Source organism: Diplotaxodon limnothrissa, linkage group LG9, assembly GCF_057381915.1.
Source record: "Diplotaxodon limnothrissa isolate DT_005_m linkage group LG9, D_limnothrissa_male_GT1.1, whole genome shotgun sequence".
Classification (NCBI taxonomy): domain Eukaryota; kingdom Metazoa; phylum Chordata; class Actinopteri; order Cichliformes; family Cichlidae; genus Diplotaxodon; species Diplotaxodon limnothrissa.
The window spans coordinates 12,435,438-12,507,526 of NC_140604.1; the positions used below are offsets into that span (position 1 = coordinate 12,435,438).

At 41.5% G+C, this 72,089-nt stretch overlaps 1 protein-coding gene across 1 annotated transcript; it reads left to right on the forward strand.

Annotated features, from left to right (window-relative positions):
* The first annotated feature begins 856 nt into the window (after positions 1 to 856).
* Positions 857 to 31,124, forward strand: olfm3a (olfactomedin 3a). The gene is made up of 6 exons (XM_085361957.1): positions 857 to 976; positions 24,617 to 24,760; positions 25,155 to 25,310; positions 26,132 to 26,351; positions 30,075 to 30,181; positions 30,447 to 31,124. Exons 1-6 carry the CDS (start codon positions 857 to 859, stop codon positions 31,122 to 31,124), a joined length of 1,425 nt encoding a protein of 474 aa, XP_085218083.1.
* Positions 31,125 to 72,089: the final 40,965 nt, after the last annotated feature.

The window sequence follows — 72,089 nt, forward strand, 5'->3', positions numbered from 1 at the left end:
CAACCCCATAGGAAATCTGTGGCGGGAGTTGAAAGTCCGTGTTGCTCGGCGACAGCCCCAAAACATCACTGCTCTCGAGAAGATCTGCATGGAGGAATGGGCCAAAATACCAGCTACTGTGTGTGCAAACCTGGTAAAGACCTATAGTAAACGTTTGACCTCTGTTATTGCCAACAAAGGTTATGTTACAAAGTATTGAGTTGTATTTTTGTTATTGACCAAATACTTATTTTCCACCCTAATTTACGAATAAATTCTTTACAAATCCTACCATGTGAATTCATGGATTTTTTTTTCACATTCTGTCTCTCACAGTTGAAGTGTACCTCTGGTGCAAATTACTGACCTCTGTCATCATTTTAGGTGGGGGAACTTGCACAATCGGTGGCTGACTAAATACTTTTTTGCCCCACTGTATATCCTACCGAACAATCATTCCCCCATCATTACTAAACTGATAAACCATTACCTCTTCAGCATTCGGATAATGATCTCACACCTGAAACCTCCTGTCCCACAATGGCCTCATTAGCCATTTAAGACATTATCTGCGTGAAGGTTGTGTAAATGAAAAATCTGGTCGCTTTTCACAAGGCATTCAGCACAGGCAGATAGATAGAAGTGCAGTCACATGGTTGGAGCGCCTCCCCTGCAGCTTGCTGGAACTGAAATATTTGAATATTTCCCCCTGTCTCAAAACTTTTTTTTCCTCGGCACTGCCCTCAGTCGGAGCGCTGTGTGTGATGTCGCTGAACGCGTGGTTGCAGTGCCGCGGTCGGAGCGCTCTCTCTGCGGTTCCACAGCAATAAAAAAAAGAAAGAAAAACGCGTGAGGTGAACAAAAGGACAGGAGCTCCATGATAAAGGACTGTATCTTGGAGAAAAGTGGCTGGCCGGAGCCCGTCAGCATGCGGGTCCTGTTGAGCGTCCTGTACCCGGTCCTTTCCCTCACCATCTTCGGATTGTATCCCTCTATGGTGAGTTTGATTTTTTGACACTTGTTCCGTTACAGAGCGAGGATGTCGTTTTCCGCGCACTAGCCTGCTAAGGGGTGAGGATGCACAACCTGTAGTTTCTCCACAGTAACCCTCGCACTGATAGATGCCACAGTTTGTTCTACGATGGTATGCCCAACTTCGCTCTAAAGTCGCAGTGCTTTAACGGGATTTAATGAGGTTCACGAATGTGCAGGAAGTACAGCACGTCGGTTTGGGTTTGGTGCGCATAGCTGCCCTTATTTCCATGAAAACTTTGAATAAATATAATGCCTGGAGCCATTCTCTAAAATGTAAACTGAAGCCGTCCCACATTTTTTCTAAATGCAGTGCTAGTTAGTAGAAAATGCGTATGGCTTATTACCAAATACACCGTGCGTTCTTTTCTTTCTTTTTTTAAATTCACCTGGGTCTGTTTTCCCAATAAGCCAAAAAACGGCCACGTAGTTAATTTGTTCAATTTCTTTATGAAAATAAAAGGAAATCATTCTTTTGTGAATAATACATTTTGGTTCGTCACCCATCTTGGCCACTTGTGGATGTCATTTCGTTTGAAAGCTGAACAGGTTGTAATGCAGTTGTGAGAGAAGGTGCACAGCATTTCACCGTAAGCTATGGGCTGTTTCCTGTCTAATAGATGTGAAGCTTCAGCCCTAAGCCACCATCCGTGCCCTATATGGTGAATACTTCAGCAGCAAAATCTTCCACAAAGGAGCGTCTCGCTCTTTTGTCAGTGACGCTGTTTCTGTCAGGATTTGTTGGTTTGTCTTTGCGTTTAACCTTCAGAAAATTGGAGGAAAGTAGAATTTCAAGTGTAGTTTTTTTGCTCAAAAATTCAAGTCTGAAGCTCAGTTTATCGAGCTCAAGGTTTTCTGTGGAGCTGTCCACTCTGTGGTGCTGAAACTGTGGTTCTTCCCAACTGGAAAACCAGAAAATCGACTTCATCCAACATTTGTATGCAGTTTCCAAAAGCGCAATAAGAACACTCTATGCTTTATTCATAGGGGTGAGTTCCTTGATCCTTTACTAGTCTTGGAACAATTAGGTGATTAATCAATTAGCGCACAGACAGAAAATGAATAGGTGGCAGTTTTTTTAATGAGTTCATTCTTTATGTCATCAAGATGACAGTGTCTCCTGCATATACGTCCTCAAAATACTGCCTCCTTTTTCTCCTTCACATGATTTCATGATTCCTCTGTTCTTCATCTCTAACTTTTATCTGTATACTTTATAAGTTAGTCAGTTGATTAGCTCATCCCTGCTATATACTGCATATGTTTTCATTATTTCATCACTAGTGAACTCTGTAAATCTGCTCGTTGGTATTCTCTCTATATTTTAGATGTTTTTTCTGCAAAGGCAGTTGTGGTTTCCTCTGACTATCATTCAGTTCGCTCTCTATCTTTTATCTCTTTGTGATTAAATCGATGAATACACCGTTGCCATTGAGGAGATATTGTGCTTGATCAAGAGCTGCATGCAAATTGCTTGCATGGCCCCAAAGGCCTTTCAGCTTCAGTGTTTAAAAATGATCTGGAAAGGGAAACCTTTTATGGTATTACACTAAGCTGGAAATTATTAAGCTGTCACTCACATGCTTTCAGACCTTATACATAATGCTTTCTTCAGTGTAGTAAGTGGTGGCAGCTGTTACTTCTTGGCATTTAAGTTTATTTGTTCATTCTGCCTTCATTACCCCTCAAATGTTCAGTTGGGCAACTTGAAAATAACCTTTTACAAACCAGACCTTGGACAAAGAGGCTAGAACTAAGGCTAATGGTATGAATTTTCCTTTGTTGCGGAGTGGCACAATCTGGTTTGGCAGATATTACCTCTGCAGTGTAGACAATGGATCCCTAAAGAGCTTTTGTGAGAAAATGAAATATTTGCATAGTGTAGTTTTCCCTTATGGTCTGTGCCAGCCGGGTAATTACACAGTGGCTGCTAACGGCACAGTGTTACTCTCATTATGATCAAAATGATGACTGGGATTTGTGTTTTATGATTACACGTGATAGTCTGCACCCAGAGGACGTATCGATTGAAGAAGAACGAGAGACGTAATTGACCTGAAGAGTCTGACATCAGTCCTGATGCCAAAAATTAAACTGCCCACTTCAAATTCAACACCCATATCTTTCCTCATAGTCCAAGCTAATAGCAGCAATTTTGTCTATAAATAATCACACAGTGCTTTTATGTAAGGTGTTACGTGTTAACATGTTTTAGCGAGTGCTTAACACGATAGGCTTTTTTTTTCATGGCGAGGCTTAAAGTAATCAATGACTGACATGTCTTTTGCGACAAAAGGGGCAATGCTGTTTCCTGTGGAAAGTTTTTTCTTGGTGAGACAAAAACAGCAAATCCCTGTCAGTTTCCTTAGAATAATTAATTCTTCTTTGGATATAAATGACAAATGATGTGCACGACTGCACAAAACATAACTGGTGTGAATAATGTGAATTTTTCTGGGGATTTTGTTACAACACCAGTGGGATGGAGCTTTGTGTAGGCGCTTGCCCTCTCTGGTAGCCATTGTGAGTAGGTGGCAGGCAGGAGTACACAACCTGCAGGAACGCACACACACACACACACACACACACACACACACACACACACACACACACACACACACACACACACACACACACACACACACACACACAGAGTCCAAATAGTCCCTTTTATTAATATAAATGCCAGGTTTGTCAGTTTACAGAGATGCTGTTTTCAGCCTCAGTTTTGGCTGAAATGTTTCAGGTCACTTAATCAGGTTTTGATCACATATGAATAATATGAAATGAAAAATGATCATGGGTGCATGGGAGAGCATACTGTGACTGATCCAACACTGATCATTAATCATCTTAAACACAGAAAGGCATTTATGTAGCTATTGTTTTGCGGGGCTGAAGGAGGCTATCTGTCAGGAACTGATGTTGTCTCTTGCTTGTTTGAAATCAGTTTTTCAGCTTGGATTAGCATTTATATGGATGATACACTCCGGGAAATTTGTTGAGCACAGATGCCATATCAAAAGATGAGAGGTGCCATAGGCACACACCTACTCATATCCACACAGTGGTTAAACAATGGAGGTTTTACACTTCACATGACTATTTCCACCAGGAGCTAAATTAAAAATGACATCTTCTAACTATGTGTCAACATAAACCAACCAAACTGTTAGCCACAAGTCGGCACGCAAAGTCATTAGTCTGATGCTGCTTGTTTCATGATGGAAGCAGGAAGGAGGTTGTCAGGGCTCTTGGACTGGAAATAAAGAAAGCAAGTCACCGATGATGGATGGGGACAGTTTGTGCAAACAGCAGGATAAATATGAGGCACTTTTTGGACTAAGAGATGTTAGACCTTTTGAGTCACTGAGAGGTTGTAATGACTTTTCTGTCAGTTTTTAAAAAAAAAATAAATAGTTTTGTACCTGTCTGTTGAGAAGTATGTGGCAGGCTGACGGAAGAATTCAGTTGACCTTGTGTTTGTAGCGGTTGAATTCATCCTTTTGTTTAGCAGCACGGTGTCTAAATACAGACAACTATAGACACCCACAAGCAAGCCCTGAAGAAGTTTTTACTTTTGCACCTTTGCTTCTCCCTTTTCTGGCGACTGGCCATCATATTCACTCAAAAACAGATACTTACCAAGAGATTGCAGTTATGTGGGCAATTATCAATCGCTTAAAGTTTCCATCTTTTTTTATATAGGTGATGATTATAACTCTTGAAGTGACATTTCCTCGTTTTATTTTACTTGTAGTTTTTTTCCCCTCTCATCTGAGTGACTGCAGCTTAGTTAATAATAAGTCTAAGCATAATTACAGGAGTTGAAACATGATGTTGAAACTACCAGGGGCATAGTTACAGCCCTCTCCCTGTTCCCTTTTTGATTACTATAATTACAGCCCAAGCGGTCTGTATATCAGCTGCATATTACTGGATAAGAGCTGAAAGGCTTAACATGAGAGGACTGGAAGACCTTTTTAGCCTGGAAAAATGGATCTTATACTTTCAGAGGTATTTAGAGCCAGATAAAGACAATAATTCCTGATGTCTTACTTAGATGCTGACAAACTGGAGCAGAGTTGAGTTTTTAGACTGATGTCAATAATTTAAATAGTCATTAGAGTCAAAGTAAACATGCATCAGAATGCATGAATTTCTTTCTAAGCGGTGTTTACCAGATGTGTTTCTAAAATGGGCCAATAATAGGATTGTTCTTAGTAGAGATAGGCATGTCTCCAAAAAGAACATTTTTGAAAGAGCAGGTTTGAAAGGTTGCCTCTGAACAAACCACAAGATATTTCAAAAGACATTTGGAACAACATCCTTGGGCAGAAAAGAGCAAAGTGGAGATGTTTTAATGTGCACCACCTCATACCAGCTGTCAAGCACCGTGGTGGAGGGGTAATGATTTGATGAGAATCTGGGCATATTGCAGTCGGTGACTAAGCCTTGAACTCCTCTGTATACCAGAATACCAATGCTACAGCCAACTGTGAGGCCATCTGTGACAGTTAAGGCGTGATCTAGAGTGGGTCTTGGAGGAAGACAGTGATCCCAAGCACAGCAGCAAAAATCCAACAGCATGGCTGAAAAAGAGAAGAATCAAAGTGTTGCAATGACCCAGTCAAAGTCCAAACCTCAACCAAACTGAAATGCTATGGTGGGACCTCGAGAGAGCTATGTGCAAACAAAAGCCCTTAAACCTCAATGAACTCAAGCATCCATCCATTCGCTTCCGCTTATCCTTTTCAGGATCGCAGAGGATGCTGGAGCCTATCCCAGCTGTCATAGGGCGAGAGGCGGGGTACACCCTGGACAGGTCGCCAGTCTGTCGCAGGGCCAACACACAGAGACAGACAACCATTCGCTCTCACATTCACTTCCACTTTCACACCTATGGGCAATTTAGGTTGATCAATTAACCTAACCCCACTAATTGCATGTCTTTGGACTGTGGGAGGAAGCCAGACTCAAGCACTCAAGCAATGCTGTAAAAAAAAAAAACAGTCACAACAATCACTTTTAGTTTTTGCTGTTACGTTTAACAGGGTTCTACTAGCTTTTGAGTCAGGGCTTTATTTGGCTTAATATGTTTTCATATGACTGTTGCCTGCTACAACACAGCTGAAACTTTCATGGACCTCAAATGTGCATCATTATAAAGCCACTCATGTGCTTTACTGTCAGTGTTTATTTAATACACTTGTTCACAAGCGTTTTGCCCAGTACATAGGCACTGGAGCAGGAGGAATAAATGTGCCGTGAAATTGGTCTTTATATTTTTGGAACTTGAACTTGAACGGGTGCTAATGTTGGAATCCAACTGGGGACCTTTTGCTTTTTAGGTAGAGATGTAAACTACCTTACAGCCTTTTGTTCAAAGTGCAAAAGAGCTGCAAGATCAGTAACATTACAACAATGAATCTGTACATTCTTTAGTACTGAACAGAAAAGATAACAATCGTTTAAAAGGTATTTCCCCATTCATCAGGTATACGAGTTTGCTCTTGGTGCAGATGCTGTAACATCTAGAATCCAGAATGATGACTCCTTATGCACGAATGGGTCACACAGCAGGTTTCTGTAGTTGCTGTGGTGGTTTGAGTGCAGTTCCAGCTCCAGCATCAAAGATGGAGAAGTGAGGGTCACCGTTGAAGCCTCTAGGTGCCACCTTGTCTTCTGTGTATCAGAGGATTCCTTTCATGGGTTCCTCAGCAGCAGCCTCAGCAGCATTCTTAATGTTGCTGTACTTAGCGGGCTTTTCCAGATAGTGTGGTTGATGACAGACCCTTTGGGAAAAGATACATGGGAATTCATATCAGTCAGTTAACATTCAGCTTGTAGATAACCTTGCCAACAGCTTTGGTGGCTTCAGTGGAGGTGGGAATGATTTTATCGGAGACCGTCTCTCTGTATTTTACCAGATGAAGTTAAATTCCAAGCCTGATTCAGCATGTTTGTTATAGTCTGCAACCAATGTTGTGCATGTAACTGATAACAGATGTTGTAGAGCGCATTACAGCAGACAGGCACACAATCAGTGTTACATGCTTGCTCTTATAATATAATTCCAGAAACTCTTCAATATCAGTGACTGATCTTAGTACAGTTCAGTGTACTCATTTTTAACATGCAACAAAATACAGAGTTTAACAGGTTACGCTATAATAGGACAAAGATTGTTTAGGGTTAAGGTTAAGCAAAGAGTCATTTGAATTAATTGTGTACAAAATAGATCAGTACAAGTCCAAAGTCTGAAGTTTAACCATCAGGTATTGCTTTTTTTCTTCAAAATCATTTCTTTCTTCTTCCACTCGTCAGCACACACACCCAGCTTTCATAAGAGAGAATCTCACCAATTCCTTCATTGGCAGTGGCCTCAGACAACCTTAAAGAGTTTAAAAAGTATTTACCAAGCTACATACTGCTATACACTGGCAGTACTGTCCATATCTATATATGCTGCTTTATTGGAGCCAACTAGTATAAGCATATTCCCAAAAAGTTGTTAAGAGACATTTTAAGGAACTCATTAACTGAAGTAGAAATGTTGGAGTTCAGTTTAAGGAAAGTAGTTAGAGCAAATAAATTGCAACACAACTTCAAAGAACCGCCTGAAATGCACTGAACATACTAATATGATGGTTTTTGTGGGTAAAAGGCAGTTTTTAGACTTCGTGCTCTCTTGCTTTTACATCAGGATTTGGACCAGAGGCGGACATTTCTCTTCCCAAGGGGTCACATGAGAAACTGGGAGTGTTATGATGGGCTGCATCAATAAGCTGAACTCAGTTCTGCTCAATGTTAATTTTATCTCTTTATAAACAGTTACTGGTGAGAGTAGATGTTACAATAAGCAAATAAAAATATGAACTAAGCAAAATGTTCAAAATTTTGAAGACTTTTAACTTTATCCAGTGTGCTATTGCTATAGTTCTTGTAGTTTAATTACTTCATCTGCTGTTTTTCAGTTCCCTTTCCTTTGTTACTGAGTAAAATACAGTCTTTTTGGGGACTGAAAAGTTCATTGTCTGAACAATATCTGCCTTCCATTCTGCATCTGAGAGCTCTGGAAATCCATAATTTCTTTCTCACAAAACTGAGGTCCTATGCTCTTTTTAGTACTTTGCCCATCCTGAGCTACCTGACAGATATGTGGTGGCCTATGTCACCATGTTCAATCTCGTAGTGCAACAAAGTATTTGTGATTCTCTTGCCCTGATTAAGTTAATTTGTTAACATCAGCGACATGCACGACACATCCTGGTGTATAATAGAATTAAACAATACCAATTTCAGGGTTCACTTCAGTCCTTTTATCTTCTATTGTATCTGCTTCAAAAGTCCTACATTTTCCAGTCAGATTCAGACACCCAGCAGTTGTAAAACCTACTAGTTTGTCCCATTTCAGCCCAAGCCTGTCCATGCATGCAGTTGAACAAATTACTCCCTGTCCTATTCTCTTTCACTGATCACACTGCTGCTAGCTCTTCCTAAAATCAAATGTTTTATTCTCCTATGTACGAAGATGAGTAACTGGGTTGTGTAATGGACACTACATCACAGCTTTCATCCAGAGACGAGAAGAAAAAGACAACATTTTCAGCTAAAGCTCCTTGGACCACCTTGTTACGCTTTGCCTGGAGAGGCAAATACATTAGAAATTCTTCTTTTTTTTCTATTAGCACATCAGAGTCCACCAAATACTCTTTGATAAATTGACCGCTACATCCCTGCAGTGCAAAGCTTGGTAAAAAAAAAAAAAAAATAGTGCTTGCTGCTTTTACAGTTTTGCTAGCAAAGATTCAGATCTCTATTTTTGCTCTACATTATTGGTCAACTTATTCTGCTTCTCTGTCTTTAGTCTTGTAATGGAGATCCAGATTGTAAAATCTTTAAACACACAATCACACAGCGTTACCTCTTGCTTCTTTGAGTGAGTACTTAGGCCAGTGTTTCTCAACCACTATCACATAGGTGTGCCATAAGAAATGATCAGGTGTGCCGATGAAGATTGTCTGGTTCCAGCGGTTAGTACTCTAAGCGACCAGTGTGGGTAGCGGGAGAACAATTACATTCTCTACCACTAGAGGGCAGTACAACTACCTGCTCTAATTCAAGGGGATGCCAACTGCCACTAAAACAGAAGAAGAAGAAGAAGAAGACGATATTACATAATTGTCATCCTGTGAGTGAGAAAATACATTATAGCAATAGATAAATATTTGAGAAGAAAAATTAGTCAATATGACCTGGATGACCTGGAAGAAAATTCCGACCCAGATGAAGGCCCGAGCTTGAGTAGTGGTCAGCAGAAAGCAAAAAAGGTACACTGGGGACAAACCGAGCCAATTCCGCTATGCCTGGTGCACGTGGTTTATCAGTATGCTTTTTGTGACATTTTTGTTTGGTGGTGTGTTTTACAAAAAAAGCAGAAAAAAATAGTAAAGCATGTTATTGTTTTGATAAATATGCAAAATTACAGTTATTTGCTTGCATTCCTGATCAGAACCATTTGGGTTAGTGGTTGAATATTAAGCTTGATTAATTTCTGACTTTTTACAGGAATCCAGTGTGGCTGCTCAAATGTTGGTATGAAAACGTAGTTCAGTGAATTCACTTTTTTGTACGTTTTAAATATATTTCAAAATGATTTGAAATCATATAAATTTCTAAAGCACAGTATGGCGAGCTCTCACCTTCAAAATAAAAGCAACATAACCATATTGTGATTGGGATTTTCCACAAAACTGCAAATAACAGTATAGGCATTCTCTGATGGGGAGTTTTTAAAAGAGTGTTTGTTGACTGAAATGGGACAAACTGCTTGATGTATACTTATTTACATTTTAATCCTAATTTTCCTGACTACACACCGACTGGTTATGGAGAATCAGAAGACCAGATGTGGTCTAGGGGCTGCACAGCACCCAGGTCTAAATTTGTACTAGAAGAATCTGCGTTGTAGCTTCAGCATCCTACCCATCCTACTGACACCACCACCACCGTAGAGCATAATTAGGAGGCGAGAATTCAAAGGGTACTAAAGAGCAAGAATTCGTAAAATGTGACCATCTACAGATTCTGTGACATTAATATGGCAGCAGTGTCCTTTTTCAAAGATTCAACCTTCTTATGTAATACTAATGAGCATGCTCTCATTTTTACCCTTAGAAGCTGCCAAGACATGTAATTGCTAATGACACAGATTTGATTTGAACATCAATTAAATGGAGATTCTTTTTGTGGCAGACTGCTTTACAAGATTTACTACACATTAACTTTAAAATAATCCTCGTTGGGTCCTGAGACTGGATGTGAGTGGCATTTCAAAAAGGCTCCATAGCTTTAGCTCTTATGAATCAGCTGAATGTGGACACTCCTGACAAAGACCGAAAGAACAAAGATTCTAGTCTTGGCACCCAGCATCCGCATGCTTTTCTCAGCGTATCCCAAAATAAATTTACATGGGAGATCTCCTTAGTATTCTGCTTGTGTATGCATGTGCCATTCACAGTGGCCTGAAGCTGTCCACTGGCCTTACTTCACTGATAATGTTTGATGACCGTTTCATTATCATCCTCCGTGGTGCCTATGACTGACATGTCATCATATTCAGTAAGAAGACTCATCGAAGTACCCCCCCGGAGAAGAAGCACAGGCGTGTGAACAAGATAATGCTGTGGTTCATTCAGAGACTGTCTAGGGCAAAATGTGCAGAGCGCCTGCAAAATTATCTATTCAATCGTCTCTTCACTGGGGTCAGAAAAGGCAAGAAGGTAGCACGCCTCTAGAAAAAATAATCTCGCTGCCTTTCACTATAGTCACATCTGAGAGAAAAGATGGCGTTTGCTTTTTGCTGCGTCTTCTTTTCCTCCCTTTTTTTACTCCACAGTATGCGGCATCTCTTTGTCACTATCTTTCCGAAACCCTTTTTTGGTTTTAGGATTATTGCTGCTCTTTCTCCTGTGTTTTGGGGCGTCACCATTTGTCAGCGCTGTTTTGGATGTCTGCATTAGACTGCTTACAGACTGCACATGCAAGTTCATCTTCCCGTGCCATTAGAGTTAAAATGTTAAGTCATTTAAGCCGTATGATCATCAGTTACAGCACCGACATGCGCATTCCACTCCACTTGCCTCCAATACCCTGGTGGCTTTTTGTTTGGACAGGCTGATAGATGACTGGAGAGATAGCATCTGTTTAGGTCTCTGTCTTGTCGCAGGCAGAACGGCAGCCTTATTGTGATATGAGATTTAGCTTTGCCGGTATCACTGGCAGCTAGATTTGTTTCTATACATATTTACGGGTCTTTTAATGTCACACAATGCCAGCTTTAATCTGAGTTTAAAGACAGGAAATGCAAAGAATATGGGAAACTTTTCAAACATGTATGTTTGCCGTAACTTCGTGGAATTCAAATGTTCGACAACATAATGGACAAAGACGAGCTGTAGTGACAACTAGTAAAGTTAAGGTGTGTGACAGTGAAGGGATTTCCAGTCTGTCACCTTCTTCTGTCAAGACTTCACACTGTGGAGATGGAAGTGCCACTTCAGACATTACCATCTGAGAATGAACCTCATATAGTCATAACTCCATATTTTACAGTACTGTGACAAGCAAGTGATGACAGCTTATCAGAATTAGACTATTTGTGGCTTTTCTGCAGCTCTGACTGATACTGTTGAGGGAGTCAGTTACCTTGCTATTAATCTGTATTTATAACGCATTGATTTCTGCTGCTGTCAATGACAAGCTTTTAATTTTTTCAGCCCCAGCATCTCACCTGGTTTATTCCTCTGAGGGGTTGCTCACAGACTCATACTGCTAGAGCGTAGCAAATAGAATAAGCCATCATGAAAATGGCTAAAGTGTCATGGTCCTGCGACCATGACTCAGTGACTTTATGTTTATGTACTTATTGTTATTACTTTCATTATTATTCATGGCTGTTTTGGGATGGTTTGTGTTTGGGATTTTAGACACTGGGTTCTGGGTTTGTGCTCCCTCTGTTGGTCCCTGGTGTTAGTGTTCCCCTGTCTCGTCAGGTTAATCAGGTCCAGCTGTTTCCCCCATCTGTGTGTGATTTCCCAGTGTCTCTTTGTGTATTTATAGCGTGTGATTTCCTCTGCTCCTCGTCGCGTCGTCTGTGTTCCTACCTGTGTTCATCCTCTGTGTTACCCTGCGTACTCTGCATCTACCCTGTGAAATCCTCTGCGTGCTCTCCCTGCTGTTCTCCCTTCGTGTTCAGGTTTGCCACTCCTTTGTGTAGTTTCACCCAGTTTAGTTCATCCGTAGTTCTGTTTTGCCATCTCCTCTTTATGTTTGTTATTATCAATAAATCACCCTCACACCTGAATGAGTGCTGCGCTTTGAGTCCTCCTTCCACTCTCCACACGGCCGCTGCCCCGGACCGTGACAGTACGACGCGACCACAACATGGACCCAGCAGCGCTTAATCCACCCAGGGAACTACGGGAAAATCTCATCGATGCCACACAGGAGCTGATCGACCTGTGGCTGGAAAGCCCGGGTGGCACGTCCCAGCGCGCTGTAGAGAGGCGGCTACAGCGTCTGGTGACCGGTCTCCCATGGCTTCTGGGCTCGCTTTGTTCGTGGGAGCGGGAGTTCCTCCTTCTGGACCTCGGTCTTCACCCCCCGTCTGCTTTTCCTTCCGAGCAGTCCGAGGCGGTGAGCGAGCGACATGTTCTGGCTTCCCCAGATTCCGAGACTCTGTTTTCTGGGGCTATCCAGAGCGGGATGGGAGACTGTTCGGATCGCTTACCCACCTTCGTGGTAACGGACCCTTCGCAAGTGGGCGTGTACAGACCCTCGGTGAAACCGAGAGACTGTTTCTCTGCCGCTCCTTCTGAGCCAGGACTCTATCACCATTCTCCGGCTCAGTTCTGTGTCCAGCCACAAGCTTCCCAGTCTGTAGCTCAACCATTAGCCTCCCTTAAGCCACAATTTTCACACTGTTTTTCCACCGCCGTTTCTGAGCAGGGAGACAAACCGTTACATTACGGACCTGTTCCTCAACAGCTGGCAACATTAGTGACTGTTACTCACTCCGGGGCTTCCCCAGAGGCGGGGTTGCTGCCCTCAGCTTACTCTGGACCCCTGGTGGCCAAGATGCCAGCTGTGAACTGCACCGGGCTGTCACTGCCTGAGCAGGGTCAGTGCTCTGCGCAGCTGCAGCCCTCCGTATGTGTGCCAGAGGCCCACGTGCCTACTGGTTTTGTTTCACATGTGCCAGAGGCCCACGTGCCTACTGGCTTTGTTTCATGTGTGCCGGGGGCCCCGGTGCCCACTGGTTCTGCGGCTGTTTTCGCTGGGGGGCCTGAGGAGCCTGTCCAGCCTCCTGTTTCGCCTGCTGGGGGGCCCGAGGAACCCGTCCAGCCTCCTGTTTCGCCTGCTGGGAGGCCCGAGGAGCTCGTCCAGCCTCCTGTTTCGCCTGCTGGGGGGCCCGGGGAGCCCGTCCAGCCTCCTGCTTTGCCTGCTGGGGGGCCCGAGGAGCCCGTCCAGCCTCATGCCACACTGACTGCCACGTCGGCTGGGGGGCCCGAGGAGCCCGTCCGGCCTCCTGCTTCTTCGGCTGGGGGGCCCGAGGAGCTCGTCCAGCCTCATGCCACACCTGCTGCCACGTCGGCTGGGGGGCCCGAGGATCCCGTCCGGCCACCTGCGGCTGCTTCTCCACCTGCGGCTGCTTCTCCACCTGTGGCTGCAGCGCCGCCTCCTGCAGTACCATCACCTGCAGCGCTACCACCTGCTACTGCCACGCCTCAGCCTGACGCTTCAGCCTCGCCTGATTCTGGTCCAGCTTCATCCTCGCCTGGTCCGGCTTCATCCTCGCCTGGCCCGGTTTCATCCTCGCCTGGCCCGGCTTCATCCACGCCTGGTCCGGCTTCATCCACGCCTGGTCCGGCTTCATCCTTGGCTTCAGCCTCGCCTGATTCTGGTCCAGCTTCATCCTCACCTGGCCCGGCTCCAGCTTCAGCTCCAGCTTCAGCGTCAGCCACGCCTGGCCCAGTTTCATCCTCGCCTGATTCTGGTCCAGCTTCATCCTCACCTGGCCCAGCTTCAGCTACAGCGTCAGCTTCGCCTGGCCCAGCTTCAGCTGCAGCTTCTTCATCGCCTGGCCCGGCTTCATCCTCGCCTGGCCCGGCTTCATCCTCGCCTGGCCCGGCTTCATCCTCGCCTGGCCCGGTTTCATCCTCGCCTGGTCCGGCTTCATCTTCATCTTCGTCTGGTCCGGCTTCATCTTCATCTTCGTCTGGTCCATCATCAGCATCGTCTGGTCCAGCCTCCGTGTCTCCATCCTCGCCTGGTCCAGCCTTCGTGTCTGCATCCTCGTCTGGTCCAGCCTTCGTGTCTGCATCCTCGTCTGGTCCAGCCTTCGTGTCTGCATCCTCGTCTGGTCCAGCCTTTGTGTCTGCATCCTCGTCTGGTCCAGCCTTTGTGTCTGCATCATCATCTCCGCCTGCTGCGGTCCCGGCTTCCGTGCCCTCAGCCTCGCCTGGCCCAGCCTCGTTTGGGTCTGGAGCTAAACGGCCGTTTTCTGGACCGCTGGCTAGGCTACTGGCCGAGCGCCGTCGCCTGACTGGCCGCCGTTGCCTTCCGCACGGCCGGCCCCCGGACCGCCATCGCCTGAGTGGCCGCCGTTGCCTTCCGCACGGCTGGCCCCCGGACCGCCATCGCCTGTGTGGCCGCCGCTGCCTTCCGCACGGCCGGCCTCCTGAACTCTTTACGCGCCGCCGTTGCCTTCCGCACGGCCGGCCTCCTGAACTCTTTACGCGCCGCCGTTGCCTTCCGCACGGCCGGCCTCCTGAACTCTTTACGCGCCGCCGTTGCCTTCTTCGTGGACGGCCTCCTGAACTGTGCTTTGGACTCTGCTCCCCTGTGGGTTTTGTGTTCATCTTTGTTTTGGGACTCTGGGGCCTCCGTCCGTGGTCGTGGTCCGGTCCCTCCGTCCTGGGCCCCCTGCCGCCCGCCCGGATCTGGTGGTGTGTTTCTGTGGCTGTCGGGGGCCAGCCCTTGAGGGGGGGGTACTGTCATGGTCCTGCGACCATGACTCAGTGACTTTATGTTTATGTACTTATTGTTATTACTTTCATTATTATTCATGGCTGTTTTGGGATGGTTTGTGTTTGGGATTTTAGACACTGGGTTCTGGGTTTGTGCTCCCTCTGTTGGTCCCTGGTGTTAGTGTTCCCCTGTCTCGTCAGGTTAATCAGGTCCAGCTGTTTCCCCCATCTGTGTGTGATTTCCCAGTGTCTCTTTGTGTATTTATAGCGTGTGATTTCCTCTGCTCCTCGTCGCGTCGTCTGTGTTCCTACCTGTGTTCATCCTCTGTGTTACCCTGCGTACTCTGCATCTACCCTGTGAAATCCTCTGCGTGCTCTCCCTGCTGTTCTCCCTTCGTGTTCAGGTTTGCCACTCCTTTGTGTAGTTTCACCCAGTTTAGTTCATCCGTAGTTCTGTTTTGCCATCTCCTCTTTATGTTTGTTATTATCAATAAATCACCCTCACACCTGAATGAGTGCTGCGCTTTGAGTCCTCCTTCCACTCTCCACACGGCCGCTGCCCCGGACCGTGACATAAAGAAATTATATCAAGAGACCAAAGCGATACACAGCAGGGGGAAGGGGGGTTCATTTAGTGCAGACAGTCAGCTATGGTATATAGACTTGCTGTGAATCTTGGCAGCGGCTAATACAGATCTACTCAGCACTGAACAAAATCATTCCGCTGCTAGAGCCCAGCTAGTTTTGCACACAAGGGTGCACTTGAAAAAGAGCTACAGTATCCTCTATCAAGTTATACCTGCTGTGACTTTATAGAAATGCTTGCAAAGAAAAAAAAAGTCCAGAATTCAACGTGCAAATTTATCCGGATAAACTGATCACAACTCACAAACAAGGGGAAAAAAATTTTAAATGCAAAAGAAAAGTGCAAGAGGGCAGAGACCAGATCAGGACAGAAATGCAATCATTAATGGAAGTGATTGAAATCCAATGACTCTAGCTAAGTCTCCCAAATCTTTTGAATTAAAAAGGTTAATGAAGAAACAGTTAAAGGCAAATGAGTAGTAGCCAAGGTGGAGGTTCAGTTAGGTGTGAAGCTGGCAGAATGTATGATTACACTATTCATGGTTATACCAACTAAACTCAAGATGAACTCTGTTAAGATGGAATCAGTTTTGCTCAAAATTATTTGATCTCTTTTTAAGTTTATTGGTCCAACCACAACAGTCCCAGTTTCCCATATGGCACTTGTTCATCCATGACTTGATATATTTACAGCACAAAGGGAGCAAGACAGAAACATTCACAGACAATGCAGAAAATACTTCAAGTAAGACAGGACTATCTACACTGAAGGCTAAATTGAGAAGAGGATATGGGGAATGCAATCAATAAAGTCCAACAGGGAGGTGTGTGGATCTGTCAGTTACCCATATACAGGGGTTAAGGTTAGAGGGTTAGGGAAAAGTGTGGACCGGCTCTCTATTTAAAGGGAATTTCTGATTCCAAGGGGTGTTCTTCCTTGGCAGGCCATGCAGAAACTGGTTTAAGCCAGTGCTAAGGTGAGTCTACCTCTGACAGTCTACCTCTGGATGCTGACCCCGCTAATCTTTTGGCGAAACTCTCCCAGAGTAGCCTTGCTGGTGAAGTCCAATGCATCAGTTCCTCTCCATGGCTGCAGCTCAGGAGGTAGAGCAGCTCTTTCACTATTTGACAGGTTGATAGTTCAATCCCTGGCTGCTCCAGTCTGCATCCTAGATCCTTGCACAATACTGAACTTCTACTGCTCTCTGTTATGTGTATCAGGGTATGAATGTTAGGAAGCAAGTACTTGGGCATTGAAAAAACTGCTTGCATAAATGGGGGGCAATGAAGTATGTTGTATTGAGTGCTTTTTGTAGGATAGAAACGCACAATACTATATGAGAACCAGTGTATTTGGCTAGCTTATTACTTTAGTGGCCAGGAAAAGAATAAGCCCCAGGGATCTGTTTCTTTTTAAAGGGAATCTATAAAGACCATTGAAGATATGTCATAATTATTTGGAATCATTTAACCTTAAAGGGTATCCAAAAGCAAAATGCAAGAGAATACTAAATATTAAAGGAAAACAGGGAGCATTAAACTAGTACTCAAGCAAAAAGTCACAAATGCTAAAAATGAATGGGGAACTCGTTATAAAGACAAAACAGAAGAGAAGCACGTAAAACCAGTCTAACGTAACCTTCGTAATCATAAAGTAATCAAGCAGGAAATAAACAAAAGATAACTGACACCAGAGGCTAACCTAAGAGTGATAACAGACAGTGTCGCACAGAAGACACAAACAGACAAACGAGGCCGAGGAAACACAAATAGGGAGATCTCACAAGGCTCGAATGACAACAAGAAGCCAAACAAACATCAGAACTCAATAATTTCACAAGAACTAAGACTCAGAATCACTAAAGTCAAAAATCATCATTAGAATGACAAACTAAAGCAAGAATCAAAATTCTAAAACTATTTGAAACACTAAATCCACAACTGAGAACCAAACAGAAACCCAAAACTCGAATACAGTGTATTAACCAAGAATCCAACAGCAAAGCCCTTGGACCATGAAAGGACAATACAATTACGCATTTCAACATACAAACTTGATTCTGGTGGTGCAAGGCAACAAACAGGCAATTACTTTTTTTCTCTTTGTGATTTCTCGTGAATTCCCCATGAGGTGTAGAACAAACTGTATGCACTAATGTGAGATGTGACTGGAGGTTTGTGTTGAATCATCTCCTTGTTTACTCACTCACTGTTCTGTATATAATGGACACACATTGGTTCACTCAGCAGCGACAAGTAAATTGAGATGTATTAACCATGATTAGTTTATATCATTACTGTTTGCAATTTGGTGGTCGCGTTGAGCTTTTGTAAAGCACAGTGTATTGTACTGAGGTATTTTAGGCAGATGACACTGACCTGCTTTTTCTGTGTATACATTAACCAATTACTATAAATATAAAGAATGATATTAGAAGGTTGTTGACCAGCATATGTTCAGCCTTTACTGAAAGCCTTGTTTTTCTCAAACTCACAAATGTCAGTCCCACAGTAAGAAAAGGGCAGGGGATCATTAACGTAATAACTAAGATTCATAATCTACATTACATTTTAAGAAATCCCACCATTCTTCCATTGTAATTCCATTGTAATTTCACAGCCCCTTGCATGAGCAGCAAGCTTTGTTTCAGCAGAAGATGCAGCTGTTCAGGACCGCTGGGCAAAAATAAATATTGGTAGCAATATAAGTGATAAACAAGCAGTTACAGTAAACTAGTCAATAAACCATAAAAACAACAGACAAAACAATCAACATGAAGCTGGTGAAATGACATCAGTATTGCATGTCATATTATGTGAGGGGTGCCTCCATTCTTTTCCTGTCATCGGCTTATTGCTTGTTGGCCTGATGACGGATCCAGTACTGTAAATGTCACTCTGGAATTCACTAAGACATAAAAGGTTTAGGGGCAAATTCACTGTTCATTCAGGCAGCCTGACACAAGTCCAACAATAAAGAGGACCAGAAGTGAGACTGATTTTGTGGGCGGCAATAAAAGCAACGAAAACAATTCATTCATTACTTAGGTGTTGTGTAATCTTTGAGTCAGTAAATCAAGACCAGCAAACATTGTTTACATCTATGTTGAATGAACACATTTGTAATAAAAGTTAAAATATTACGAGTTTTGATGATTGCTGATCTGACTTGGAGACAGGTACATAGTTGTTAAATGGGTCCAGTAAAGGTTTGTTCTTTCATTTCACTGTGTTATTATGTCATGATGTGTTTTCTGCATTGAAACACTCTTCTACATGTTGTGTTTTAGTGCAGAAACTTCCAAATCTCCCAGGAAGCAGGAAGCTGTAGTAAACAGTCTAAATCTGTCAGTAGACACAAGTGATTCATATAATAAAATGTCAAAAGGGGCTTTCTTTCAAATGACATGAACCGAGATTTGCTATTTATTAAGGACTTTCTTTGGATTTGTGAGGTCACTCAGAGAGTAGGAGGCTATAGAGACAGTTTCATATTGAAACATATTATTTAAAAGCTCAGATATTATTGAAAATCCTCAATCTTAGTCACATAGAAAAATAAATGTTTATAACAGGTTTGTTAAAAATTGAGTGCTTTCACAAAATCGTCTGTGCCTATGTTAGCATGTGTCATAGGTTTTTACTCCGGTTTGTTATAAATCATGGGGAAATAACAAACTCTGGGCTTGCTTGCTGGTTTCGACTGTAAACATATTGAAAGCTGGCACAAAATAGTGTCTGTTGGCAACCTAACTCCAGAAATATTGATGACTGCTGTAAATCATCCTTTCAAAAATCCATGAGTCAAACCTTGGCAAAGACACATAGGGAGATCAAGTATGAGAACAACTGCAGGAAACAGTTGTTCTCATACTGTGTCTTGTGTGCGTGTTAAATACTGCATGTGACCACTCATGCAATTCTGCGCTCATGTCTATGATTCCTGCAAGGAGAGCGATACCTCGCTGGATGAGCGGGCAGAGCTTTCGGCTGCTGGACGCTGTTTTGTAAGGATGATAAATGACTGAGCTTTGGTGTGCAGAGCTGTGAAACCCCATGTAGCCTTGGAGCAAGATCTTCTTGTATTTAGTGTTTTGGAGGAAGAATATATCGGAAAATTAGTGTTTGCCTCATCGGCTACACGGCAGCACAAGTAAAACACAATGTCACTGTGCTGAACAAGCTAAAAACATCGTCCCTTATTAATGATACGGCACCCCTGGTGTCGTTGCCCACCTCTCAATTTTAAATACACGTAGACGTTGAGGCCTATCAGGAGGGGCTATGCGCTTACCTGCTGCTCTCTGGCAGGTAGCTCCATGCGCTCCTGGGTTTTAAATGCACCTTAGAACACACATGCATCAACACTACAATGAGCGGGTGGAGGGAGGTTTGGAGTCTTCACACACCCCCATTCTCTGCGGCCTGCTGGAGCGGGGGGGCTGGGAGGAGGAGTTGGCCATCCAACTGGGATCTGGAGTGTGGGGCCTCCCTGCTGCTGTGGAGTCGGGGCGGTCTGCCTCTCCCCACTGCAGGGAAAAGGGTAACACCACCTGGGTCTGGGTGCAGTTCCCCCTCCAGGGGCAAGGGTACCTAGACCCGGTTTGTAGAGTACGCTTGGGGAGTGTGATCGTGTGTACAGCGTCTCTTTATGTCTGTCTCCACGTTGGTTGAGTGTGGAGTAAGTGCATATGAGAGCATGAGGGTGGGAATGGATGTTTGTATCTGTGTGTGCCTGTATGTCTGTGTCTATATGTCAGGTTGGGTATCAGACGCCACCTCTCTGGGGACATCTCAGGCCCTCCAAGGTATGGAGGCCTATCTCCCCCCACCACCACTTCCCCTGCCGGTGGCAGACGCCCTCAGACATCAGTGCGTTGGTGGTTCTTGGTGTCCGGGGATGGGCGTCCAGACTCACTCCTTGGTGGCTGCTTGTCGGGGCCTGGAGCCTGGGGCTTGCTCGGGCCACTTCGGGGATGGGGTGTCCTCGGCCTCTCGGCCTGGGGCTCGGTCACTCTGGTGCAGCTGGCTGCCGGCGGAGCTCACGGGCACGTCACTGCAACCCCCCCTGGCTTCTGCTCCGCGGCTGCTGAGTGACCCCTCATCTGAGACTCTCCTCAGCTCTTTCTGGGACAGTGGCGCGGCTGCCCCTCTGTTGGTCTTCCTTGGTCTCTTGAGTTCTGGGGGCCTCTGGATGTCTGGAGTTTTGATCTCCTCCATACCTGCTTCATGCCCTGGAGGACGGGGCTGTGGCTCCTCACACCCTCTAGCAGATCGTTACATGAAGGAACCTTTTAAATACAAGCGCGCTCACGCTCACAGGTGTACACACGGGGACTCACACACACATACACCCTTTTGGGCTCCTTCCTCAAAGCACACTGTGCACTGTCGATCTTACGTGCTGCACAATAATGTTTATTATTTAGTATTTACTGTTATATTCCCATAAATCATCATGATGTTGTTTATTGTATTGCTCTCGTTTTCTTCTGCTTGTTTTCTTTTTTCTTTCTCAACAGGTGATCCAGGTGATTGATATATGTATTTTTTTCTCAGCTTATTCTGTTGGTTTTTGTTTTTTGCCCTTTATCCCCGTCCCTCTTCTCCGCAGTTTTTCCCCCTCTTCCTTTCTCCCCTTTCTTTTCCTCATTCAAGTCTGTCCCGTATCTAGCAAGTGAAAATAAAAAATAAATAAAATAAACAAATCAAATAGAATCAAATAGACCATCCCAGGCTGGGATGGTCAATTTGGTAAAGTAAATAAAGTAAATCCGTTGGGCATCTTTCTTTGCCTTTAGACAATCATCAGAATCAGAATCAGAATCAGAATACTTTATTGATCCCTGGGGGAAATTATTTTTTGTTACAGTGCTCCATTTTAAACCAACATTAAGACAAGACAGACAATATGCTAACTAAGAATAGTACAATATATACATATATATACATACATAAGTCACTTATAAATAAATATTTGGAAAAGAAACATGTGTAGTTGTAGCAGCAAACAGTGTGTTAAGTGGATGCGTTGTACAGGGAGATGGCCACAGGCAGGAATGATTTCCTGTGTCGTTCAGTGGTGCTTTTCGGTAATCTCAGTCTCTCACTGAACGAGCTCCTGTGACTGACCAACATGTCATGGAGTGGGTGGGAGGTGTTATCCAACATTGTCTTTATCTTGGACAGCATCCGCCTCTCCGACACCACCTTGAGGGAGTCCAGCTCCATCCCCACAACATTGCTGGCCTTACGGATCAGTTTATTAAGTCTGTTGGCATCTGCGACCCTCAGCCTGCTCCCCCAGCATGCAACAGCATAGAGGATCGCACTGGCCACCACAGACTCATAGAAAATCCTCAGCATTTTCTGGCAGATGTTGAAGGACCTCAGTCGCCTCAAAAAATAGAGACGACTCTGGCCCTTCCTGTAAAGTGCTGTGGTGTTTTTAGCCCAGTCCAGTTTATTGTCAATGTGTACTCCAAGGTATTTATAGTCCTCCACAATGTCAACACTGACCCCCAGGATTGAAACAGGGGTCAAGTGTTTCCTGGTCTTCCTGAAGTCCACGATCAGTTCCTTGGTCTTTGCCACGTTGAGCTGCAGATGATTCTGCTCACACCACGTGACAAAGGAGTCGACCACAGCCCGGTACTCTGTCTCATCATCCCTGCTGATGCATCCAACCACCGCAGAGTCATCAGAAAACTTCTGAAGATGGCAGGTCTCTGTGCAGTGGCTGAAGTCTGTGGTGTAGAGGGTGAAGAGGAAGGGGGAGAGGACAGTCCCCTGTGGTGCCCCTGTGTTGCTAATCACCTTGTCAGACACACACTGTGGGAGACGTACATATTGTGGTCTTCCTGTCAGGTAATCAACAATCCAGGACACCAGAGAAGCATCCACCTGCATCGCTGCTAACTTATCACCCAGGAGGGTCGGCCTGATGGTGTTGAAAGCACTGGAAAAGTCAAAAAACATGACCCTCACAGTGCTCGCCGGCTGGTCCAGATGGGTGTAGACACGATTGAGCAGGTAGATGATGGCGTCCTCTGTTCCGAGACGAGGCTGATAAGCGAACTGAAGGGGATCCAGATGTGGTCTTACTATGGGTCGCAGCTGGTCCAGGATGAGCCTTTCCAGGGTCTTCATGATGTGGGAGGTCAGTGCCACGGGCCTGTAATCCTGGGGGCCACTGGGACGAGGCGTCTTTGGTACAGACAATAATTCTGATGGCAAAAGAACCAAACGGGACAGGCAAAAAAAACCCAACATTTTAATGATACGGCAGTAGCTCGCCAGGTTTAGATATGTACATCGTGTTGGACGTTACTGTAAAAGATTTGTCTTGCATTAGTAGGCAGCTTTAATAAATCAATATTTAGCAATCAATAGTTAAGCATCAGTGAGATGGACTGCACTGCCCTAGTTTTTTAATGTTTTTGCTTTTGCAACTTTTTGCAATTTTCTTTCATTTTTCCTCAGTACATTTTGAATGCCTACCTGTTTATTCCTCATCTCAGCATTTTGTGCTTACTGTACAAAGTACTTCTTTGTCAGCAATGTTCTGTTTTCTTTCCCTTTTTCAGATGTTGTTTACCTACATAACCACCTCTTCAACTCTTCTGTCTATTCATATCCCTCCTCTTCCCATTTTTTTTTCTTCAGATGTCAGATTACAGTGAATGAGAAGGTTTACAAGCACATAAATATTTATATCATTACAAATGCATCTTCTGGCTCCTCTGTCTGTTTGCTTTACTGGAGAGTCAGCTAAATCTCTATAGCTAGAGAGTGCATGGCCCCGAGTCCTATGAATAATTGAAAAAAGGTACTTGAAGCTACGTAAGTTACACACAGTTCAAAGCTGTCAGAGTTTCATAGATGACTTTTAGATCTGTTGTGTTACTTTATTAAGAGTATTTGATTCTGGTCATATATTATGCATTATACTGAGATATTCCCATAGTTTAAACATGATAACATAACAGTTCAGTAAAAACTTACTTAAAAGTTGGGGAATAGTGTCAAAAAATGTATCCACGCAGAGATTAAACAAGAAAAGACCGAAGGGATTGCTGACAAATCGATGTGTTAGAAGCTATTCTGACAGATGTGGTGAAAAGTATTGCACTCAACACAGGTTAATTGACATCCTTGAATTGCCTTATCCAATCATGGCAAGCATGACAGCAGGCTAGTAAGGGCTTAAGTTTCTCCACACATTGATGTTGACGTGTGCACAGGCGCAGGAGCAATACTCTGAATACTGTACTGTGTGTATAGGAACCTTGCAGAATAGAGGCCTTTCTTGACCTTTCCAAAAAAACAGAGTTGCTATGTGTGCTCTAAATGTAAGTTACTAATGTTTAGCAGTTTTATTTACTAGCTTACTGCTACCAATAGTGACCAAACCCAGTATCAAGATTAATTCCAAAGCTAAACAGCATTTCTTTTTGATTTTCAGGTGTTATTAAATTCAGAGTGGATTACTATACTACACACCAGCGTAGCCAACACAAGCTTTAGGTGTGCGACACCTGCTCAGACTGGCCAGACAAACTGCACATCCCCAAAAAATAAAAGTCACAAATCTGATTACTGATATTGGTCCATAAAATCACAGAAAGTGCAAAAGACTGATTTAGCAGCTTTAGTTGATGAAGCAATGGACACATGCCTCTTAAACTACCTCTTGTAAAATTATAAAGTAATATTTAATATTTTTAGGCTTTCTCTCATTCCCTTTCATTCTACAACTACCTGCACTTGATTACAAACTTACATTTCTATAAATGTTCGTAAAAATCAAGCTGAGCGTCACTTCAGGCAAGTCATGTAGTCATGTATCATATACTGCATGGGACATAGGTAGTTACAACAAGTGAAGGATGTCAGACCTTAGTCTATACATATTCCATATATATACTAGAGTATATGTAATATATTATCCATCCTTAGACTCTACATATATTTGTTGGGTCTTACAGACTATCGGTCCAAAGGAGGGCTGGCAGGTGTACAGCTCAGCCCAGGATGCTGATGGGCGCTGCATCTGCACAGTGGTGGCACCAGAACAAAGCCTGTGCTCTAGAGACGCCAAGAGCAGACAGCTCCGCCAGCTACTAGAGAAGGTAAACACACGATTTTACCACACACCTGCACACACACGTTGTTTTATAAAGGATAGGAATAAAGACGTAACAAGTCTCTATAAGCTTTATTTTCCTTTCATCTCCCGATACAAGGTATTTTATTGTGAAATTTAACTGAAGTGGGGTGCTGCTAGGCCTTTCCAGGATTTTTTTTTCTCTTTTCAACAATAGCCCATTACAAATTTCAGGCACACACAGGCTCACCAGGGAAACCCATCAAAGTGCCTTTCAGTTAGCTGCGCTGGCTGGAAAGAAGGAAAGAACAGAAGACGTCATATATTTACTTTACAACCATATCATGGACTGTAGCTAGCGTCTCAGTTTGTGCATTGGAACCCCCGTTCCAGTTTTAACGTGGCTTCTTTTATTCTAGGTGCAGAACATGTCTCAGTCCATTGAGGTGCTGAACCTGCGCACTCAGAGGGATTTCCAGTATGTCATGAAGATGGAAAACCAGATGAAGGGTCTGAGAACCAAGTTCAGACAGATTGAGGATGACAGGAAATCCATCATAGCCAGAAATTTCCAGGTGTTTTATTTTTACCTGGTTAATGTTCAGTGGATCTTTGTGTTTTGTTTTCATTTATGTGAATTAGTTGTTTTTATGCCTTTCTGTACCATGAATCTGTTAAAGTGTAAACAGGCTCAGTATCTTTTCTCATGCAAGTCTTTACATAAGTTCAATCTAACAGTTCTTTTAACTTAATATATTTCAAAGAAGAGAAAACCAAGAAATACTAAGTCATGAAAGGGTTTACTAGTTGAGTTAATTGACACTGTGACTAGAAAGCCACTGTTGTCCGAGGCTTAATTTAGTGCAGTTGGCTAATAACTACCCTACAGATTCCCTTGAATTTTCACCATAATAATAAAAATGTATAGCATATTTACCACAAACCCTTCAGAAATCATTCAGAAAGGGTTCAAATCTTAGATTTCTTTTCGCTGCTGTCACTGCCCCGTGTGGATTGTACTGGACAGCTGGTAGGGGAGTAGGATTATTTCTGGTGTGGCAAATTGTCTGACACCAAATGAACTGAAAGATTCGCAACAAGCAGCTGGAAAATCACAAATTGAGCTGTTGGTTGACCACCAACAAATTCCAATGTCATTGTATCATTGCAAATAGGAAATTGGTCCATTTCCTTGTGTTTAATAGTACTAGATGTCAGTGCTAGCATTACTTTATTCTTTCATGTAAGGCTGACTGTTCTACTACAGTACAATAAAACTCTACCATGGACATTTCCTGACATACAGTAATTTCGTTTCTTCCTAACTTTTGCACCTATCCGCGATCTCCCACCTCTTCCCCTTTGTTTCTCATCTCTGCTGCTGTCATTTCTGTAGGAGCTTAAGGACAAGATGGACGAGCTGAAGCCGTTGATCCCTGTGTTGGAGCAGTATAAGATGGATGCTGCACTCATCTCTCAGTTCAAGGATGAGATCAGAAACCTGTCTGCGGTGTTGACAGGCATACAGGAGGAACTTGGGGCGTATGACTACGATGAGCTTTATCAGCGAGTCCTGCGACTAGACAGTCGGCTCCGCAGCTGTATGGGCAAGCTGAGTGAGTAGTGTGCACTGCATTTTGCTGATAGTACAAAAAGTTTGAATTCTTCTTGTTATCACAATAAACTAAAATAAGAAGCCACATGTGTACTGAGAAAACTGTGCTCATCTAAAAATAATACTACTGTGTGTGGTAAAAACAATGGCATTAGTATGTTGTAACAAGTTCACATAGGAGTATTGATGTTATAGGTGTTGCCATTAGGGCTGCCACAAACGATTATTTTGATAGTCGACTAGTCACCGATTATTTTTGCGATTAGTCGACTAATCAGATCATCATCCATTGGACGTACAGCGTACAGCTTATTGCACCAGCAGCATCTGGTCTTATATAACTATCATTAGCTTACAGCTTGAAGTGTTTGTGCTAACTAAAAATAAAGACAAGATGGTAGTTTATTAATTTTTAATGAAATTTGCAGATTGTTTCGGTGAAGTTTAATAAACTCCTTGCTATCTAAAATATAACAGGACACCAGAGTATATTCTCCAGCGTCTCACACTTCTGATAATCAGCTGTCTGCTTGACAGTTTTAGCTGTGCAAAAACTATACCTTTAATCTCAGCCAAACCGATTTACTCAGGAACAAATAAAATACTAAAAGCCAAACAATAACATTTTTAAGTTATCTAAGTGACTTATATATATGTTTAACCTGACTAGCGAAAGACGGCGGTGGGTTTGAAAACGATTTGCCGGGAGTCCGGTGTTCTCACGGCTCTAGTTAGCCTTGCCCCCGCCTAGTTAACGAGCTAGTGGGTAACAGACGTCTCCGAAAACGTCGGAGCGCTTTTGAAAATATGTGGTGTCTTGATAAACTGAGCAGATATTTGAGGTTTACACAGCTACATTCAAGCCTGAAAATATGTTAAACGTTTATTTTGTGACCCAGAAAGAATAATAAGAGTAAAGTTAAAACTAACTAGCTGCCGCCATTGTTGACAACTGCGCTGGGCTGCGCTATGAATTCTGGGACACAGCTTCTTCTTCTTCGGGGTTTAACGGCAGCTGGCATCCTTGTACATGCAGTGCTGCCATCTTCTGTTTCAGTCCGTTATTACACTCTTAAATCCTACTACCGGTACTCATTCCTGCGTCCTTTGTGATCTTACAAAGCTTCAAACGATGCGTCGACTATTAAATTAGTCGTCGACGATTTTAATAGTCGACATAATCGTGACTAGTCGACTAATCGTGGCAGCCCTAGTTGCCATCATGGTGTACTTGTGAGTAATCCTGCTAAAGAAATTAACCACCTAGGGAAATGCACAGTGCTGTGCTTAAGTCTAGAGCCATCGCTCATTTCTGTGTATGTTGCTAGGACAACAGGAAAATAGTGCAGCAACTTATTCAAACATGTGGAAAACAAAAGTAACTAGTTCTATTTGGTATGACCACCTTCATTTTTCATCACAGTCTGAACTGTCTTAGACAAGTTTTATTGTAACTTCTTTAAGTAGTCTTCTTGAACTAATACTGTTACTGTTTATGAGAAAGACCCGAGATGCAAGCACAGGCTGTGATGCGAGTGAACTTTATTCCAAAAGGTGAAAATGCAAGCAGAAGCAGAGAATGTCCAGGACAGAACTAAGAGCACAGCCCATTCTCACTCCTGACGCATAATATACCAACGATTTGTCACATTCCGAGGCGTTCCATGGAAATGCGAAAGGTGACCTTCTGTGTTCCTATGCTACGCGCTGGATTGTGGATGAAATCGAACAGAATGACACTCCCGCAGTAAAACACGTTCCAGCCGTGTAACCCTAACCATAACCTTATCCCTAATCTTAACCACCACATTAATCGTGTTAGATAGTGTCTTTCCAAAGTGATTTAAGTAACAGAAACGTAAATGTGTAGATTCATTTCTCTCATGTTTCCTCATTTTTCCGAACTCGTAAAATAGGGACCTGTTGGGTGACCGTAAGCGCAATATACCGATGATTTGTCACCTAGCGTAAAATGTTACGCTTTGGGAGTGAGAACGTGTTGACAGACTGACAGATATCAGAGACAAGATACTGACAGGGAACAGAGGGAACATACGGGCAGGGATGACTAGACTAGACTAAAGAGAAGAAGCTCAGAACCAAAACCGAAGAACTAGGAAAATTTTACCAGAATACATAACCAGAATAAACAAGAACATAAGATAATGTTAATTAATACAAAACACACAGTTACATTGTGTGTTTTCTTATGCAGACATGCTTTTACAGCAGTTTTAGAATCACTGTCATGTTGAAAAATGAAGCCTTTACCATTTAGATGTTTTCCAGATGGATCAAAATCCAGCATCACTTGCCTGCATCAATGATTGCATCAGTTCTGAAAAAAATCCCCAAGACCACTGAAATGCAGCCCAAATGACAGAGCCCCCACGGTGTTTTACAGATAGCTGTACCTCTCTTCTGATCTCCTCCATATATATTGACAACATATTGAACCAAAAATGTGGATTCATCACTCCATCACCTGTTGCGTGAGATTTTCAGTCCAGTTTTTGTGTAACGTGGCATACTGCGTTTTCCTTCATTAAGAAAGGCAGTCACTCTTCCACTGAGACCATTGGTGATGAGGCTTCACCAAACAGTAGATGGATCAGCTGAACTGCCAGACGCAACTTGAGGGTTGTATCCTGAAACCCTAGAAAATCAGTGAGGTGCAGGAAATGGACTGAAAATGAGTGGGGGGAAAAAACAGCCAATGTCCAAAGAAAACCTCCCGAAGGCTTTAAGAGAATCTGGATTAAATTGTTCAAGATCACTTAAAAATGACACAAACATCTGGCTCTTTGGAAGCAAAATATATAAAAAATGAGCAGTGGCTTTACACTTGCACACAGTTTCACAAAGTACTTTAATATAATATAATTAATATAACCAAAGCTTCAAAATCTTTGAATGTCCAACTTCAGATACTTTTACTATTCTTTGCTTATTTCTTGTTACATCTCAGAGTGACAAATGTTGATCTGAGATATAACAACTGTGAGAAATAAAAAACCTTGTGAATGTCAGTGTGTTTCATCTAGAATTCATGCTGGTGAAAGACATTTTTTAAGGACTGCTGTAATGTTTGGCCTTTAACATTAAATGTTCTAAAATCTCTAACTGAGGGAAGTGAGAGTAATGTGCCATGCCTAATTTCTTCCTAATGGGCCAAAAAGGAAGCACTTTGTGCCTTTAATATCTACAAGCACAGTTTCTCCCGGGAAGTTAAGCTATTAATTAGTGCAGTAGGCAACATTCAAATTACATGGTGACTTTCAGGGATCTGTTTTCTTATGCTTTGAGTGGGGGGGCAAAGTGAACAAGCAGAAGATGGATTTCTTAATATGATGGCAATTTTAATGACACTTGTTCCGTACTTGAAGATCAACCATCCATTACTAATTGTGCTTAAATCAAGCCTGTTATAACTTACCAAAATAACAGGTGGAGGAGGTCTGCATAGAGAAAGAGATGTGTACATTTTTAATCTTCAGATACTCTAAAGAACTGTGCACTAGACATAAGTTGAGTTTCCTTTAGCTACAAACATCAGTTGTGTAATTCTGTTTTAAGTTAAATTAAGCATCTTGCTTCCACTGCTACCTTAGTATGCACGGAGGGCACACTCTGTGGTGGAACAGGCATGAAATTGGCTTCAGAAATCTAGTTAGAGACAAAAAGCACCACAGCACATCTTATCGCTGCATTTCTTTATTAACAGCGTGTGGGAAATTAATGAAAATCACTGGACCTGTTACAATAAAGACATCTGGAACCCGGTTTGGGGCATGGATGACTGATCCTCTCGCATCAACCAGAAACAACAGGGTGAGTTATGAGAGCATGAGGGTGCGATGCATTTAATATCAGCGATGTGCTCTGTTGTTAAAGTGGGCAGAATATCACAGCAATTTAAGAAGAGGCTTGCATTTATAGATGGGGTTTTGATTTATTTATTTATTTTTGGGAGGGGTGATTTTAAAAAGATGTACGATGTGGGTTTTTTTTAATAATATCAAGAATGATTCAGATTTGATTTTGTATTGCTGATGGCTGATTCTAACCATCTGTCCTCTCCATCATCTCTTGTTAGGTTTGGTATATGGACAGCTACAGCAATAGCAAGATTGTACGTGAATACAAGACAATGGAAGACTTTGTAGCAGGGGTGGTTTCTCGAACCTACAGCCTCCCCTTTAAATGGGAGGGAACAAATCACATGGTCTACAATGGATCGCTTTATTACAACAAGTACCAGAGCAACATCATTGTCAAGTATAACTTCGAGACGGGCAGCGTGCTGGCCCAGCGAGCTTTGGAATTTGCCGGCTTCTACAACATGTACCCATATACGTGGGGGGGATACTCTGACATCGACGTCATGGCTGATGAACTGGGAATGTGGGTTGTGTACGCAACCAATCAAAATGCTGGAAATGTTGTCATCTCTCAGATCGACCCTGACACTCTGCAGGTCCTAAAGACTTGGACCACCGAATATTCCAAAAGGAACGCAGGTGAATCTTTCATGATCTGCGGGACACTTTATATTACTAATTCTCACCTGTCGGGAGCAAAGGTTTACTACGCTTACTCTACCAAGACTTCAACCTATGAATACATAGACATTCCTTTCCACAACCAGTACTTTCACATCTCCATGCTCGACTACAATGCCAGAGAGAGGGCGCTGTACGCTTGGAATAATGGGCATCAGGTAATATTTAATGTGACCCTTTTTCATGTCATAAAAACTGATGATGATTCTTAAGTGTGATACTTTTCAACTACAACTACAGCACCATCGTTTGTGATACAAGGACCTCCTTATTGACCATGTTTTCTTCTATTTGAAATGGACTGTGGTTTCTTTACTTCGCATTACTTGAACTTTTCTAATTTTTGCCTCTGGATTCTTGGCTGACTTGAGCATGGACTTTAATGCTTTACTGAAAAACATGCTATACAGTTTATACACATTTCCGTTGCTGCTGATCAGACTAGTATGCCTTATTTGCTAAGTGTCAGGTCTGCCAGCACAAGACGCTTTTGCATGAATGTTAACATTTTGTCCACAGTGATTTGCTATGACATGACTGTGTTTTGTTGCAAAATTGTTACTTGCTTTACATACAGTGTTTGCTTTCTTTGTCTTATTAAAATTCTATTTAAAAGTATTTAAACCTTGAAAGTAACGTATTAATGATTGTAAAATGTAGTTGCCATTCTTTTAAAGATGGCCCTGTAAGATATTATTGTTATGTATGTCTCTGTGGAAGAACATTTGTATTTTTTATAAAACCAAAACCATGAGACGATATCGGCGCATTTTCATTAAAACGAATTATTGTACATTTCATTCAAATTATTTTGTCTGCTAAAAATGAATATCGCCCCTGATCTGATGAAGAAGCAGTCAGCACCCTAGTCTAGTCATTCGGCTTATTCCAATCAGGAAACGATGCATCCCACAGTGGAAGCCATTTGCCTTGTTTGGTTTGTGTCCATCATAGGCATGCAGTATTCATATTAGCATATGAGCACTCATCTAAAAGAGTTTGAGGTATGCTTCAGATGACTCTCCCTTTTGAAACCCAACCTGTATCATCTTAAACAGGACAATTTGATCAAATGACTTCTCCTAAAAGGTGATGGAAAAATAGAAGTATAGTACTGCACACAAGTCTTAAGCCGTACCTCATTTCTTTATACTGTATTTTTTAAATATACATGGAAATACAGAGTATAAGGCAAAAACAGTTTGTACAATTCTTAAAACCTTGAAATTCAACGACCATCTTTATTCTTTATATTCTGAACTTTCTTAGTCTGCTTTCTTGTTATTTCTTTAAGTAGTCTTCAGAAACAGTTCTCCAAGCTTCTTGAAGGACATTCAAAGCTTTCCTTTGGATGTTGGTTCCCTTCTGTTCCTTTCTATGTCAAAATGATCCCACACTACTTCAATAAAGTTGAGATCCAGGCTATGGGGAGGCCAATCCATGACTCTATTGTGTGTTTTTCTAACCAGGTATGTTTTGTTATCAGCAGTGTGTTTGGGATCATTGTCATGACTAGAAGAGTAGAATTTTCAAGTATCTGCGCTTTATTTGAGTAGTTTTTCTCTGACAACTTTTTACTTTCACTCCCTAAATTTTTAAACAAATATCTGTACTTTCTACTCCTTATATTTTCAAAATGAGCTAGTTACTTTTGGTTTAACAAATTTGCAGGGAGTTATTGTTTCACATCACTGAGAGCCTTCAAACATGAAACCGATTTGAGCCTAAACAGAAACACATGAAAGGTAGTCCTGTTTGTATATTAATCACCAGGGTATGTCACATAAAGACAAATGACGTGTTGATAAACTGGAAATGTAAAGCTTACATGTAAGTCCTCATGGTTTTAACTCAGATATTGAGTCTGTAAATTTGAACCTAGTTTTTCATATTGTGAAACATGCTGCAAAGCAAACTGAGGTAGATCAACTGTGTGCAGGTTAGTGCAGGATAAACAGGGTAGTTTGCTGTACTGTGATGGATTTAAAGTAAAGAACAGTGTGTGACTGAACAGCTGCCTCTTCTTCTCTCATTCTCCCCCCTCCCTCTCCTGTTGCTACTTCAATCGTGAAACTGATCAATGATCAGCTGATCGGCTTTTCTCTCTTGTTTGTTTATCGCCTACTTTGCGCCAGAAAGAAGAAACCAGCGGATGTCGCGCTAAACAACAGCAGCATGTTTAAGCTTGATCAGCTGTTGTTAGAATTTATTTAATCTTACTTTCTAGTATCAGCTGATGTTTGTTGGAGCCACAGCTGTAAAAGCTGCTGGTCATGATGTCGGTTTGGTTATCTGGTGAGAGGGAAACATGAAGATGAAACCAGGAGATGTCCTTACTGAATCAGAGCTGTGATGGAGAAACAGGTTTACCTTTTGGGTGACATGAATGAGTTGAAGGGAAGTTATGAACTGTTTCTGAGAGACAAATAACACCAGGATCCTTTTTCTATGTAGCTGACAGCTTGTAACTGTGCAGGGGCGGGTCTAGCAAAGTGTTGCCAGGGGGGCAGGTAGGGCATTAACAGGGAGAGGGGGCACAAAGTACTTTTCTTTCTTATTCTCATTTAAAATGTCTCGCTTTTAAAAAATAATTGAATCTTACAACAAACGATTGATAGATTGATACATATATACCATCAAAACAGTGTACATCACTGTCACAACAGCGTTTGTTTTCATTCAAAGGCTTTATGATTTTTCCTATAATGGTGGGCCAGTCTCTAGTAAAAATGCCTGGGCCAACTTTTTGTCCCACTCCAGCCATGTAAGCAGCTCATCTGCAGTCTGGTGTTACCTACATCTTCCTATTCAGAAGGCAGAATTTTTGAGTTCCGAGTACAATCGAAAGCACCACGACTGCAGTTTTCGTGTTGGATGTAAAAAGCGCACATGACGCTATGACGTAGGCTAGAATCATGGCGGCGGTCAATGGCGGTCTAGGCGTGGGATTTCTCTTGTGGAAATATGCAGATTATTTTTTCCTTTCTATTGGTAGGTGGCACAGTGCACTTGTGGCAAGTAAGCAAGCTAGAAGACTGGCAATCTTGCTGGGTATCCAGTTAAAGAAGCAACACATTAACAAGAGAAGTCTGAGTAAAACCAAAGTTACTTTCCCTAGTAACTAGTTACTTTGAAAGTAACAAGTAACTTGAAGTAACTGAGTTACTTTTGATAGAACTAGTAATGTAACTAAGTTACTAATTTAAAAGTAACTTACCCAACACTAACTGTTTTACTTCTCTCCTAACCTCCCTCCATATATATTGAAGTCTAATAAGGGTTTGGCAAACACTAAATGGATCAGCTGACAGGCTGCATGCATCTCTTAGCTCCTGTATCAGGCCTTTGCTGGATTTCTTTTCAATTTCTTAAGGACTTGACTTTCAGATTGTCAGGGGGCCGAGTGGCCTGTACTGAACAGGACTCAGGTGCAGAAACCCAGAGCAGAGACAGCAGATGATGTAACAATTTATTAGGCTTAAGTGCAAAAAAAGAAAACGTAGCAAAGACAAAAAAACAATAAGACGTGGAGTTTGACGAGGCGTGGCCTTGGGAACGTGGCTAGGGCGAGGGAATGAGGCCTGAGATGCAGAGTGGAGCTGAGCAGGGAACAGTCACGCTTAAGAGAGAAGATAGAGGAGTTAGGGAGGTAGTGGAGGCAGCTCTGAAGTGGCCAGTTGTAAGAGTAGCAATTCTTACTTGCAGTAGGGGACATGGAGTGTTGAGAGGGGGGTAATGAGAATCCAGGGGAAGCGGAGTGGCGTGGAAAGGCTGGCCTGAGATCCGGGGCTTCAGATGGAGTGTGATGGCAGGAGGGCAAGCAGGTGAGGCACAGAGAGATTTTCAAAATGATTGCTTGGTATCCTGAGTCCAGAGGTGGAGCATGAGCCAAGGTGAATACAGCAACTGCAGCACAAGAGAGTCTTGTTAACAAGATAGAGCACAGCAAGAACTTGAAGTATAAGGCCTGTTACCAACATGTGTTGATGACGAACTGGCAGTGAATGAACATAAATGTGTGGTTTAAATCCCTCTGGCTTGATTGCCTGCAATAGGCTCCAGGTGTGCAGGAGCTGGAGTTGGCCCTGCCCAGGGGCGGATCCCAGGTCAGTTCAGGAGCCTTATGGAAATTCCAGCCACCCACCGCAGACCATGACACAGATACTGTTCAGTTGCTGTAGATAGTTTTTTAAGCCTGCCACTTCTTCTTCTTTTTTTTTTTTGACCTTTTACAGTTTTTTATTGACAGATACTGTAAAGAAACAACAAGAAAGCAGAGGGAGAAAGAGAGAGGGGAAGATATGCGGCAAAGGGCCATGTGTTGGACTCAAACCCAGGTTGGCCACTCTCAGCCATATGGCATGTAGTTGAATTCAACCAGCGCCCCCTGCCACTTCTACTTTTGTCCTCGTTTCAGTTTCCTCAAATATTTTTAGAACACACTGTACACCATGTTGAGATACTATATGACAAGTTTTCAGCTAATAACTAACTACTACTTTATGCCTGTCAGACTTCATTATCTTTGCCATTTGTATTACTTAACTATAGAAATAGGAATAAATTAAGTAATTTTGCAACAGAACACTAGCAACAACCTGCCTGAAGAGGCAATTTAAAATTTGCTCTTTGCTAAGTTGTCTGTTACATGTGGAAACAAGACTGGTTTATTTCTTGTGTTTGTTGCCTTTTTGTGCGATTCATAAGTCAGTATTAAATGGCTTAACAATTAAAAATAACTAAATAAAACAAACATTCCTCTGAAAATGGTCCGGTACAAGAGCTGGACTGACAATGATGACAAGCAGCCAAACCTACAAAAGACCTTCAGAAAGCCTGGAGAAGTATTGCTGAATACTTCTCCAACAAATGAAAAGAAAGTCTGGCTCCTTGGAAGCAAAATATGAAGAAATGAGGAGTGGGTCGAGACTTTAGCACAATACTTTGGATTTTAGTAGCGAGGGAAGGAATTGTTTGCACTTGAAGATAACCTAAACTAGAGTATTTCAGGTTGTGTTATAGCTTAAGTGCTTCTAATAGAATATATAAAGTAGCTAAATATGCTTAGCTATTTTACAGAGACACTTGCAGCATACCATTAGCTCGTGTGGATCCCACTTCAGGAAAGGAATTGATGGAAGCTGCAAGGTATTGTGGGGCTTAACGTAACATAAAAAGACTCCTTCTTTTCATTCATTATAATGAGGGGTAAAGATGAATAGATATGATGATGCTGGTAATGACAGCATCTCTCAGTAAGAGGGAAGAGGATATTCATGCACTCAACATTAGACTTTCTAATGGCTTAAGAGTTATCCTTTGGCATTTCAAGCAGCATAAAAAGGCAATGAGCTGCTGGGATGTTCACTATAATTTCCTTCTCCTTACCACTGTGTCTCTATCTTCAGTAACAAAGAATATGTTTACTTTACAGTCCCCAATGGTGAGTTTTGAATATGTCACAGTGTGGTCTATCTCTTTTTAATGGGTAAACAAACAGTCATGTTTTCATGCACACATAATGAAACAAGCCTGAGGCAAAATACATTTGCACTGGCACACATAAACAAACACAGACACATGCTTGGGGGTGGACTGCAATCAGTTAATTTCATCAGCATCCATCAGAAATCACAGGCATCACTGTCATCTGCCTGACACGACCTACAAGAGCCACTGTGTAAGCAGTATGTTTGGACACTACAGGTAATCCATTGTCGCTGTATTGTACAGCTCTGCAATTCACTTCTTGGGTTTTAAAGTGCTGCAATTTAGCTCGAACGTGAGACACAAGAGTCACTCTATATATTACAGCTGGGTCATTAAGGTCTTGAACAATGAAACATGTTTTGTAATTTCACCCCTGTACACCACCAGAGTTAAATCAAACATCAAGATCTGCTTCAAGTGCAGACTTTCACATTTAATTCAAGTGATTTAACACTTTCCCACACCAGAGTAATATTTTGAGCTTATCAGTGACTCATAAATCATCATTGATGGTATATATTCAAAGAGCAGAAAGTTAGATTTCTAACACTACATCACCACCTGAAAACACTGATTGCTGGACTATTTCATCATTACCCGGGATAGTGTTAAAAAAGCATTGCTTGAAGTCTTTTAGAATTACATTACACATTGTTATCAATAGTCCCCCATATTCAAAGCCTCACAATGAACTGAAAAAATGAACATTGTTATAAGTAAGTGTGATAGATTGATTATTTGTTGAAGTCCATAATGGAGTAAAAAGTTGTGGTTAAAAGTTACCCAATATATTATTCAATTTATTTCAAATATGTAAATGTATAAACAAGGGTAAAAGAAGTCCCATTAAGAGACGTAATGTAACACAGGCTAAAATAGTTAAAAGAGTTCATGACTATGTTCAACCGGATAATAATCCTTAATGTGACTACAACCTGTGTAACATTCAATCTGTGATCTACTTGTCGAGCCTGGGAAATAATCCATGTGATTTAGTGATCATGATTGATTAGTTATGCCTGCTGTTGCCGGAAGGGGGAGCTCTGGCCACGATGCCTCATTCGCAATGAAGCTGCTGAAAGAGAAGCATCGTGTCTGAGCGTCGTCATTGACTTATCCCCTTTTCAGGTAATAATTGTGCAATTCTGCTGTTGGACTTTACAAATATGTATGTTGAGTTGTACTGACCGTGTTTCCAAATGTACCAAGAGGTTACTAGGAATACTTAGATGACCTGTGTTAACTGTGATGTTAGGATAAGCTATAAGCAGCAAGCTAAGCTAAGCGCTCTGTTGGTGGCTAGCATGAAGCATTATCGTGCCAGACTGTGTATGAAACATACATTGTGTGCATTTTGCATTTGATCTGGACGAAGAACATGTTTATTTTGTATGAAGAGACAAATGCCTATTAGTGTTTTTATATGAATATTTTGTTTATTTTCTGTACATTTCAGTTTAATGATCTAAGTTTGTCTATTGATTCATAACCTGTTTTTGTAAATTCTTACATTCAATTTAATCTGTAACTTATAGAAAAGGAAAGAAAACAGTCTTGAGGTATATTGTCTTACAACTAACAGAGACTGTACATCGTTGTTAGGATGTTTAATACTTTTGTATGTATGTTTATATTTCTGAATCATTCGCAATGAAGCTGCTGAAAGAGAAGCATCGTGTCTGAGCGTCGTCATTGACTTATCCCCTTTTCAGGGTGTAACATTTTGGAGGCACCGCTGGGATGGATGTGATGAGGGCCCGCTGTCCCAGATAGACGCCCCAGTCATCATTCAACCCCTCACATCAAATACCACGGTGGGAGATACAGTGTGCTGGTTTCGACAGTTACGCAGAGGGACCTGCATGCAACCTGAGGTTAACTACTGGTGCCAGGGAAGCTGCACTGACTCTTCTGCAAAGAGGTCTTACATCACACTAATCTTTTCCACAAGCCACAGACTGAAATGGAGTCTTCAGGGCTAGAGGACCTGAAGTTAGAAGTTGCTGGTACATTGTATACAGTGACAAGAGACATTTTGATCGAAGTTTGTGATTTCCTAAATATTGCTGGTTCAAAACTTGAAAGGGTATCGGGTAAAAGTCGTTCCTCTCTCATTTCCTATATAATACAGCACTTAGAAAGAGAGGAGCTGGATGAGCTTGAAGATGAGGGAATGTCTGAGCTACTGATTTTGAAAGACAAAATTTTGGAGTTGCAACAGGCTGCTCAGAACGGTACATCGGGACACAAAACCTCAGATACTAACCAGACAGATGAGGTGCAGGAACAGGTTGGTGAGGCCTCAGAAGAAGGACAACTGATAAAGGAAATAGAGACGCTTCAGTTGGCTCTTGCATTATCACGACAGAACAAGGCGAAGCAACCTAGTACAGCCAAACTGTCGATGAGTGTGGGGGACAATAGTGCTAAACAAACCCCTCCACCTTTTCTGACACTACCGTGGGGCAGAGAATTCAAAATATCAGGTCAGATTGGTGAGCCCGGCCAAAAGGATAAACTAACTTTCTCCAGCCTAGCCCATCAGATTGAACAAGGCATCAGCAAAGGAGTCCCTGAAATAGAAATAGTTGATGCAGTAATCAGGGCAATAGCACCAGGCTTACAATTGCGTAGCTACCTAGAGGGCAAAACCAACCTTACATTGCCTACCCTGAGGAGGATTCTAAGGTCCCACTACCAAGAACGAGGGGCAACAGAACTTTACAAACAACTCACGTCAGAGGTCCAAAGCATTAAAGAAACCCCACAAACTTTCTTAATCCGTGCCCTAGACTTAAGACAGAAAATTCTGTTTGCATCGCAAGAAGCTGAATCTGGCTTAAGATATGATCCTGTGCTTGTACAGAGCATGTTCCTTCATACAGTTCTGACAGGCCTGCAAAATGATAACATTAAGAGTGACCTCCAGCCCTACCTACAGGAAACCACAACCAGTGATGAGCTCCTCCTTGAGAAACTCAATGTTGCCTGTGCAAATGAAGCAGAGAGACAAAATAAAAAGAAGTTACTCTCTCAGCAGCGGCCAACCACTGTGCATTCACTTCAGTCTGACACCCCTGCAGATAAAAAAGGGAAAAACCTAAAACCTGAATCCATCAGCAAAGCTCAGCCTGACCTACTAAATGAACTTAAAGAAATCCGTTCTGACATGGCATTATTGAAAAATCTTGGTGCTGAAGTCGCACAAATCAAAGAAATAATTCAACAGCCTAGTCCGGCACAAACACAGTATTCTGCCTCACTTGCAGCACCAGAATGTGTTCCCTTTTCTCATCTTGAGCATCTGCCACAAAACTACTGGCCTCCTGTGGGACCTGGACGGAGAGGTGATACAGCTCAGTATCAACAGAGGTTTGCACCACAACGTCAGTATCCTGCTGTAAACCGAGCACGCCTAAGGAAATGCTTTGGCTGCCAGCAAAGTGGGACTGAGTACTGCAACCATTGCTATCGATGTGGTAGCAGTGAACACTTTCTCGCAGGTTGCAGGGCGAAACTAACTAGACCAGACAAAGATCAACCTTTAAACGGACAGTGGTTGCCCCCACGGGACAGGGAGTAACCAATAATAGTGTAACGTCCCAACAGCTTTGCTATTACTGTGGTGTTCTGGGAAAACTCAAAAGACTCAGAAGGTGTGCAGCTTGTAAAAAAAGCACTTATTGTTCTAAGATGTGCCAAGCTGAGCACTGGCCCAGACACAGAAAACAATGCAACAAACACTCTCAGCCTCAAGTAAATCAGCACACGCACCCAAAGGCAAGTGTTATTCACCCCAAAAGGGTGGACAGCCAGTCCCATCTTGTTGCTCTTGTTGGGAAACAGTGTATAGTTGACTGTTATATACAAGGCCACCAAACTCAAGCCTTATGGGATACAGGCTCCCAAGTGTGTATTGTTAATGAAGAGTGGAAAAAGAAGTATTTACCACATGAGAAATTAAGAGATGTTTCTGAGTTACTTGATGCACCTGACGATTTAAAAATCTCAGCTGCTAATGGTCAAAACATCCCTTACAAGGGTTTCATTGAAGTCACTTTTGGTCTAGCTGCTGAGGGAGCAAACCCTAAAGAACTTGTAGTCCCCATGTTAGTGATGAAAGGCGGAAGTCTTTCGCAGCCCATTCTAGGCTTTAATGTCATTGAGCAAATACTGAAAACTAGTACTATAGAGCAAATGGATGCTGAAAGAACTGAGCAGCTGCACGAGGCATTAAGAGGGGCTTTCCCTTGCCTTAAAAGAGAAAATGTCACAACCTTTATTGATTTAGTGACTGCTAAACAATCACATGATTTTGTTGTGAGAACAACAAAAGAGAAAGTCATTGTACCCAAACACACTTCTGTTCAGATTGACTGTAAGGTGCAGACCCGCCCGCTGAAGGAAGACACTACACTTCTCTTTGAGCCTGACATAAACCCTCAGTGGGCTGAAGGTCTGGACTTTTGTGAGACACTAGTAGGACTCAGAAGGGGGGTCCCCCCCTATATTGTTCTTGATGTGCAAAATCCCACTGATCACGACATTGAGCTGTCAGGAAAAACTGTTGTGGGCACCTTAGAGCAAATTCAAGCTGTGTACCCAGTGACAGTTTTAGAGAAATCTGACCAGTGCTCCCCATTATTGGTGAATCAAGTGAATGCAGAGAGCGAGCAAATTCCTGACACCTCATGGGAACCACCAATTGACCTTACGCACCTGAGTGAATCTGAAAGGGGGGTGGTGCAAAAGATGCTCCGTGAGGAATGCTCTTCCTTTTCCAAATCAGATGATGATATTGGATGTATCGACAAGTTGAAACTGAAGATATCATTGAAGGATATGGATCCTGTAGCACGCACTTACCTGTCGGTACCAAAGCCGCTATACAAAGAGATGAAAGAGTATCTGCACAACTTTATTGCACAAGGATGGGTCACGAAATCCAACTCATCTTATGCCTCACCAGTTGTCTGTGTGAGAAAGAAGGACGGCAGCTTACGTCTCTGTATAGATTACAGAGAACTAAACAAAAAGACTCATCCAGACAGACAACCAATCCCTCGAGTGCAGGACATTCTCGACAGTCTTGGCGGCAACTCATGGTTTTCATTGTTAGACCAAGGCAAGGCCTACCATCAGGGCTTTATGGATGAAGGCAGCCGACCTTTAACTGCTTTTGTGACACCATGGGGCCTGTACGAATGGATAAGGATTCCATTCGGGCTGATGAATGCACCTGCAGCCTTCCAACGCTGCATGGAAGAGTGTCTGGAAGAGGTGCGAGACAACATCTGTGTACCCTACCTTGATGACACTCTAGTGTACAGTCATTCATTTGATGATCATGTCAATCATGTCAGAAAAGTGCTTCAACTACTGAGGAAGTATGGGATCAAGCTTAAACCCAGTAAATGTGAATTATTCAAACACGAGGTTCGCTATCTAGGGAGAATTGTTTCAGCCGAAGGTAGCAAAATTGATCCAGCTGACACCAATGCAGTGACTGCCTTGAAGGACAGGAGACCAAGCAATGTGGGAGAGCTGCGAACTGTCTTGGGCTTGTTAAGTTACTATAGGCAGTACATACGGGACTTCTCCCGTATTGCAGGTCCACTGTATAGCTTGTTGAAGGGCACAGCGGAAGATAACAATGTATCCCAAAACCAGACAAACACAAAACAAGTCACAAGAAAGAGTAAAGGAGATCCATCACACAAGTCAATTGTGTGGACTGAAGAACATCAGCGCATATTGGAACGACTAATAGACTGCCTAGTTGAGCCACCAGTCCTCGGGTTCCCAGATTTTTCTAAACCATTCATCCTCCATACCGATGCCTCAGCCCAAGGCCTCGGAGCAGTCCTATACCAACAACAAGATAATAAACTCCGTGTGATCGCTTATGGCTCCCGGACATTGACTGCAGCTGAACGAAACTATCATCTTCACTCAGGAAAACTGGAGTTTCTCGCACTGAAGTGGGCCGTCACAGAGAAATTCAGAGATTATCTTTATTATGCGCCTACTTTCACTGTGTTCACTGACAATAACCCCCTCACCTACATCCTTTCAAGTGCCAAGCTAAATGCAACTGGATATAGATGGGTGGCAGAGCTTGCAGACTTCCATTTCACCATCCGATATCGCCCAGGTAGAGAGAATGTGGATGCTGACAGTCTTTCAAGAATGCCTTTTGAGATAGAGGAAATGATGGAACAGTGTACAGAGGAAATGGGTTCAGATTGTGTGGCAGCAATAACCCAAGTTGTGGAGACTCCAGATTTCAACTCACCAATGGTCTGCCCCATACTCACCCGTCTCCAGTGTACATCAGTGAGTGAAGAACCACACAACCAATTTTCGGTTACAGAGGTCAAACAAGCACAGCAAGATGATGGAAATATTGGCCCAATAATGCAGTGCAAAATGAGGAATGAAAAGCCAACAAGGCATGAACTTAATACACTAAGTGCCCAAAGCAAGTGTCTCCTGCGTGAATGGGAAAGACTTCATATTGATGAAGATGGTATTCTTTGCAGAAAAACCACAACCAAGAGACAGCTTGTGTTGCCTGAAAAGTACAAAGAAACTGTACTGAGAGAATTGCATGATGAGATGGGTCATCAGGGCACTGATCGAACAACATCATTGATCAGAGATAGATTCTTTTGGCCTTACATGCAACGAGACATTGAACATTATGTGACAAAGACCTGCACTTGCCTGAAACAAAAGATACCATGTAAAGAAGCGAGGGCACCGCTCACCAGTATTGTTACCACACAGCCGTTTGAACTGGTGTCAATAGATTTTCTCCACTTGGACAAGTGTAAGGGTGGTTACGAGTATATTTTGGTGATTGTTGACCACTTTACTCGTTTTGCACAGGCTTATGCCACCACCTCCAAGTCTGGCAAAACGGTTGCTGATCGCATCTTTAATGACTACGCCTTGAAGTTTGGACTGCCAGCACGGATACACCATGACCAAGGTGGCGAATTTGAGAACCAGCTCTTTGCCCAGCTGAAAAAGAACTGTGGCATATTGGGATCCCGAACTACACCATACCACCCACAAGGGAATGGACAAGTTGAACGGTTCAACCGGACGTTACTACAAATGTTGAGGACACTTACTGATAGGCAGAAGACAAGTTGGAAAGAGTCCTTGAACAAGCTTATCTACGCCTATAACTGCACACGAAGTGAGGTAACTGGGTTTTCTCCTTTCTACCTTCTCTTTGGAAGGTCCCCAAGGTTACCTATTGATCTGCTATTTGGTCTCACCTCTGAGACAGGGAAAACAGACCACCGAACCTACATGGAGAAATGGACACGAGAAATGCAAGAGGCATATGACATAGCACGGGAGAATGCAAAGAAGTCAGCAGACAGGAGTAAAAAACATTATGATGGGAAAGTGAGAAGCTCTGTGTTATACCCTGGCGATCGTGTTCTTGTCCGAAATCTGACCCCTAGAGGAGGAACGGGGAAGCTTCGTAATCACTGGGAACAGGACATCAATGTTGTCATCCGTCAAGTTGCAGAAGGCCTCCCCGTGTATGAGGTGAAACCAGAGCAAGGGAGGGGAAGGTCAAGAATCATGCACCGCAACCTGCTGCTGCCATGTGATTACTTACCCCTGGAAAGGCCACCAGAAGTATCACCGAAACAAAAGAAAAGAAGAGTGAGGGAAAAAGACGCAGAATAGGTGAACCAGGAAGTAGAAGATGACGAGGAGGAATGGGGGTATTATTATGGGCCCGTAACACAGACTCAAGTGCCCAGTACAGAGAGGGTCACAGAGCATGGTGATGACCAGGAGAAACCAGAGGCCGGTGGTAATGGACCACTGGGTGAAGAAAGGCTCATGTCGTACACAGAGGAGCCTGCGACACAGGACGGAAATAGGCCACAGGAAGAAGACCATCAAGAGGAAGATGGACAAGTAGGTGGAGAGGTAATGGATGACACTCTAGCATCTCCACGCCCATGCTTGCCTGAAAGCAACAGAGGAGGGACCTATAGTTTGCCAAGGAGGGAGAGACGAGCCCCTAAGGTTTTCACCTATGATCAGCTGGGTACTCCAACATGCTACAGTACAGTGTGTACAAACGAAATGCCCTACCAGTATCAACCCATACAACACAGAGACATTCAACCAATAACCATGTGGCCTAATTCATTCCAAATTTGTCAGCCACTATTCATGCAAGGATACTGAACAAAGAACAGACTTAAGACTCAGTACAAAAGAGGAAACTAAGATTAAAAACAACTGGATTTTGTGACATTTTGTTAAGTTTTAGTTCATAAGAGTTGTGATGTCGGGACGACATCTAATTTTGTGGGGGAGTGTGTGATAGATTGATTATTTGTTGAAGTCCATAATGGAGTAAAAAGTTGTGGTTAAAAGTTACCCAATATATTATTCAATTTATTTCAAATATGTAAATGTATAAACAAGGGTAAAAGAAGTCCCATTAAGAGACGTAATGTAACACAGGCTAAAATAGTTAAAAGAGTTCATGACTATGTTCAACCGGATAATAATCCTTAATGTGACTACAACCTGTGTAACATTCAATCTGTGATCTACTTGTCGAGCCTGGGAAATAATCCATGTGATTTAGTGATCATGATTGATTAGTTATGCCTGCTGTTGCCGGAAGGGGGAGCTCTGGCCACGATGCCTCATTCGCAATGAAGCTGCTGAAAGAGAAGCATCGTGTCTGAGCGTCGTCATTGACTTATCCCCTTTTCAGGTAATAATTGTGCAATTCTGCTGTTGGACTTTACAAATATGTATGTTGAGTTGTACTGACCGTGTTTCCAAATGTACCAAGAGGTTACTAGGAATACTTAGATGACCTGTGTTAACTGTGATGTTAGGATAAGCTATAAGCAGCAAGCTAAGCTAAGCGCTCTGTTGGTGGCTAGCATGAAGCATTATCGTGCCAGACTGTGTATGAAACATACATTGTGTGCATTTTGCATTTGATCTGGACGAAGAACATGTTTATTTTGTATGAAGAGACAAATGCCTATTAGTGTTTTTATATGAATATTTTGTTTATTTTCTGTACATTTCAGTTTAATGATCTAAGTTTGTCTATTGATTCATAACCTGTTTTTGTAAATTCTTACATTCAATTTAATCTGTAACTTATAGAAAAGGAAAGAAAACAGTCTTGAGGTATATTGTCTTACAACTAACAGAGACTGTACATCGTTGTTAGGATGTTTAATACTTTTGTATGTATGTTTATATTTCTGAATCATTCGCAATGAAGCTGCTGAAAGAGAAGCATCGTGTCTGAGCGTCGTCATTGACTTATCCCCTTTTCAGGGTGTAACATAAGAAGATTGATTTCAATATTTGGATGAAAATCTGTTGCTCTCTATAACTGTCTAAAGTCTAGAATTCATGGACATCACTGAATGCTATGTTTCTCTCCCAGAGATGCTCTGCTATCCCTTCACTTGAGCCACTTTCAGTTGTTGCTGTTTGAGGTGCTCACTGCATTCAGTTTTATCTCTAGTAACTAGAAACTCTGCTCTGTTAGGCTGAGATCAAGTGACTGAGTTGGCCATTGAAGAATATCCCATTTCTTTGCCTTGAGAAATTGGATATTCAAAAGCAACCCATGGCTAGTATATTGGGTTGCTTTTGCAGTGCATTATCCCTTTTCACAGTGAAGCAGCATCTAATCATTTTTGCAGGATTAGTCTGAATCAGAGGTGTGGACTCGAGTCACATGACTTGGACTCGAGTCAGACTCGAGTCATTAATTTTATGACTTTAGACTTGACTTGAAAAAATGTTCTAAGACTTGTGACTTGACTTGGACTTTTACACCAATGACTTGGGACTTGAATTGGACTTGAACCGGTTTACTTGAAAAGACTTGATATTTTACCCCAAATATAAAATTTAACATGCATATTATATAGAGATTGAAAATGTGACGTCATTCACGGGTAGAACCGCAAAGGATTCTGGGAACTCGTGGCAAGCGGTACTAGCGCACGCAGGCTTTCAATTAAAATCAGTTATACAGCGATAAAAAGAAACACAAAAATGTCAAGAAGCTGTTGTATTATTAACTGCAATAGCCGGTCGCATGACAGCCACGGGAAGCCGACGGGTAAAGAGATCGGTTGTTATCGGATTACGTCGTTGAAGAGAAATTGTTCGAGCCATGTTTCCGAAGTAACAAAGACGCGACGGATGGCCTGGATTGCAGCCATTCAAAGATCAAATATAACGTCCCAGAACCCTCCAGCTCACAGGTTAGTCTGCTCCAAGCATTTACACGAAGGTCAGTGTTTTTTAGTAGTTAATACGTCATTTTCATAACATAATTGGTGATATAGGTTACAAGCAAGTCTGGCGCTGAACAGAAATTGTGGCGCTATGCTCCTTTATTTATTGTGCATAAATAGTGAATTGTCCTGACACAATATTGCGTTTCGCTTATGTTATTATGGTACATTGACAAAAACATATACGTTTATTCACAGGATAAAACAGTTGTTTTGTATCACTAATTGTCCAGTGCGATTACAGCATACAGTATTGTTGTCACTGCTACATTTCTGTGATGAACCAGAAATTATTTCCACTACTAATTAATTACCGTTGAGCTCAAAGGTTATATAAATAAACGGTTAAGGAATGTGTATTTATGACGACGATTTGTGAGATTGGTAAACTTATGATACGTACGATGGTCTTTCGTTCTACACGGTGCATTTCAAGGTCCTGCACCCATCCGTCGGTAAACTGTACCTGGACTTGTTGCAGTGACCGGAAGTTACTAAACTTCATGAGTGTATGCACTCACTCCAAGAACCGTATGATTATTAATATGCATATAAATAAAGAAGCTATTTTGTGCAAAGATGTCAACTGTAAGAATGCTGTGCATAAACATTTACTCTGCTCCATGTATGATGATATAGTGACTGCTCTGTATAAAAGTGGTACACTGCTTGATAAACAATATAAGCATAAGAAACCTAACATCAGACCTGGCTGGAAAGAACATGTATCCATGTACCATGATGAAGCTCGCATAGCTTATAAATGTTGGGCCATGGCTGGAAGACCTAAACAAGGCCCAGAATTTGAACAGAAAAAATGTGCGAATGCCAGATATAAGTACGCTGTTCGCTTTATAACTAAAAATGAGCAAATGCTAAGAGCAGATTCTTTGGCCAGGAAAATGCTGTGTAATAATACGGCAGATTTTTGGAAAGAGGTGAAAGCTCTTAATAACTGTAAACCATCTCTACCATCAACTGTTGAAGGTGTTTCTGGGGCAGATAACATTGCAGCATTATGGAGACAGCATTACAGTGCGTTGTTTAACTGTATAAAAAGTGAACCATATGAGGACAATCTTGACATGAGTAATGACACAATAAGTGTAAGGACACATAAAGTATATGAAGCCATTCATAGGTTGTCTGATAATAAATCCTCTGGTTTGGATCACATCACTGCAGAACATTTAAAACATGCTAGTTTAAGGCTAGCTCCTCTTTTAGCACTCTGTTTCACTGGGTTTATGATTCATGGCATATTACCAGACTCAATGCTGTGTATTTTACTGGTACCAGTTATGAAGGACAAAGCTGCAAAAGTGAGCTGCTTGGATAATTACAGGCCAATTGCACTAGCCAGTATTTTATCTAAGGTGTTAGAAAGAATCTTGTTTGACAGAGTTAGTGTGTTCATCTCTTCTCTGGATAATCAGTTTGGCTTCAAAGCATGGCACTGACATGTGCATATATGCACTCAAGGAAATAGTCAGTTTGTACAGGGCTAAAAATTCATCTGTCCTCATGTCTTTCATTGATGCCTCTAAGGCTTTTGATCGAGTGAACCACAGAAAACTTTTTGATAAAATGAAGAGATGGGGAGTTCCTCAGTACATCGTGAGGATTCTCTCTTACTGGTACGCTCATCAGAACATGCAGGTTAAATGGGGAAGCAGTATTTCTGCCCCCTTTGGTGTCAGCAATGGTGTTAGACGGGGTGGGATTTTGTCTCCAATTTTATTTAATTTGTATGTTGATGATTTGTCCATACAACTGAGAGCCTGTAACACTGGGTGTATATTAGGTAAAGCACTGATAAATCATCTTATGTATGCAGATGACCTGGTTGTTTTTAGTCCAAGCAGTGCTGGGTTACAGGATCTTCTTAATGTCTGTACTGAATATGGTGTGCAATATGACATTGAGTACAATGCTGCTAAAAGTGCTGTTTTGATATGTAGAACCAAGCAGGATAAACAGCTAAATTTCCCTTTGTTTAAACTGGCACAAAAAACTCTTGAAGTTCATAAAAAGGTGAAATACCTCGGTCACTTTATTACTGAGCAAATGAATGATGATGATGACATATACAGACAACGGTGTAAGCTCTATGTGCAGGCAAATACTATTGCACGCAAATTCAGCTTTTGTTCACTTCCAGTTAAAGTGGCTTTGTTTAAAGCGTATTGCACACCGCTATATACTGCCCCCTTGTGGTCATCCTACAAACAATGTAGCATGCAGAAGCTGCATGTTGCATATAATGATGCGATGAGAATCCTTTGCAGGATACCTAGAAGTGGTAGTGCCAGCCAGATGTTTGTAGCTGTGGGTGTTTGGACTTTTAAAGCACTTTTAAGGAAGCTAATGTTCAATTTTAGAGAACGACTGGATGGTTCGAGTAACAGTATAATTTTAGCACTCACAGATCCGACAGTGAGTGGTTCCCGTTACTCATCCAGTCTCAGAAAGCACTGGTTAAAGTGTTTGTGTATTTATTGATTTATTTTAAGTAATTGTGTTTTATGTATATTATGGTTTTATGTTTTTACAAATGTTTTAGATACTTATTTATATACATATATATATTTAATGGTGTATACCTTGTGTTGGGGGGGGGGGGGGGGGGGGGGGGGGAGTGTTGTGTGTGTGTGTTTTTTTTTTTTTTTTTTTTTGTCTTGTTTTTATGGACATGAAGTCTGCCAATTAAGATTGAATTGAATTATAAAGATCCATTAGAGTGTTCATCATATCGTCCTATATCACTCTTAAATGTAGATTTAAAAATACTGTCAAAAACACTTGCTCTCAGGCTAGAGCATTGTTAATTTCTCCAGATCAGACAGGTTTCGTGAAGGGTAGGCATGGTTTTTTCAACCTGCGCAGGTTTTTGAACATATTACACACCAAGTCAACTACAACCCCTGAAATTGCCTTATTACTCGATGCTGAGAAGGCATTTGACCGGGTGGAGTGGGATTATCTGTTTTATACTCTGCATAAATTTGGATTTGGCCCTAATTTCATTTCATGGATTCAGTTACTTTACTCCTCACCTATGGCACGTGTTAGAACAAATTCGTTATTCTCTTCTTATTTCCCACTTCTCTGTGGTACGAGACAAGGTTGTCCCTTATCCCCTCTTCTTTTTGCATTATCAATTGAACCACTGGCGATTAAACTGCGAGCTGACAGTTGCATTAAGGGCATCTTCAGAGGTGACCAGGAGCACAAAATATCCTTATATGCTGACGACCTCCTGCTGTATATGTCAGAGCCTTTATGCTCTCTTCCCCGTGCTCTTGCCATTTTTGAATGTTTTGGTAATATTTCAGGTTACAAGTTAAATCTGCATAAAAGTGAACTTCTCTGTGTCAACTCTATAGCCAGAAAGATTTCATTTTCAGGTTTTCAATTTAGCGTTAAATCAGGGTATGTGACCTATCTGGGGGTTAAGGTTACCCACTCATACAAAGATCTTTATGAAAGAAACTTTGTCCCGCTGCTTAAAAATACTGAGACAGATCTTCAGAGGTGGAACAATTTACCACTGTCATTAATTGGCCGCGTCAATTCTATCAAAATGAACATACTTCCCAAGTTCCTTTACTTATTTCAATGTATCCCATGCTACTTACCCAATAAGTATTTTATAACACTGAATAAGCATATCTCTGCATTTATTTGGAATGGCAAAAGTCCACGAATTCGTAAAGATTTCATGCAGAGGACTAGGCCAATGGGTGGATTAGCCTTGCCAAACTTTCAGTCTTATTATTGGGCAGCAAATATTCGTAATATGCTGTACTGGATGAGTAATGTTACTACAGAGACTCCAGCTTGGCTCCAAATTGAGTCATCCAATTGTGGCAAAATTTGCCTATCAGCTTTGTTGAGTTCAGCTCTCCCATTAGAACTATACACCTATAAACGTAACCCTTTGTTGTATGACTCGCTCAGAATCTGGGTGCAATGTAGGAAAAGGTTGGGGTTACACTTAATGTCAATTAAAGCACCTATCTGCTCAAACCATATGTTCCCACCCTCCATGATGGACTCTGCCTTTAAAATATGGGAAAGTAATGGCCTTAGAAATATCAAAGACCTTTTTGTAGATGGGATTTTTGCCTCATTCACGCAGCTCCTGAAGCAGTTTAATGTTCCTCGGCAACATTTTTTCCGCTATTTACAAATTCGTCACTTTGTAAAGAGTCGATTTCCTTCATTTCCGGAACTACCTGAGGAAACTTCTTTGGATAAAATTATTAATATAAACGTTCATAAGAGAGGGGCGATTAAAGAAATCTATGCTATACTATTAGATCTTCAATCTCCTTCTCTCTTCATCCTTAAAGCACAGTGGGAGAAAGACCTTGGGATGACTATAACAGATGAGCTCTGGCAATCTTTTCTCCAGAGGGTACACTCTTCTTCGATATGTGCCAGGCATGGGCTCCTTCAATTTAAGGTCCTACACCGATTACATATCTCCAAGGAAAAGTTAGCCAAGTTCTATCCAGGAGCTGACCCTCTGTGTAACAGATGTAAAGCAGAAACAGGTTCGCTCCTTCATACCTTTTGGACATGCCCCAATCTTCATACCTATTGGGTGTCTATATTTAACACTCTGTCAGAGATGTATAACGTTAAATATGAGCCTTCTGCTCTAACGGCTATCTTTGGGGTGATACCTCAAGACATCACTTTGCCAAAATGCTATTCGAATTCTATTGCCTTTGCTTCACTTATCGCAAGGCGCCTTATACTTTTAAGATGGAAGCAGGAAGCTCCTCCCACACATGAACAGTGGCTTGCGGAGCTCATGAGGTTTTTACATTTAGAAAAGATGAGATATACACTGGCAGGTTCAACCACCAAATTTCTTAGGGCATGGCAGCCATTCTTGATGTACATGGAAACATTTAAAATGACCACCTTATCATGACCAGATACCATATCTCTATATCGCTATCATAGCTAACTGTACGCTGAATGTCCCTTATACATTTTATTTTTCTATTTGTTTGTTGTTGTTTGTTTGTTTTTTGTTGTTTTGTAGGGGTTTCTTTGGTTTGTTTGTTTGTTTTTTCCTTCTCTATTTCTGTTATCTTTTGGGGTATTGTAAATACTGAACAGCAAACTACTGTATGTTCAATGTTTTGTTGTTAACATGCTGCTGTGACTGAAAATAAAATTTATAAAAAAAAAAAAAAAAAGATTGAATTGAAATAAATATGCTAAGATGAGATAGCTGACTTCATCTAACTAGCAAATGTTGTCCAGGCTACGTTGGTGATACAGTTTTTTTTAATGTGTATGATATTTTTGTCATGCGATTTTAAAGCTGGTCCTACAACCGCATCCAAGAATAACATGCAGCGTATCTCAGAACTGTCGGTGAAAATTATTCTTGGAGCTAGGTTTAATTGAGCTGCATTTTAAAGAGGTGCAATTTCACAATTTGTGTATATTTTCTAAGTTCACTATTTTGTCATGTGTTGAGAAAAACACAGATTTTAAAATTACATGGTCTAATATTTACATTTAGCATAACTGCAACATTATTTTTTCGGGTTTTTTTTTAAAGACTCGAAAGGACTTGAAATTCAAAGTTTCAGACTTGTGACTTGACTCGGACTTTTACACCAGTGACTTGAGACTCGACTCTGACTTGCCTGACATTACTTGAGACTTGACTTGAGACTTGAGGATAAAGACTTGAGACTTACTTGAGACTTGCAAGACAATGACTTGGTCCCACCTCTGGTCTGAATCCAAACAGGGAGGATAGACCTATACACTTCAGATTTCATTCTGCTACTTGAATCAGCAGTGAACTGAATCAGTTGGCAGGAATACACACCCATGCCATTACACACTCAGCACTGCGCTGTTTGGCTGATGATGTGATGCGCTTTGGATTATGAGCATTTCTTTTCCTTCCTCAAACTTTCTTCTTCATTTTGGTTTCATCTCTCCAAAGAAAAGGTTGGTTTTTTTGCTGGAGGCAGTGGGGGGGGCTGACTCTTTAGGAATTTGACTGTTTGTAGAAAAACATTAGCAGTGTGGTTGATTAATCGTTTCATGCTTTCATGTTCGGAAACATTAATCATCAATAATCACATACAGAGCAAGCACTAGTTTCTGCCTTCTATCTTGCCTGTTCTGTGTGCACAACCTCTAGTTGCTGCATGTAAATATCCATATAAGTATTTTGCAGAAAGCTTTATGATTCTGCGATAATTGTAGAAACCCTGAGCAAATTTAAAAAGCATGAATATTCAGTTTAACAATCATTAAATGAAGCTTTCTTTGTCACTACTCCTTCTGGTGCATACACAAGGCATTACCACCAGTTTTCCTAAATGCTGTTTAGGGGTGTTGCTATTCGAGGTGATAATGACCACATCACAGGCAGGGGATCTCGTTACGGTCAAGGACCGTCCAAGGATCAGCCAGGGATTAGGTGACTGGATTGGTGTAGTGAGGCAAATTTACAATATATGTCATGGATGGATATAACTGTATATGTACCTTGCAATATGTAACTCACAGTGTATGTATTTAACTACATTACAGAACTATGTGATTGGGTTTTTAATAGCTCTCACCACTGCCTTTCCTCATTTATTGACTGCCCGTCAGGGGTTTGAGGCGAGTGCCACTTAAAAAGAGTGAATGAATCATCATTGTCTACTCAAGTTTACCAATAACAGCAAAGAAAAAAAAGACCAAAAACTTCCCATCAGCGTTTTTTAATTGAATCAAAAATGGCTCATGCAGAGAACTCAATTAGTATTGATCTTCCCACTGTTCCTCGCTGTATACACCATGTGACTGCTTGGACAGCTAGCTGCTTATTCAGAGAGGTACAAACATCAGATCCAAATCTGTATGTTTTACCACACACATCTTTTTCTGTGCTCGGCGGCTGTTACAGGGTACAGGGCACAGAAAGGTCCAGAGGCTGTCATATCAAAGTATATCACAACAAGTCTTCTTTAGCTTCAGACTAGCAGACTGACCGGCGGCGTGTTTTTGATTCTTTTATGGTAAGTAAGAAAGTAAGAAAGAAAGAAAGAAAGATTTGATTTTTAAAAACACATTTATTCACTCAATAGTGAACCATACAAACAGTCAGCTCAAACCAACACATTGCTAAATACAAGTTCAGAGTTATTTAAAGTAAACAGACTACCTTTACAATCCCAAAGATTTTGAAAAACATCCAGTCCATTCATATTGAAACAATATTTATACTCTAACATCACTCTTGCTCTCGACAGAAGAAGAGCTCAACACAATCAGTATTTCGTCCATTATCAATCTTGTACTTTCTACTCAAGTAGTTGTAGAAAGTAGTCCCTTTTTCTTCTTCCCTTAGTCATATGAAAAACCAAAAATAAAACACTGTTGTGTAAAACATTCTCCAAAGGATTCCCAAATACCATTAAGTACCTAAAATATATCAATCAATCTGAAACGCTGTACAAAGCAATGAAAAATAGTTTCTCTCATTGAACAAAAAGGACATGCATCTGAAGACCCAGGCTTAATGATGGACACAAAAGCATTTACCGCAATGATACCATGTAAAATCCGCCACTGTAAATCACCAGCATTCTTGGTCAATGGTGGCTTGTACAGCGACCCCCATACAGGGCCCACATCAAAACCAACCTTAAAATGTTCTCTCCAAGGCGTATCAGTTTTACCATTTAACTTTGTTTTGTTTATTGCCTTAACACAGCTTTTATACAACACCTTCCCAGTCACCGAATCCAGTGGTGTCCAGCGGTACTTCTCCTTCTCCAAATAAGGACCAGGGCTGTCAAAGTCCTTGAGCTGCTGTCTATAGCACAGGCCAAAGAAACTGTCCGTTTTATCAGGAATCTTTTATCATCATCTGAGAGTGCCTGCTTGAATCTTGTCAACATCAAGCCCACAATTCGGAGAGAGCGAACCTCAAGTTTTCTTGCCAAGGACACAGCATCTTCCATTTTGGCTCCAGCAAGTTCAAGCAAAAGCCTTACCGTTGTAACTCCCCTTCTCTTCAGTAGCTCTGACATCATTGCTGCATCATCCCAGGATGAACCCAAACGAGACCCTTTGAGAATAGGTTCCATTAAAGCCAATGCAAAGATGTAGACTTCCACCGTCGTTCTGTTTCCATCAGCCCCCAAGCCTTTAGCACACTAACATAGAAAGGTGACAAACACTTTACACCATACCTTGAGTGATCGCAAACAAAGTCTTACCAAACCCCAAATTGCCAACTTTAGAAAATAAGTATTCTGTAACCTGCCTCCACAAAACATTTTGATCCCCATACAAAAAACTCTGTAAAAACTGTAACCTAAAAGCTGCTTTCCGACTTTCGAGATGAATCAAACCCTGCCCTCCTTCTTCCTTTGACAGGAACAAAACGCTTTGAGGTATCCAATGAAGCCTGTCCCGAAAAAAGTTCAAAATAATAGTTTGTAATTTGGCCAACAGGTTAGGTGGAGATTCCGAAACTGATAGACGGTGCCGATAGATAGATTATTAATAATAAGTACGCGACCCCTGTAAGATATTCGTGGTAAAAGCCAATGCCATTTCTGTAACCTACCCTCTACCAGTTCAACAAACCCTTCCCCATTTTCCATGACCTCCATGTTATCCCCTAAATAAACACCCAAATATTTTAAACCAGTTTTTGTCCATTCTAGGTCATCAGGTAAATTGGGTCCTGCTCTTGTCCATTTACCTACTAACAAAGCTTTACTCTTACTCCAATTAACTTTAAAGGATGAAATTTTACCAAAACATTCAATGAGTCGTGTTAAAGCAAGTACATCTGACTCTCCCGTTATAGCCACAATAATATCATCCGCATATGCAGAAAGTTGAAAAGGTAAAGAAATGCCATTCAGTTTTATCCCATGCAGGTTATAATAAAGGTTCAATGCTTAAAGAGTACAACATACCTGACATTGCACAACCTTGTCGAACACCTCTCTTTACATTAAAGGGAGCACTTAAACTACCATTGACCTTCAAAACACTTTCAATGTCACAATAGAGGGTCTTAATCATGGCAATGAAACCAGAGGAGAAACCAAAAGCCTTCAAAACATTCCAAAGATATTGGAGCTCCACCCGATCAAAAGCCTTTTCTTGGTCGAGGGAAATCAGACCAAAGTTCAAGCCCGATAAATTAGAGACATCCAAATAATCCCGAATTAGTGCTACATTGTTTCCTATTGATCTGCCAGGAATACAATAGGATTGATCCGCATGCACAACTTGATCAATCACTTTCTATAACCTGCATGCCAGTGCTTTTGAGATGATCTTATAGTCAGCACACAAGAGGCTGACTGGTCTCCAGTTCTTTATTTCATAAAGATCCCCCTTCTTGGGAAGAAGAGTGAGCACAGCTCTGCGACAGCTTAAGGGGAGCTTTCACCTAGCCACACTGTCATTAAGAACCTCCAACAAATCACCAGCCAACACAGACCAGTATGATTTATAAAATTCCACAGGCAAGCCATCTATTCCTGGACCTTTACCATTTTCCATACTTGACAATGCATCCTGCAGTTCTTGCAGAGTTAAGGCAAGCTCCAAGATGATATTGTCTTGCTCTGAGACCTCTGGCAAGTTACTGAGAAACTCAGCACCTGCCACGAAGTCTTCTCTAAACAGTCTTCTCTAAAAGCTGACATACAGCTTTGAAAAGTAGTCAACAGCCCTTTTTCGTAATGCAGTGGGTTCGGTCAGCTCCTTCCCATCCTCAGATCAAATACAATGAATAAGGCGATTCTGTCCATTCTTTTTCTCCAAGCTAAAGAAGAATTTCGAGGGAGCATCCATTTCAGCAAAATTTTGAAAACGTGAACGGACCAGGGCTCCCTGTACTCTGAGCCCTAGCAGATCAGCCAAAACAGTGTTTTTAGTTTTGAGGGCCTGCAAATGGCCTCGGTCTCCTGTGGACTCACTCAACCGTTGAAGATCCACTATATCAGTCTAATTCTTCAATAGATTTCACCATCTCTCTTGTGACATTACATGTGTATTGAATACAGAACTGCTAAATCTTTATTTTACCAATGTCCCGCCATTGCTGTAAGGAAGCAAACTGACATTTCATAGTTCTCCATTGATTCCAAAAAAAGAAAAAACCTTTTCTAAAACACCCATCATTCAGCAAAACCGTATTACAAATGCCAGTACGCACTCTTAGGTCTTAGTCTATTTATAAACACACACACAACCAGAAAAACCATCAGAAAAACCCACCGGACACATGTTGCAAGAATTGAAAATTTGTAAATGATGACCGTAACAATAAAACCTATCTATTCATGCCAAAGAAATGAAATTCTCCTTACAATGAGCACACGAAAAAAGCTGTGTTTTATCATGTTTAGAACGCCACACATCAACTAAGTTATAGGTCTCGACAATGCGTTTCAATATCCTCCTTGAATGCATATGTGGCTCCAAGTGATTCCTATCCAAATCATCAATAGTACAATTAAAATCACCTCCTAAAATCAAATAATCAGTTGATGTGCAACTTAACAGCGTACTCGTTAACTTGTCTAAGAAGACACAGCGATCATGTGGAGACACTGGAGCATACACATTTAACAATGTCATCTTTGAATTTTCATACGTGACAATGACCTTTAACAACCTCCCAGGTACAATATCATCTACGTCAATAGAAACTGGAAACTGGTGTCCTGACTGCTAAAAGTCTCACATCCTGAAACTCCACCCGTCTTTCCATCTCCGACATTAAATGCTGGGGCTCCGTCCCTTGCGTCACTTGCAGAAACACCTTTGCCCCCCTTATCTGCTGAGACCCTTGCCAAAGTACCTGCCCAAGTCCCCTCCCCTGCGTCGTCAGAGCCCTGCACAGTTTCAGCTTCATTATGCACCTTCTCAGGACAATTACGGACCGAATGCCCTTCCTGATGGCACCCAAAACATCTCATGGTTTCTGTTGTTGCAAAAATTGTGTAGTCAAACCCGTCAACCTTAAATTTCATAACTATGTTCAGCTCCTCATTCTCATTGTTTGGAATCATATACACCCATCGGCGAAGTAAAACAACATGCCTTAACTTCACAGATTTACACCCAGAAGGGAGCATAACCATAGCTGACACAATCTGACCATGATGTGACAACTCTTTCAGTAAAATATCTTCACTGATGAAAGGCGGCAAATTAGACAGAATGATCTTCTTCGCCTGGTTCATTAGAGGAAAGTACGTGGTATACGTACTTCTCAAAACAACTCCCTTCTCAACTACGCTATTCACTTTGTCAACAGAATCCACAAACATAACAACCGCATGAATCATCCTAGAAGCTGCCTTTATACTTTCATACCCAACAACTTCCCCTACAGCCAAACCAAACTCCTCTACCGGTATTTTAATACCATGCCGCTGGGAGAGCCCTCCGTCGCATGATTTCTTCCGGCCATCGCACCGAGCTAAGCGCTGCCGAAAAGAACACCAAACAAAAAACAAGGGAAAAAGGATTTTGCAACAGGACGAAAAAGTGAATTACCACTGTGAAAAAAGCAAAGTTCAAACGCTCACACTCATTCTCCGTCCCCCACCTGCACCAGACGCTCACACATGAGCACCTAACAGAGAGAGAGAAAGAAAGAAAGACAGACAGATGTTTTATGTTGCTCCTTTTCATCGATTCAAATGTAGCTTAGCAATCCTGCTGCATGCTGTTTTATTTAAGCTAAATTAATGGAAGTTGCCTGAGAAAAGTCATTTTGTTCACATAGTTAAATGAATATATAGGTGGTGTCTGTCAATAACCCCACTGGGCTAATAATTAATTTTAAATTCACCTCATCATGGAGTACGCCTACAAACCCGGGTGCTTTGACATTTCCTCTATGATTGTCCTGTAATGGTTCTGTGAAGGTGTCTATTCACATGTTTCAGTTTTGTGCTTCGCTTTGTATTCTGTGTCATCTGCCCACATTCGATTGCTCTGGGCTGTTTGATTTATGCCAATTCCCTTAGAAGCCAGGATATAAAAGTTGGTGTGAGCCACAGTTTTGCCTGACTATAGTTTCCATGAAGTCAAGGAATGATGGTGGGCCTCCTGCCAGGAATAGTTTATGTTCACATAACAGGATGCAACCTCTATGTAGGCTGGCACATCAACAGGAGAGGCTAAACCATCTTAGATAAATTCTAATTGCATCGCAAAATCCCACCTGTTATCTTCTCAAAGCCCAGAAGTAATATAGATTTTATGAGAGACATCCACAACTACTTCAGCCAAGTGAGTTTAGTCACAGTGCCGTGGAAATCGCATGCTAATTTTTGTCTCGTGGATTCTTTCTCTGTCTTGGCATGCCTTGAGATGGAGTGATGATATCATTCCCCAAAGGTGGCAGAAAGTAAATAGGTAAAACAGTTAAAAAATGCTTATTACACTGGTTTCAAAAACAAGCTGTTTAATCACTGATAGCCTGGAGGTGTTTGAAACAGGATTTTGAGTCACAATTGTTTAATATTTAAGAGGAAAAAGAAGTTGAAGACTGATTTATATTTCCCCAGCTGAACCTACAAATCCATTGTGAATTTCCATAAATGTAACATTCCCCCTCGCTCTCTAAAATTCATTCTTATCAACAGCAGGAACATTCATTCATGTACAAGACAAGAAGGCGTAGGGATGGATGACAAATTCAAGGAAATGTGAACCTGACTGTTACAGCGAGACTGATGGGAGTGGTACCTTCCAGGATGACATCACCCTAAATCTCACACAGATACACATAATGTTGTAATGTTGTGATTTTTATACAGTAAATAAAACTGAATTGAATTGAACAATCTATCTAAGAGTAGTTTCTCAAGCCAACAAAGGAAAAGAAAGAGTAAAGCTCATACTCGTGGATAATATAAAACATGGAAGGTTGGAAAAATGAAAACACTGTAGATAAATCTGTGGTCTTGGACAGGAGACACACAGGAAATCAACATGCTAACCACACGGCCGTTGGCTCTACTTTCACAGCTAACATCTGCGTCTTCATCTTTCTCTCTTTTTTAGAACTGTCCAAAGAAGAAAACTCCATTAAACACTGTCAACAACCCCTTCAACAGGATGCATTACATTGTAACTGTCTTCTAATATTGTGTGATTGCATTGGGTCAGTCAAACACAGGTGATTTGTATAATAATGCTTCTTACGACTGTCTTTTCTTTCCTTTAATTTGTCACTCAGCCTCAGCTGACCTCAGCTGTGACACAAGCTTTTATCAAGAATCCTTTGGTCTTGTAAATTGGCTTTCTGAAAGCATTCATCAGAATCCCCTAATGATCTAATGCATCGAGTCCTTTGGGAATGAAGCAGTGTGTCTCAAAGGATGCATCAAAGTTTATGTTGGCCTTGAAACTACAGCCACAAGGTTGAAGAAGATACGTCAGCTGACTCCTAGTTTATTACCGTTCGCTCTGAAGATTAAATAAACAAGCTTGTTTTGAAACCCACAATAGCCAAGTTTAACTGAGCGCCATTAATCTCGCTGGCACATTTGGATCTGGATGCCAAATGAGTTTTAAAAAGCTCATTCAGTGGAAGAAAAAAATACAATGTTTCTTCTTTATTCTTTAGACAGCAAACTCTTTGAAAGCAGTTAACACAAATAAAAGAGGCAACATTTGTTTGAAAGGCAGCATGCTGCTCTATTAGCACCCTTTGCAAAAACACGGCTGGTGAAATGAATAAAACAAGGTGGGAGATATTTCTACCTTTCATGATTTCTCTCGTCCCAACACTAGAAAGGGAAAGTGTGATTGAGCCCTACCTAACAAAAACAAAGTAATTGAAATCTCATATCAGCACCGAGATTCCATTTTTGTTGCATAGTCTGGGTCTTGTGCTGATTTCCATATAAATCATAGAGAAACTTGGTTATCTTGCTCTTGCGGTTGGCCTGTGCAGACATCTGCTGGTCTTAGTGCAGTATCTCTGTTTGCACACATTGTGGACTTTGGGGATTGAACTTGTCCATATTAAAGGATGCTGTGTGTGTACACTGTAAGGGCAAGGAACACATTTGTTGGAAAAATATGAAGAGTTCGAGTAACCCATACAAACATCTTGAAGGAAGCCTTGTCCCTGGGGAGCAGTTGGATCACTGTCATAGACTGATTTTTAATTAGGCTCTGGAACATTAAGCTGTCTGTGATTCTGTTGCAGCATCCTAAGTGGTGTAAACAAGTTTCTGAGTAGGTGCCAAATGAAGGGCTAGTAAAAAGACAGGGGAAAAGACACAGCTATGTGTTAAATTACTGATGAACAGGTTTAAGCTCAAAGTTGTAGGTAACATTTACAAAGGTAACATGGTTTGGCACTTCATTTTACCTGTCAGAGTATGTTTCTAGCTGTTATTCACAAAGGTAGGATGGTTCGCCACTGAATTTTAGCTGTGAAAATATGCTTCTAGCTCAGATTAACAAAGGTAGAATGATTTGCCACTAAATTTTAGCTGTTAGCATGCTTGTATGTCACATTCACAAAGGTAGTAGGATTCTCCACTTAATTTCGTGTTGTGCGCATGCGCAGAAACAACGGATAGGATGGATTCCCAGAACACCGGCGTTACGTATTTAAAATACAAAATATGAGTAACTGTATTCTGTTATAGTTACCATTTTAAAAGGTGGTATTCAGAATACAGTTACTTTGTTGAAATAAATGGATTACAAGGCGGTCTTTTCCTGTTTCATATGTTAGGCTATGCCATCTCTATTTTTGGTAATTCCACGCTGGTGGAAACCCAAACAAAACACGCATTAAGAGGCTCCAATGCCTGTGTTTCAACCTCTAACCTATTTGTGGCCCGCATAATGACGTGAAGGAATCGTTTTTCAAATTATTGTTCAAAAAATTATTTAATATAAAGGCAATAGGCAGAGTGTTACAGGCATAGACCTAAAGAATGTAGCCTCACGGGCAGTGTAGCCCAGTTGTAAGTAAGCTATTAAGACTCAACTGTACACTGTGTTCGTGTTTTCCTCCGAAACAAGAAGTTCAGTTGGAGCAGCCTTTCAACGCCTCTCTCTTTCTCTCGCTAGCAAAGTTGACCCACACAACAACAAAGTAAAGCTAGTTTTCGGCTATAAGCCCGACACAGAACCCGACGTATTAGCCAGAGGTCCCTTTACTACGGTTTGGAGCCGCGGACCTGTTTTATATACGTGCAGAATAGTTTTGTGCAGCCTTACCTAATGTCCACCTTGTTACTCATTTTATATTAAGATTTAAACATCTAGTTGGTATTGGTATGGCGAGTAACCTTCAGTAATAGTAATAAATCACACAGCAATAGTACATTCATGTAGTTGTAAAAAGCATGATAATACATTAAGTAATCCAAAGTATTCAAAATACGTTACTCTCATTGAATAATGTAGCGGAATACGTTACAAAATACATTTTGGGGCATGTATTCTGTAATCTGTAGTGGAATACATTTTAAATGTAACCTTCCCAACACTGATAAAGAGTAAAGAGTGGACCATTCCGAATGCCATTTCAGTGGTGTGATTGTGCAGAGTGAGTACTTGCATTCATTAAAGTGCCTGTGAGCTGGTCATACTGGTAAATAAGAGTTCAAGTGCTCTGAAAGACTATCCATGTCAATAAACCCTTCAGCATGGAGAATAAGTGTGTTTACTTCCGTTTTTGTCAACATGTCCTTTTAGGACACTGAACCAGTGTAGCTGATTCAATTTTTCCCCAATATTAGTAAACTAGTAAAACTGTAAAGGTTTACACTCTCACTTCCAAGACCAAGACAGACAGCATAAACCTACTGTAACTGTGTGTGAACATCTACACATCCGTTTTCAGGGCCTACAGCCTAACCCAGCCGACACTGGGCAAAACACACAGCTAGTCCATCACAGGGATTTATCACATCTATGGCAAAAGTACGTTTAATCACCTGTTAACTTAACACAGCTATCTTCAGAAGGTAAGAGAAAATCGGATCACCCCAGGAAAATCCACGCAGGCACATAGAGAACATGTTAATGCATTATCCATACTTGTCCTGGACACAGGTACACCACGGGGATATGTGCTCAGCCCAGCCCTCTTCACTCTATTCACACATGGCTCTACTGCCTTCTACTCTTCTAATACCCTTTAGGTATTCAGACTTAGTGGGTCTCATATCACTACAGGGAAGAGATCCAGCACCGGACCCAATGGTGTTCAGAAAACAGCCTGATCCTGAACAGCAGTACGACCGAGAAGGTCGATATGGACCACAGAAGTCCGGGGAAAAGACGACATGGAGGAGATACAAAGCCCAGAAAAGGCTCTTTTTCCACAGGAAGCCTTAAAGGGCTGGGCTCTCCTCTGCAAACATCTACAGAACTGCAATTGAAAGCATCATCTGTCTCAACATGACAGCTTGGGATGGCAGCTGTATGAAACAGGACAGAAAGGACTCGGTGCAGTTAAAACAGGAGAGGGGATTTTGGGAAGTCCTCTCCCAAATCTGTATGCTGACTGTTTTTCCCCAGAGCTATTAACTCTATCACCTCGCTCCATAGACAACAGTCTTTTAAGGCATGACATGTGTATGCGTGTGTGTTTGAGGCATGCACAGGACAGCTGCACTTTACAAAAATATACTTAATACTACTTTTTAAATTGTCTCCCTATTGTGTATATTTTCCTGTCTTTGTTTTAAATACTTTCTGGTTTTCAGCTGAAAACTACCACTCAGTTTCATTATCTGACTGTATAATTACATGTTTTAATATGTAAACAGCTGAAACATGTCAGGGTTTTTTTAGCGTTAGCATTAATCAATGGATTTTCTAGTTACTGAACTTTGAACAAAGCCGTTACTAATTTCTCATCAGAAGCCGAAAAGTTAAAATTTACTACTCAAATCCAAAGAGCCTCCTTAGCAGGTGCAAGTTGTCACTCTAAAACCACAGGCATGTGACTTGAACATAGCATTAAGACGATATTGAAATGATATTGGACAGTTTAATGATTCAGTCACACTGAGGAAATTAATCTTTCACAGGCTTTGTAATCATCAGTTTCTTGTGATTCTCAGAAAATGACTTTATGCTCTCCCATAATTCATTTCACAAGGGTAACTCCAGATATTTCACCTTCATTGCATCAGCAGCTCAATCTTTGTTCCTCGATGTTTTCCTGGAATACCGATTGACAAAAATTAATATAACTGTCCCAAGTAATAACTTTAATCCACAATTCCACTGTTTCATGTACTGCTGTCTTTCCAATCCACATTGCTTGTGGTGCTTTTATTATTAGCTTATCCAACCTCACCTGTTGTTGCCTGGATCAGGTGATAAATGGCTTTCATATGGTTAGTAGCACAGCAAGATATACAGCGAGTAATAAGATGTGCATCTCTCTGGAGCAAAAGGAGGGAAATTAATTAGCAAAAACAACCATGGACACAAATCACTCTACCAGCAGCCGTGGAATTATTTTTCTACATTTCAGTTCCATAAAAAATAAGCAGCTGTCATTGCAAACATTGATTTATTCCCACAGGTGTGCATTAGTTTCAGAGCCAGTACTTCTTCATGGCAAGCTGCCAGAGATTAACCACAGCACATCAATATCCTTCGTATAGAGACATCCTCATTGGATTTCTTCTTACTTTGCTGTCTCAGCTACGGCTCTGCTTTCGTTATGTTCATTTCTACTGGCTTTGTGGAAGGGTAAGCCTGCAGTCAATGTCACTGTCACTTACTGTAGCTTAACTTTGTCAGTCACAGAGTTGGAAATTAATCTGTAAACCTAAATCCAGACGGAATTACATGGAAACATGGATGATAACGTTTTGGAAGAGTTAGTTTTTTCTGTGTTAGTCACTGGTGCAGATCCACTGAGTGTGTGCTTTCTGTGAGCAATAAAGTCACTTATAATTACTCGTTTTAGTAAAATGTCAAACTCAGCCATCCACCATTTTAATCAAATCTCTTAAATTTAATCTCTATTTTTTAAATATCTTAACATAGAAATTTAGTCATAGCTGAAAAGGGTTAAGACAACAAAACAGTGCATTTTAAAGACAGCACTTTGGTTATTTTGTAAAATAATGAAGGCCCAAACAGAAAATCCAAAAATGTCCTGCATGTCCTGTGTCACAGTCAGTCGAAGCAGACTATGTGGAGTGAGGAGGGGGACCCAAATGCAGACATGCAAAACTAAAACTTGATTCTTAACTGAAAGCGAGCCGTTTATTGTGGATGATTTAAAAAACAATTCAACGCTGCGCAAAAACCTAAACTGGGTAGACTAGAAAGAAAACATGAAAGATCCTAAACATGAAAACCTGGTATGGAACATGAAAACTTGACGAGAACATAACAGACAGCCAGACACTGAACAGAGGGAGACAGAGGAGGAGGGAGCAGAGCTCATGAGCACGTCACTATAGCCCACTGTGGCTTCTGCACCGTGGCTGCTGGGTGACCCCACGTCTGGGGCTTTCCTCAGTTCTTTCCAGGAGGGTGGCATGGTTGCCCCTCCGATGGTGCTCCTTGGGCTCTCGCACTCTGGGGGCCTCTGGATTTTCTGGGGCCAGGATCTCCTCCATGCCTGCCTCATGCCCTGGGGGACAGGCCTATGGCTCCCCACACCCTCTAGCAGATCATTACATGGAGAAACCTTTTGAATACAAGCACACTCATCCACACAGGTGTTCGCAGACTACACCTTTCTTGACTGCTACCTCAAAGCACGTTGTGTGCTGTCGGTCTTGCGTGCTGCATATTTACTGTTACTTACATTTATTTAGGTTATTGCAATGATGTTGTGTGTGTTGTGTTGCTCTCTTTTTGCTTGTTTTCTATTTTTTTCCCCTCTCAACAGGTGATCCAGGTAATTTTTTTTAAGTGTCCTCTCTCCCTCTTTCACTCTATTTTTCTTTCCCTCCCTCTCGTTCTTTCTTTCTCTCTTCCCTATCCCCCAGTCATGTCTGTCCCGTCTGTAATAACTTAAAATCAAATCAAATAAACTCTCATAGATGAGCTGCTCGTTACTAGTCAGGATATTTTGCAGTATGATTGACATCATATCATCTGCAAATGAAATGAAACCCAGCGGAGCCTCTGTGGTAGGAATCAGGTTTTGGACCACCTTCAAGGGCAGAAAGCAACAACAGGGAATTGGGCATGAAATTAATAACGCTTCTGAGAGAGGAAAAAACCCCAAGACGGTTGCCTGGGATGTGATTAAAAATAACAAATAGCTTAATAACTATGACAGTTATGCTAATTAAATGTTTTCTTGAACCTGTCTTAACACAGACACGTCTGGCTGCACGCAACATTTAAAGTCTGATGTCGTGTGACCCAGTGTTTGATTTTCATTGTGTTTTGTTTTCTATTCGTGTTCTGGTTTGAGTTTAGTTTACCTTATTAAGTGCTACAATGCCTAGATTGCTGCGTTAGTCATTTGCTTTGCAGATCCTTTTGCGTCTTGTCCCCTGTTCTAAGTCTCCCAGCTTCATGTCTACCCGTCATGCTTTATGTCTCTGTGGTGCTGGTTAAATTTATGTCACGTCTGTGTCTCGTAATGTTTCCTGCTTATTAAGTCTTGTTTCCATGTTCTATGTACTTAGCTTTCGCTTCCACTGTGGCGCCATTATGTTCATTCCAGTCAGCTGTTTTCCTCATGTTTTCCCCTGATCACCTCACCCTCAGTCTTCCTGTGTTCAGTGTGGTTTCGTCTGTGTTCCCTTCCCCATGTCTGGTTTAGACTTCATAGTGTCCCTTCATGGTTTATAGTATTTTCAGCGTTCATAGCTTTCACAGTCTCTCTAGTCTTGTAATAGTTTATACATGTTTTTTTTAATCTGGTCTCAACCAGTTTGTTTAATTTTTGTATGCTCTCTTATCAGCCACAAATAAAGGCTTGTTTTTCGTTAAAGTAATTTCGTCTCCTCATCAGTGTCCACACCTGAGTCCTCCACTCATTCTCCATCGAGACTGTGACATCTGATCATTGTAAGAAAGAACAAAAAAAAACAACTGCATTGTCTTGTTATGATAGATTACAGTTCAAAGTTATGTCTGACCTGTTATCTTTCAGCCTGTATGTCTCAGCCCAATCTAACAGCAAAATGCGCACAAGCTAGATCAACAATACACAGCATAGCATTTTCAATTTTACAAGCTGTAAATTATGAGCTGGCTACATTTCTTAGGAGTTTGTATAGAAACAGACCCATCTTTATGAGTTAACCCTTGTATGGTGTTCGGGTCTGTGAGACCCGTTTTCACTTTTTTTCAAAAGAAAAATGAAACAATTAATTATTTTTTCAACCTGAAATTCATTGGCTTTGGCTTATTTTCTGTGAAGAACATAAATCCGAACTAATTTTCAATGACCTCATACTGTACCTCCCCCCACGCATTTACATTACATACAAGGTGTTCGGGTCCACTGGACCCAGGTCTAATAAAAGTGTTGAAAGTGAAGGTCCTGTGTTCCCACACTCTGTCTTCCTCCTTTCTGGTGCTGCTGATAGTGTTTTCTTCCCCTCCTGCTCTCGCACAAAGTTGCAACATTGTTGAAAATTCAACTATCAACACCGTCTGCTCTTACATTCCCGCACATTTTACCCTCTTTCTTGAGGGATCCAAATTTTATTTTCTCATTCCCTGTCCCTCCTGCTAATTAAGGGCATAATACTATAAATAAGACTTTGCCAGTGTGGTTCTTTATCACAACTGATCAAGATGGCAAAAGATTATCTGCTGCGAGGGCCATCCAATTGATTTTGGAAGAGAGAGGAGCTTCGGATGTTGACAAAGAGGTTTCAGAATATTTCACATTTCTGAAAATTCAGAGTCTGACAGTGACTTTGAAGAAGAGGATGAGGTTGAGCACCATTTAGTAACAAAACGAAGACGAGTACCCCATCTGCAGCCAGCTCCAGGACCAGAACAAGCCCACCAGTCAGCAAGTGAAGAAATATGGATGTCAATAAGATAAGATAAGATAAGATAACCTTTATTAGTCCCACACGTGGGAAATTTGTTTTGTCACAGCAGGAAGTGGACAGTGCAAAAGTTATGAGGCAAAAATTAGAATACAATAAGAATAAATACAGTACACAGCTGTACAGAATAGAATAAAATAAAATACTATATACAGTAGAATAAAATAAAATAAATATACAATAAGATAAAAATAGAATACAAATACAAATACTATATACAACTGAGTAAAAATACAACGATGACAGAAAGGATTATTGCACTTAGTATTATTGCATATGTATGGATGTGTGTGCTTGATCAGTTAAAGTCTTTATTATGGAGTCTGACAGCAGAATTTTGAGAAAAGTAACTCAAAATTTTGAGTTATATTTCTCGAAATTTCGAGTTATGGATACTAGCTTTTTTGTTTTTATTTAGTGGCGGAAACGGGCTTCCATAGGGAACACACTCTTTAGCCTCATTTGGAAATTCTCTGCCAGTGTACTAGAAAGAAGAGTCCATCTATTAGTCATCCCCATTGTTGTGGACAATTTAAACCCTGTGCAGTTGCACTGAAAGTTTGGGTCACATGGGTGTGGGTAACTCTGCTAGAGTTGGCCTTTGTCACTGATTCTAGTTATATTTTTATAAGCAGAATTTCTAGGCCTACCCAAGCAGTAGAGGGTTTTTGTTATGGTGGGCTCAAACACTCATCTCTGCTTTTTGCAAATGATGTGGTACTGTTGGTACAGTTACTAACCTCCAGCTTGCACTGGAGTGGTTCACAGCTTATTTGAAGTGGCAGGAATGAAAATCAACACTGATGGATTGACTGGTGTGTCGTCCCCAGTGGTGCAGATGCTGTACTGGTCTGCTGTGGTGAACAGAATGAAAAAGATGAAAGAAAAGTTGTCAGTTTACTAGTCGATCAATATCCCCACCCTTAGCTATAACCACAAGAGATGACCTAAGAATGAGATTATAAATACAAGCAGCAGACATCAGTTTTCCTCATAGGTAAGGTGAGGAGCTCGTCATTCAGATTTAAAGTCACCACTGCGCTACTCCTCTACAGTTAATGTGCACCAGGCATAAATACTTTTTTAAAACTCCTGCCCTCATTTTGTCAGTGTTTTTATAGTTACACAGTGCAATTGCCCACACTAATGTAATTTAGCCATCTGATTACAAAGCATGGCATTGCAGAAGAGCACTGGATGAGTTCTGCAACCTTGTGGCTGGTCTTTATCGCACTATAATAACAGAGGAGAGAGTAATTCCACTGATAATGAAAAGTGACTCAATATATTCACCATGCTACTTGCCATTCTGTGCACACTCTGCTCCGTGTGTCACTTTTTGGAGTAAATTAATCATTCCAGCTGTTATTTACATCCAGTGTGTCCACTTTTGTATCAGCCAAATTATTGTCATAAATCTCACTAATTCTGGAAACTCTCCAGCTTGGAGAAGTCATGGGTCTGCATGAGCCCAACCTCATCAAAACTTCCAAGTCTAGAGATGTTTTCTCTTCCTGTTTGCCTTGATAAAAGCCAACAGTATTGATATAAGGCTTTACATGAGTTTAATGAGCCCTTTGTTCCTGTGAAATATCCCTGATGATTAAGCACACAACTAAATAAGCTTACAGAAACACTATAAATGCAAATTTGGGTGGCAACAATGCAAATAGTGTTCATTTCCTCGTGTAGAAAGCCATATCCTAACTTGTTTCTTTCTTAATTAGAAGAGAAGCTTGATATTTTTCTTTTCTAATTGATAGAAGCAAACAAAAGTTGCGAGTTGAGAACACAGGAAAGGCTCCCTGACAAACATGTCTTACATTAGACACATGGCCTACTTGCTTACTGCATATACCAGGCTGGGGCAGGTAGTACAGGTCTCCAGCTTCTATTCTTCTGAGCAAACCTTAATATTTTGTACACGTTAAAGAAATATTTAGTACCAGATTTAAATGCATCCAACCTACTGCTGCAATCTGCATGTAATTAGTATAAAATTTACTCAGGCAGCAGCCAAATTCACAGTCGGCCACTGGGACTGCCCTCTAGATGCATTCTTAGTGAAGGAGAGCTCAAATGATGCCGATTAGTGCTGGGATTTGACTGAGATCAACAATGTCAGAAAAAATGATAATGGTGGTGATTCACAGTGATAGTGATGAAATGAAATTAACAAGTTTTCAAATTCTTTAAAAACGTGACCTTTTTCCTTCTGTGTTGTGTTTATAGAAGGATACTTTAAAAAGCATTAAAAAAGTCAATAAGCATCAAGTTTTAAATAGATTTCGTTTAAACTGTTTTGATGTCAAAGCTGATCCAAGCAGCTAAAATATATCTTTAAAATGTAAGAAGAATCTTTGGATTCTAGAAATCTTAATTTCACAGTCATCTAATGCCCAATAAAAAGACATTGATGTAGCTTTGAGCTAATGTTAACACCCCCCATATGAATAAGAAACAGGGAAAAAAAGGTTTTAAAGTTGATATTATGATGCATTTTATAGTAATGGTAAAAAAAAAATGCATCATCTGTCAGTTTCAAGGATTTACAATTCATGACATAATAACAACAACACTTAACATATTGCACTGTGTCATTATTTATTTAACAAAAATTAAGCCAAAAGGCAAAAGCTGTGTGTGAAAAATACATTACATGCCATTGTGCAGTAGCTTGTAGAACCACTTTTAACAGCAATAACTCAAAGTAATTATTTATCAGCTTCTCTCTTCATTGTGGAGGAATCCTGGCCCTTCTTCTTTACAGAATTGCTTTAGTTCACCGAGGTTTGCAGTCCACAGCTCACAAGGTCCCTCCACAGGATTTAAGCAGATTTGAGGTCTGGACTTTTCCTTTTCAGGCTTTCTGTTGTAGATTTGTTGCTGTGCTTGGGATCACTGTCCTGTTGCATGACCCCAGTGTCAGCCACACTTTAGCTGGCAGACAGACAGTCTCACATTAGAGTCTAGAATATTTTGATATACAGAGGAGTTCATTGTTGAATCAATAACTGCAAAATATCCAGATCCTGTAACTGCAAAACATATACAAGTCATCTGTCATTTACCACCATGCTTATCAGGTGTTTACAAAGATATCCTGTGTTGGGTATTCAACAAACATGGTGTTGTGCATTATGGCAACACATCTCTACTGTAGCCTGTCCAAAGGGCATTGTTCCAGAAGTCTTGTGGTCTGTTCAGATCCAACTTGTCACGGTCTGGAGGGCAGACCGTGGGGGATGTAGGAGAAAGGACCCAAAACGCAGACTTAATGGAATGAACCGTGGGTTTATTTACAGTGAGGTAATTGTACACCACACATTAAATCTCCAAAAGTGCTCCCTCGACTCCCGTGACGTGTCTTCTCCCAAGTGCTGGTATCCCGTGCTCTCTGCCCCTGTGCCTTCACACACCCCGTGTGTCTTGCAGTCCTGTGTTCCGCTGTCCTCATGGAGTCTAACTCAACGATCCTGCGCCGGAGGAAGCTCCATCGCTCTGTTAAGTAGCTCCCCCGACGATCCTGATCAGAAGCAGGTGTGTGGTAAGCTAGGCGTGACCAGCAGCTGGCAGGGCCACACCCATCAGGCCTGCAGGTGGCTGTCCTTCATCCTCCAGCCTCACACACACACACACACACACCAGCATGGAACACAAGAGCACAGTGCAGCAAACATACATCCAATACACTAATAACAATAAAGGTCCACACTGTTCACGAACCCCGAGTCCCCGGCACCGGGTCCGTGACACAACTTTGCAAATCTAAGACGTGCTGCCATCTTTCTTTTAGAGAAAATAGGCTTTCTCTTGGTAACCCTTCAATTCAATTTTATTTTATTATTATAGCACCAAATCACAACAATGTGCTTTGTATTGTAAGGTAAAGAACCTGCAATAACAGAGTAACAACAGAGGAGAAAACTCCGATAATCAGATGACCTCCTATGAACAAGCATTTCGTGACAGTTTGAAGGAAAAACTTACATTTAACAAGAAGAAACCTTCGGCAGAATCACGGCCAGTATTCAGTCACCTGATCCAGCCCTAACTATAAGCTTTATCTAAGAGGAAAGTTTTAACCCTAATTTTAAAAGTAGAGAGGGTGTCTTTGTCCTGAATCCCAACTGGGAGTTGGTTCCAAAGAAGATGGCCCAGTAAGCTGAAGACACTGCCTCTAATAGTACTGACTTACTTTTACCTGAGGAACCAGAAGTAGGTGAAGAGGTGACACGACACTAAATGAGCCATTTTCCAAATAAGCCATACTTTTCAATGTCTTTTTCTAATTGTACTGGCA

Excerpts from the sequence above, each read along its gene's own strand:
- olfm3a (XM_085361957.1), top strand. The coding sequence starts at position 857 with ATGATAAAGGACTGTATCTTGGAGAAAAGTGGCTGGCCGGAGCCCGTC. Across the intron at positions 977-24,616 it reads TCGGATTGTATCCCTCTATG|ACTATCGGTCCAAAGGAGGG; the intron begins GTGAGTTTGATT and ends TGGGTCTTACAG. Across the intron at positions 25,311-26,131 it reads TCATAGCCAGAAATTTCCAG|GAGCTTAAGGACAAGATGGA; the intron begins GTGTTTTATTTT and ends TCATTTCTGTAG.